Source organism: Tribolium castaneum, chromosome 7 (genome assembly GCF_031307605.1).
Source record: "Tribolium castaneum strain GA2 chromosome 7, icTriCast1.1, whole genome shotgun sequence".
NCBI lineage: Eukaryota > Metazoa > Arthropoda > Insecta > Coleoptera > Tenebrionidae > Tribolium > Tribolium castaneum.
This window is the reverse complement of record NC_087400.1, coordinates 3072173-3133120: the sequence shown is the minus strand read 5'-3', so window position 1 is coordinate 3133120 and position 60948 is coordinate 3072173. Positions and strand designations below refer to the sequence as shown.

The 60948-nt window shown below is 31.9% G+C and overlaps 1 protein-coding gene across 10 annotated transcripts; it reads right to left on the bottom strand.

The window, feature by feature from the left end:
• Positions 1 to 3557: 3557 nt before the first annotated feature.
• unc-13 lies at positions 3558 to 58474 on the bottom strand. 10 transcript variants are annotated; one of them, XM_064358140.1, is made up of 23 exons: positions 58320 to 58474; positions 54717 to 54937; positions 35084 to 39029; positions 34581 to 34624; positions 34430 to 34520; positions 30703 to 30777; positions 26170 to 26389; positions 25913 to 26096; positions 23193 to 23299; positions 19367 to 19508; positions 18874 to 19320; positions 18677 to 18827; positions 15677 to 16292; positions 13338 to 13456; positions 13055 to 13276; positions 12835 to 13001; positions 10599 to 10884; positions 10190 to 10547; positions 9986 to 10111; positions 7918 to 8016; positions 7705 to 7867; positions 7533 to 7659; positions 3558 to 7488 (listed from the first exon to the last, which is right to left on the bottom strand). In XM_064358140.1, the coding sequence occupies exons 3-23, from the start codon at positions 38891 to 38893 to the stop codon at positions 7324 to 7326; spliced, it is 7719 nt and encodes a 2572-aa protein (XP_064214210.1). In that variant the 5' UTR covers positions 38894 to 39029; positions 54717 to 54937; positions 58320 to 58474; the 3' UTR covers positions 3558 to 7323. The 10 variants fall into 10 exon arrangements, with proteins under 10 accessions (XP_064214210.1, XP_064214211.1, XP_064214212.1 ...); XM_064358141.1 differs by having other exon boundaries at positions 54717 to 54899; XM_064358142.1 differs by having other exon boundaries at positions 54717 to 54899; positions 58345 to 58472.
• Between the last annotated feature and the right edge of the window lie 2474 nt (positions 58475 to 60948).

Here is a 60948-nt window from a genome sequence, read left to right as displayed (position 1 = left end):
TCTCCCCGACCATTTGAACCCAACTGTCTTTAACGCCTTCTCGTGGTTCCCCTACCATGGTGGTAACTGTGGTACCACCAACCAAATCGAATTGATCGATTCTTGTTCTAATGGAAGTAGTACCAAAGTGGTCAACTGGTACCCACCAAAAATCCCCATCAAGTTCAACCAATGTACCATCAAAGTACGCATGATCCAGTGGCCCCCTTTCGTCATAAATATACCAAATGGTTCCTGGAGTGGTACCTACACCCATCTCCGAGGCATTGACATTAGTCTCCTAGACCTGGTTGCCGAATTCGCAAACGTGCGTATGTTCTACTACGAGGATCAAGTACCGCACAACTGGGGCGATGTTTACGACAATGGTACCATCACTGGTAATTTGAAGCACCTGTACCATGAACTCGACGATATCACTGTTGGTGCATGGGCCAAGACCATGAGACGCTCCCCTTTTTTCGACGACGTCCAGTACTACCATGAAGAGTTAGTTTTTTGTGTCCCATTTGAGACAGTTAACTCAAGTTTGGGCGAAATTATGGGTCTTGGAACGTTGGGTTTGACTCTACTTTTGTACCTTATGGTCACGACAATGTCATGGTTGGTGAGTGGTCAAGACCACGCCCATTACCAGAAGTTTGACACGTGTGCCATTGCCACGTACCAGATTTTGTTGGGTTTGTCCATCAGGCAACAACCCACAAGTACCAAGGTTAGGTTTTTTATCGCCATGTTGATTATTTGTAGTTTCTTTATGGGTTTAGCCTATCAGACGTTTCTGGTCAGTGCCTTGGCTAAAGGTAGTACCAGACAAGAGATTGGTACCACCGAGGAGTTACTAAACCGTGGTTTGGACATTTATGGGGTTAAAACTTTGATTAGGTACTTTGTTAGCGATGGTAGTGGGAGTACCACAAGTCGTACCAACGCAGCTGTGTTGAAAAAATTTAAATTTTGCTCAAACGTTGTCAAATGTCTGGATTTGGTGGCTTACAACCGTAATGTTGCAGTGATTGCTCCAAAATCTTTCACCAGTCTTATTATAAATAGTTACAAAACATCGTCAGATCCACTGATTTATTGTTTCGACGAATCGGTAGTGACATACCCTATTACTATAATGATGAAGAAAGGGTTACAGTTTTATCAAAGGATTGGTACTTTGATCGGTCGTATTTTAAGTTCGGGTTTCATCCAAAAGTGGAAGAATGATATTCGAAGAACACGTTTCGAAAAATTTACTTTTGTGGACCCAGAAGTGAAAAAATCGAGCGATGAACTTGATTTTAACAGTTTGAAATTGATTTTTTACATCTGGGGGGTTGGTTGTCTTATTTCTTTGCTTGCGTTTGTTTGTGAAGTGATTTATTGCAAGTGGTTTGAAGAAATTAACTTGGCATTAAAAAAATTTAAACCAAATAATATTTTAAATTAAGTTTTTGTTAGCTGAGGAGTTTTCTTGTAATGTTAATTTTTATGAATTTGAAGTGTGTAAGTGGTTGTAACAAATAATTGTGTATAAATCAAGCCAGATTTTATGGTTTGCTTAAACCTACCGACTGCGCCAATTAAACAAAGTTTCAAAATTTTTTGGATTTTTTTTTTGAATTTTGTAATTTCAGGTTCTGTGCTAATAAATTTTACACGCAATTTTATGATTTTAAAAGCAATTCGACTCAGAATTCTAATTTCTATTGTACGATACTTTCCCAGAGAAAAACCCCTAACTTCTAGTTATTTTTATCGTTCTAAATTTTTACACATTCTGTTTCTTTCTCTTTTGTATTAAGTTTGTTATGAAACTCTACAATTATAGAAATTTTCTTTAATGTAAAAAAATCAAGGAAAAGTAGCGATTTATTTGCGCCTACCGACTGCGCCAATTAAACAAAGTTTTAAAACTTTTTGAATTTTTTTGAATTTTGTAATTTCAGGTTCTGTGCTAACAAATTTAGACGCAATTTTATGATTTTAAAAGCAATTCGCTACAGAATTCTAAATTCTATTGTACGACACCTTACTTTTCCAAAGAAAAACCCCTAACTTTTAGTTATTTTTATCGTTTCTAAATTTTTCCACTTTCTGTTTCTTTCTCTTTTGTATTAAGTTTGTTATGAAACTCTACAATTATAAAAATTTTTTTTAAGTTGAAAAAATCAAGGAAAAGTAGCGATTTATTTGCGCCTACCGACTGCGCCAACTAAACAAAGTTTCAAAATTTTTTGGAGTTGTTTTTGAATTTTGTAATTTCAGGTTCTGTGCTAACAAATTTAGACGCAATTTTATGATTTTAAAAGCAATTCGCTACAGAATTCTAAATTCTATTGTACGACACCTTACTTTTCCAAAGAAAAACCCCTAACTTTTAGTTATTTTTATTGTTTCTAAATTTTTCCACTTTCTGTTTCTTTCTCTTTTGTATTAAGTTTGTTATGAAATTCTACAATTATAGAAATTTTCTTTAATTTGAAAAAATCAAGGAAAAGTAGCGATTTATTTGCGCCTACCGACTGCGCCAATTAAACAAAGTTTTAAAATGTTTTGAATTTTTTTGAATTTTGTAATTTCTGGTTCTGTGCTAACAAATTTTACATGCAATTTTATGATTTTAAAAGCAATTTGCTACAGAATTCTAAATTCTATTGTACGACACTTTACTTTCCCACAGAAAAACCCCAAACTTCTCGTTATTTTAATCGTTTCAAAATTTTTTTCACTTCCTGTTTCTTTCTCTTTTGTATTAAATTTGTTATGAAACTCTACAATTATAGAAATTTTCTTTAATTTAAAAACATCAAGAAAAAGTAAGGATTTATTTTTGCCTACCGACTGCGCCAATTAAACAAAGTTTAAAAATTATTTGAATTTTGTAATTTCAGGTTCTGTATTAACAAATTTACACGCAATTCTCTGATTCTAAAAACCCCTGATTTCTAGTTATTGCTATCGTTTCTAAATTTTTCCACTTTCTGTTTCTTTTTCTTTTCTATTAAGTTTGTTATGAAACTCTAGAATTTATTATGGAAATTTCTATAACTTCTAGTTTCCATATGACTCTTGATTTGAAAAACTCAAGAAAAATTAGCGATTGTTTGCACCTACCGACTGCGCCAATTAAACAAAATTTAAAAATTTTTGGATTTTTTTTAAATTTTATAATTTCAGGTCCTGAGCTAATAAATTTTAGACAGAATTCTCTGTTTCTAGGAGCAACTTGAAACTGAATTCTAAATTCTCTTGTACCATACTCTACTTTCCCACAAAAAAACCCCAACTTCTCGTTATTTTTATCGTTTCTAATTTTTTTCCACTTCTTTCTGTATTAAGTTTGTTATGAGACTCTACAATTATAAAAATTTTCTTTGATTTGAAAAAATCGCGAAAAATTGGCGATTTGTTGGCGCCTACCGACTGCGCCAATTAACCCAAATCAAATCTTTAGCTCCTTTTTTTTAAGTATATCTTAAAAGTGGGTTTAGTGGGTGTAAAAAATAATGTTTTTGCTTAATTTTTGCGACTTACCTTGTAGTGGAGGTGTTGTGAAAAAACAGTGGTGCTTGTGATGCGTATATTTGGACAAATAAAATGTCACATCGTCCAGTAACAAATCAACAGTAAAACTAGCCTAAGAAAATGTCGCTTTGAACAATGGCGTGGCATTTTGATAGGCTAACAAATTAGAATCGAATCAATGGTCCATGTTATAATGAAAAATCGAAAAATGTAAGATAATTTTTACAGCAAATATTTTATTTACAACAGAGTAACCGTCCAATCTGAAAACGAGATTGGCCGATTTAACAAGAATACAATATTTGTTTTAAGTTAGTCCTAAGTAATAAGGACTTGCATTTATTTTTTACAATTACGTATTAACATTATGCATTTACATAAATTTACGTTAATTTGTGATTACATTAGTATATAATTACATGCTTGGTCATTGTTTGTGAAAACGAAACTTTATAAAATTAAAAAAGACAAGTACGCCTATGTTACATACAAATTACAATTGATGGAATTAATCTAGAGAAGTTTTGTACGACTTTGCCAGCAAATCGTTAAAAAAATTTTTCAAAAACACTTAACCACCAACGAAAAACGTGATGAACGTGAGTCTAAATACTTGTAGCAACATCAAGAAAGTTATTGTTGAAAGTTCAGTCTAATGAGAAAAATGGACTGAGAGCACCCCGAATGGATATGATACAGATCATCTGTTTTATGTGAAATTTTTCAAGGAACTTTCGTTTACATAAAACAGATCCAATTTCTTCGAATGGAAGATCATGATTGATACAGATGAGAAATTTCTTCATTTATCTAATCAGTTCGCCCGACCGCTTAAATCTAAGATTCTTGCATTCAAAAAGAGGAAAGATATTGTCGACTTGTAGAAAATACAGCGGTTTGGTTTGTTTTTTTTTTTGGTTAGAGAAAATTGCTAGACATTGCGTTTCGGCACATGTAGACAACACAGACGACACGAATACACACTGTACTTGAATATCACAGTGAAGAATGCGATGCAGAATGTCCACATTTAGTTTTAGAAGCGAGAAGTTGAGACAGAACGCATGAAGGTCAATGTAAGGCGAGATTTCAAGGAGGGGCAAAGACACACAGCATGGACAAGATATGATGGAAACACATGTCTCAACATTTAACACTAAATTTTGACTTTTTTCAACTTTCTTAAATCATTTTAGAAGTAAGATCTACAATCTTACAAGGTTTAGAACTTTAGACTCACTTATCGCAAGTTCTACAGAATTTTATGAACCCGAAACTAAAAAATTTGGAAATCGAAAGCTACACCTAATGAGGACTACGATTTGTATCTAAAATTCTATAAAACTCAAAAATTTTTGAGTTTAGAATTTTATATATTTTCTTCGACTCCTCAAGATTTTTTCTAGATTTTTTTAGACTCATTTATCTTAAATTTTTTAGAACTTTTAGAATCTTAGAATACGAAACCAAAAAAAATTAATAGGAATGAGTGTAGTTTAAGTCTAAAATTGTATAAAACCCAAAAATTTGGTTAAGAAATCTGAATTTTTAGTTTTTTTGAACCCCTTTTTTTAAAGCAGATTTAGGAATTTAACATTAAAGATATAGAATTTTAGACTATTTTCTCGTAAATTTTCGTAGCTTCGCATTCTAGGAATTAGAGAATTTATGAAATTTACGATAAAATAAATACAGATTTAGAATTTTACATGATTTTGACATAAATTCTTTAGAATTTTTTGTTCTGTAGCTTGTGGTTCTAAGGATTAAAGAATTTTAGAAAATTTACGATAAAGTAATCTAAAATTCTAAAATTTCTTAGAATGTAAAGCTCTAGTACTGAAGTTTGAATCTTTAGATTTTATTTTCATAGACTCTAATGCATATTTAGAAATCTAAGAATGCAGATTTAGAATTTTAGATAATATTGTCGTAAATTTTATAGAATTCTTTGCTCTTTTTGTAGAATTGTATAGAATTCTAGAATTCCAAAAAATTCTAGGAAATTTACGATAAAATAGTTTAAAATTCTAGAATTTCTTAGAATTCGAAAGTTTAGAAATCTGAATCTTATGTTTCTATTTTCATGAACTCGTTTTTTTGTTGCAGATTTAGAATTTTGAATTATTTTGATATAAATTCTATAGAGTTATTTGTTGTTTTTGTAGCTTGGGATTCTAAGAATTTAAAATTTTTAGAAAATTTACGACAAAGTATTCTAAAATTCTAAAATTCCTTAGTATTAAAAGCTCTAGTATTGAACTCTGTACCCATAGTTTTTATTTTCATAGACTCTAATGCATATCTAGAAATCTAAGAATGCAGATTTACAATTTTAGATAATTTTGTCGTAAATTGTATAGAATTCTTTGTTGTTTTTGTAGAATTATATGTAATTCTAGAGAATCCTAGAAAATTTACGATAAAATAGTCTAAGATTCTAGAATTTCTTAGAATTCAAAGGTTTAGAAATATGAATCTTTAGTTTCTATTTTCATAAACTCGTTTTGTTATCTCAGATTTAGAAGTCTAAGAACACAAGATTTAGAATTTTAGATTATTTTGACATAAATTTTATAGAATTCTTTGCTGTTTTTGTAGTTTTGGATTCTAAGAACTATAGAATTCTAGAGAATTTACGATAAAATAGTCTAAAATTCTATAGAATTCTAAGGAATTGTTTCGAAAATTCAAAGCTACCAAAGTTAGAAATAGGAAACTATGTCTAATAATAACTGTAATCTGATTCTAAAACTTATCCAAAAGTTATAGAGATTAGAACTTTAAATTTCAAAAGTTTAGAACTTCAAAAGTTTGTAGATCTTCAAGTTCAAAAACACAGACTAAAATATAAAAACCAAATTTGGAATTTTTGACTCAATTGCCTTAAATTTTATAAAGTTTTATGAATCTTAGAATAAAAAACCAAAAAGAAATAACAGGATCTAGAATTTTAGATGTTTTTGTCCAAATTCAATAGAATTTCGTGAATTCAAAAAATTTAGAAATAAAAAATTTTAGAGTTTCGAATCTTATGTAACTAGATTCTATATCTAAGATTTTGTAGTTCTAGAAGTGTGAAATTTCAAATTTTAAGTTTATTTATTCTAGAGTTGCTAAGATCTTTTAGAATTTAGAATTTTAGACCTGTGAATTCTAGATCATAGAAACGAGAAATTTAGAAACTCTTTGCTAAATTTATAGAATTTACGATTTCATGTGAATTTTTTCGAAAACTCTACTTCCCGAATACGTTTTTTATATTTTTTGATAGAATATAAATCTACTTTGGCCAAAAAATTCAAAAAACCTTTTTTTTTTGGGTAAACACTGAGCCACGTGTGTTGGGATCCTTGCTGTGTATTCCGCCCCTTGTGCATAGAAAGATAGATGAAAAACGCTGTCGCACACCGCGTTCTCTCATGCATAAAAAAATATCTATGAAATATTTTATTACTTAATCTCTTATGCTACTTGAATCACATTTTAAGTACAAATACATGAGAGGAATGTAAATATGTAATGCATCATCATTGTTTTATTGCGTACTTTTTACAATATATTTGAATAAGTTTTGTGTGATTAGACATGTAGTTTGTTTGTTTTTGTTTTATTCTTTCTTGTGGCATATCATAATAATTTTATTGTTTTAATGTTCGGGTGAGGAGGCACATAAATATTATTTTAAAATGTTAATATAATGATATCAAACGACGTCAACAGTCTGTAAGGACGGTCCGACTTTTTTTTTATACACTGCTTGAAATGGATTATGAACACAGCTTTGAGAAAACACTGCCGTCTGTCTTACTGGTTCGGAAGGGGGTTTTCCTGACGTATATCCGATTTCAATTTGACAAACTCCTTCGCCACTTCATCATTTGTGCGTTGAGAGAGGATGCGCAGAATCGTCCAACCAGTCTCGTCCATTTGGATGCGTTTACCCAATGACAGCCAGCAGGCGCACGAGCCCTGGAACGCCCCCTCAGCCACAGCCAATCGCAAGCCGTACTCACCTTCTCCACGATGTCCTTGAGCTGCATCACGGCCACGCCCACAAGTCGGTCCTCGCGAGCGAAACAATAGTCCTTGACGCAAATGTGCAACTCGAAGTAGTCCAACTGCTCCTCGTTACCAATAGTACTAAAAAAAAGTCACTAAAACCCTCTCAAAAATTACCATACTTACAAATGAAACGTCTCGTTATACTTCGGCGACCAGTTATTGGCCTTGGATTTCGTCGCGTGTTTCCGCTTCTTGTCGGAGAGGTGCGGACCAATCAGATTCACTTCCACGAACGGTCGGAACATTCCCGAAACGACGTTCCATTTCAAATCATTGGCGGCAACAACTATTTTTTTTATTTTTTGCTTTTTTGTTACTAAAATTTGGGGGACTTACCTTTGACGGTAACTTTGTGCTCGCCTGTGCCTGGATGTGTGAATAGATCCACTTGAATCGACACTTCGCCAACACTGCCCTCTTGGCCATCCAAAGTGTCTGAAAATTTGATTTTTTTTTCAAAATTTTGCCCCAAACGAGCGTAATTTGTGTGTCTATGTGTAGAAAAAATTATGTACAAAACTAAAATTTGGTTACTTCATGCCTGAAATTAGGAATGGAAGAGAGGGAGACATGCACTAGGAGGAGGATTTTGGGTTACAAGTTGTTGCTTAATTGTGTAAGTGTAACAACGCTGTAAAGTTACACACAAATCAATGTGGCAAAAAAGTAAATTTTTCTTTAATTGTAACTTTACCCAATGTTATACCAATGATCCATGATTTGTTTTAATATTTTCTGTAAAAGTTACATAATGGTTACTTTACAATAATACGCGTAAGCGTTACAAAACGTTAAAGTCAATCGTGAGAGGATTGCGTAATTTATGTAAAAGTTACTGCAGCAAAACCTCTTTAAATGTTACTTTACAATGTTACCTAATGTTGAATTAATAAATTAAGAAGTCATAGATATGACAGTGTGATTTTTTAATAGCGTCACAAAACGTAACTTGTAAATGTTACTTTACAATATTTCTATAATTTATTGTAAAGTTATATAGCAAGACTTTGGAAAAGTAACAGAAATGTACTTTTTTGCTTCTTAAAACAATGTTACTACAACTTGTTACTTAATTTGTGTAAAAATGCTGTAAAAGCTACACACAAATTAAATAAGTGTCGATAAAATTAAATTATTTTTTACTTGTAACTTTACACAATGTTATGGAATGGCCTATAATTTTTTGTTTGTTATTCTGTGAATGAATGATAAATAAAGTTACCCAAAATTACTAAGCGTGTAAATGTTACAAAAATTTCTTCTTATATAATAATTTCCTTTTGCTTCATAATAATGAAAAGTTACTTTACAAAGATGTGTTACAAGTGCCACAAAAACCAAAATGTTAACGTAAATTGCAGGCCAAATTGTTAAATACTTTGTAGAATTTATGTAAAAGTTACTCCAGGAAAAGCCCGATCAAACGTTACTTTACAATGTTTTAATAATTTATTGTAAAGTTATAAGTATAACCAGCTTTGTAAAGTGTATTTATTTTGTAAATGTTATAAAAATGTACTTCTTGCTTCTTTAAACAATGTTCGTATCACTTTTTGGCATTATTTATCACAGTAACTTTACACGTGAGTGTGATATGGATGATGTAACACGTGTAATAACGCTATAAAATTTATCTCAAAGCAATTCGCAGAAAGTCTGTAGTATTTTCCGCAAATTAACAAAAAAAAATCGTGCGGTTATGTTACTTTACGAAAATAGTTACAACTAATAAGTATCAATTACGTAACCTTAACTTATCGGTAGAACTTGAAAAAACCTTTTTTTAATATAAATTTTCAATTTCAAGCGTTACTTTACAATAATTGTGTTACATTTACGTACTAAAAAACAAAGTGTCTTTCTTATTTGAAAGTGAAGTTCTCTAATTAAACTGTTACTTTACACTTACCTGCCGTAATTTCTTTATTTATATTAGAATTTTTGCAATTAATACATGTTTGGTGTTACTTTACAAGGTTGCAAATGTAACAATTACGCAACAACTTCGTGTTGTTGATTGTCCAATTCATCAAAACAAAATCTAAAGTTACGATAACTCATCGTAATGTAACTAAAGCAATCATGCATATGTAAACCCCAGTAAGTGTTACAATAACGTTGTAAACGTTACAAAAAGTAACAACTTTGGGTTGTCTACTCTTCAAAAAAAAATAGTAAGTTACTATAACTCGTAACGTAACTAAACCAGGCATGCACGTGTGTAACTGAAATAAGTCCTAATCATGCGATCGTGTAACAGTGTAACTTTGCACAAAAATGTAAACTTGTAACTCCCGCCGCTTCCTATTCTACCAGCTTATCTAAACCTTAAAAACCACTAGAAAAGTGCGCATAGCATTGCTGAATTTCGTTTTTTTTTTTAATTTTTGTCATTCCGTTCTACCTTGTCGACTTTCTCTTCGTTTTTTAGCCTTCAATGGTTCTTCTAACGCTTCAAGTCCCGTCTCGGTCTCGTCACGCTCGATCGAAATTTGTCGTTGGAGCATTGTTTCTTTATTGTTAAGCGGCACTTTGAAAGATTACACACATAAATACAAGTGTCAAGTGTGTAAAACCCGTCGCAATTAAATAAAAATCAAGCACTTACCTTCGTTAATTTGCGTCGTGACGAAAGTTTTGATAAGAGTGTCAGTCGTTTGCGTATAGAGAGATAAGGCGTAACGCAAACTTTGCAATTCTGGGCTTTTGTCCAAGAAGGCCTTCTTCAGGCCGTTCCCGCCCGCGTGGAAGTACTGCTTGATGGTGTCCAAGGCCACGTCCAGCACCGCACACTGCTTGGGGGAGAGGTTCTTCTCCACCTCCTTCGAAATGTCCATAACGCCGCTGAGGGCGTTCTTCACGTCCTGTTTGCCCGCCATGTGGTTTTTGAACAGTGTGGACATGTCCTCGATTTTGGTTTTGGCGGCGAGGTTTTTCGCATTGTCAGTCAGGCTCTTGAACATCATCTAGAAGCGAGATTTATCAAAGCAAGCGAAAAATTTGGGGGAAAAACCGACCGTTTTGTCCGTCATTGGTGGCAAGACCACCGTTTTCTCAAGGATCCTCATCACGATCTTCCACAACTCTTTGAGGAGGCGTTTGAGGACAGTCTTCTCGCACGATTGAGCATAGAGGGAGAGCGAACCGTCAAGGAGGTCCATGAGAGGTCGCAACACTTCGTCAGCTTCCGATGCTACGACGTTTCTCTGCGCTGGTTGGGTGGTTCCAGGCTGACCTCCTCCTTTAATACTCAAAAGGAGGTCGCCTAGTTCCTTCACACTGACGGTAATGCGCGGCTCAAGGCTGCAAACACGAATTTTTGGGTTTTGAGGATATCCTCAAACTCTCTTCTTAACATAAAAAATAATTTGCACAAACTTTAGTTTTTTTTGAGTAATTCTTAAAAAAAAATTGAACTGGTCGATGTTAGTTTCGTTAAATGCTGCATTTTACTCATAATGAGTTTATTTTTTTGTAAAATATCTCGATTTATATTGAGTAACCCAAAGGTGCGTGCATGCGCTATAACTTTTTTTCTATGCAAGCTATTAACTTTTTTAATACAATAAGTTACAATCTAGAAATATTTTAATTTGTAGTGTCTAACAACGCTGTAAAGCTACACACAAATCAATGTGGCAAAAAATTAATTTATCTTTAATTGTAACTTTACACAATGTTATACAATGATCTATGATTTGTTTAAATATTTTCTGTAAAAGTTACTTAATGGTTACGTTACAATAATACGTGTAAGTGTTACAAAACGTTACAGTAAATCCTGAGACCAGTAGTTAAAAGGATTGTGTAATTTATGTAAAAGTTACTGCAGAAAACCTCATTAAATGTTACTTTACAATGTTACGTAATGTTAAATTGATAAATAATAATTAAGAGGTCATAGATATGACAGTGTAATTTTTTAAAAGCGCCACTAAAAGTAACTTATAAATGTTACTTTACAATATTCCTATAATTTAATGTAAAGTTATATAGCAAGACCTTGGAAATGTAACAGAAATGTACTTTTTGCTTCTTAAAATATATTCTTTAAAATTCTTAAATTTTAAAGTGTAATAGAAATTCTAATAAAAATTGCTAGCCAATTCACCAACACTGCCCTCTTGGCCATCCAAAGTATCCAAAAATTCGATTTTTTTTCAAAATTTTGGCCCAAACGAGCGTAATTTGTGTGTCTATGTGTAGAAAAAATTATGTACAAATCTAAAATTTGGTAACTTCATGCCTGAAATTAGGAACGGAAGAAAGGGAAACATGCATTTGGAGGGGGATTTTGGGTAACGAGTTGTTACTTAATTGTGTAAGTGTAACAACGCTGTAAAGCTACTCACAAATAAATGTGGCAAAAAAGTAAATTTTTCTTTAGTTGTAACTTTACACAATATTATACAATAATTTATGATTTGTTTTAATTTTTTCTGTAAAAGTTACATAATGGTTACGTTACAATAATACGTGTAAGTGTTACAAAACGTTAAAGTAAATCCTGAGACCAGTAGTTAAAAGGATTGTGTAATCTATGTAAAAGCTACTGCAGCAAAACCTCACTAAACGTAACTTATAAATGTTACTTTACAATATTTCTATAATTTATTGTAAAGTTATATAGCAAGACTTTGGAAATGTAACAAAAATGTACTTTTTGCTTCTGTTTTTATAAAGATTACTGTAATTGTTTCCTTTTGATGTACTTCTTATTCTTCTTAATTTTTTTAAGAATGATATAGAAATGTTACCGGCCTACTCGATTCTTTATTTTCCTGAAAAAACCTTCAATGTTTTTTATATTGCAAAAATATTACACGTTTTACAAATAAGACCCCACAAACCTTATATCGACACGAAGTTCATAAAAAATGCCATTCAATAGTGCAATAAAATATAGGGTGTTGCATTTGAAAAAATCAAGTTATTGCCATTTATGGGCGATGGAATCTCGATTCCGAGATCGCTTTCATTGAGAAAAATGCGCTAAAGATTAAGAAATTTATTGTAGAAAAGTAAGTCAAGTTATCTTAAATGGTTCTGAAGTTATAAGTTTTTCACAAATAAATTGACATAAGTCAAAAACTATGACAGATAACTCTATAAAACCGAGTGCGTTATATTGACAATTTAGTTACGATTTCAAAAATGTAACAAAAATTTGGGGTTTCCATAAAAAAAACAAATTTAGTTGGGTTTTTTATTTTGGAACAGCCTGTAAATAAATTAAAATATTGTTTCCCTTACCTGGAGGCGAACTGCGTGGCCAATTCGTCCAAACACCCGTTCAGGGTTTGTTGCAAGTCCTTGAGAATGTTCGCAGCGTCTTCTTCCAACTTTTCGCCCCCCATTGACTCGAACATCTTCTCCAATTGTACCCGTAATTGTTGGATATTGTTCATAAGAATGCAAGCCTGTGAAAATAATTATTAAGTACAAATTGTTTTGTGGTACGTTTTATTCTTACAATTCGTTCCTCTTTCACGTGTTCGGGGAACTCCCCTTTGACGATGTCAGCGTACGCTATTAGCACCTTGACGATGGTTTTGGCGAAGCGTTTCATGTAGCGCTTCCAGATCTCCGGGTCTGGACATTCCAGTTTGGAGACGACGTCGAAGCATTGGGTCAGTTGGGTGAAGACGTCCACGACGGAATTGGAAAAGAGGGCGTGTTCGCTGCTTCTTTGGAACTAAACGAATGATTGAATTTTGAAGGAGATGCTCCTTATTATTTTTTTTTGGAAAACTTACGCCGTCCTTTTTGTCTCTATTGAAGGCACCGTGAAGGTATTCGAGGGAAACGTCGTCGTTCTCATTCAACCACTGCATGACGAAGGGCTCGAACCATGCAGGATATTCAGGCACTGCACCTGGGGGAGCACACAAATTTTAAAAATTTTTAAATAAAAAAATAATTTAAGCATAAACACACTGAATGGAAATACACTCACGATAAAAAAGAATGACACCCCTAAAGCCGCACTTTTGCTATCTGGCCCGGTTGGTAGTGATGTCATTCTTTTTGATCGTGACTGTACACATTTGTGTAACTATCAGGCACCTCTGCATTATTAATATTTTTTCATTTGTATTTTCATTAGGTTTTTATTTTTAAAATTTTATATATTTATAGATAGATTTATAGATAGATATATAATATATATATTATATAATATATAATATAATTAATAACTGATATCCAAGAAAGTTAAAAAAAATCAATTCTGTAGAAATAAGTGACTGAAAAAGTGATAAATTAAAAATCTATATAATTGCATAGTAAAAACATTAAGAAATTATAAAACAGAAATTATAAGACAGTAAAACAACAAAAAACTGAAACAATTAGGAAAAAAAAATTAAATAAATAAATTAATAAACTAATAAGCTGATACACTGAGAATAAATTTAATTTTGTGATTGAAACACTAAAAAACTATGAGACTGGAAGACTGGAAGCCTGAAAACGTAAAAAAAATAAAAAATTTGTTAAAAGTTGAATAACTAGAAAAAAATAAATGCTCAAAAAACATTAAATTGTCTAAATAAAAACATAACTCATAAATTTAGTACATTTTTAGGTTTCGTGAAGAAATCTTGCGAAACAATTGAGTTTTTGCTGAAAGATTTGCGAAATGTTTTTTATCAAAAACAAATCAATCCACAATTTATCCAAGTGTAATAAAAAACTTGATTATTTTTTAGAAAACAGCGAAATTCCATCGAAATTTCAATCGACTTGCGATTTTTTTGCACCAGTTAAATAAGTAGGAGATGATTTTTATTGGCAAATGACTCATTTTTGGGACAAATGAAACACCAGTGAACCGGTTTAAGGGCTGGTCTATCTCACACAACAGGATCTCGCCTTAGATAAAAATAAAATGGTCGATTCCGCTTAGCTTTTGGAATAATTTAATTTTTTATAATATATAATATATAATATATAATATGTAATATATAATATATAATATATAATATATAATATATAATATATAATATATAATATATAATATATAATATATAATATATAATATATAATATATAATATATAATATATAATATATAATAATAAATTTGGTTTGGAAAAATTAATAATTACAATTATAATAATTAAATTAACAATTAGCAAACACTGAAATTTTGCTACTTTTGTGTAATTTTTTTTTAAATCATGGCTTTATAAGATACAAGAATTGTTAAAAATTAAAAAATAATTTAATAGTATTAGAGTTTGCATATTTTCAAAAAGTAAAAGTTCATAAACTTTAACGGCAAAGGGACTTTAATGCTGAAAAAGTAAAAACACAAAAACAAAAAAAATTGAGATTGAAATTCTGAAGAAATAAGCGACGAAAACAAATTAGAAACTAAAAAAACTTTAGAACTAGAAAAGAGAAACACTAATAAATTAATACATTAGATTCTAAATAAAAAACTAAGAGACTAAAAAGCTAAAAAACTTAAAAAATGGGATACAAAAAAAACACTAAAATTCTGTAGAAGTGACTGAAAGAGTGATAATTAAAACTCTACGAAATTGCAAAGTAAGAACATTAATAAAATAAGACAACAAAACCACGAAATAATGGAAATAAATAAATGAAAAATAAAATAAATAAAATAAATAAAATAAATAAAATAAATAAAATAAATAAAATAAATAAAATAAATAAAATAAATAAAATAAATAAAATAAATAAAATAAATAAAATAAATAAAATAAATAAAATAAATAAAATAAATAAAATAAATAAAATAAATACAATAAATAAAATAAATAAAATATATAAAAAATTGAAAAACAAAAAAAAGAATAATAAAAAAATAAAAAAATAATGTAATGATTGACAACTGTAGGATAAGAATTTAAGAAAAATAAAAAGGGTGTCAAATATTTTCATTTTTAACAAAACAATTTTTATTCGGATTATAAGAAAAATTATAAGAAAGACTTATAAGAAAAAAAAAAATAAAATTGCATGTTAGGAAAATTTTCAAATCTCAGTTTTTTTCCAAAATTCTATTTGCTTTTTGATATTTTTCTTCAGATTTTTGGAAAAAAACCGCCACAAAAACCGTGTCCTTACCTTTATAAGGAGGCACATCTTTGACATAATTCGAGTACAGCCATTTCACCTTGAAATGTAAGTTCATATAAGCCGAGCTTTTGCACAGTCGATGCTGTTCATGCTCCTCCAGAGCGTACTTCATATCCACAGCAAACAAACTCCACATGGTGGCTGCCGAAAGTTGTCCGATATTCAGCTCCTGGGGGAACTGGTTCAGCACCGGCCCATAACTGTTCTTATCTTCTTCGATAACGGACACAATAAGTGCGATGAGCTTGTGCCAGAAGTCGACGCTGTCGAGGCGTGGGCCGTGGTCTTCGGGGTCGCGCTTGGGCTCATTGGGGTCGCTTTGGAACTCGCGATTGTACAACTCGTAGGTGTTTTCGAAGAGGAATTGATATGTGGAGCGGAGACAGGCTTTGACGCAGTCTTTGACGACGGTGCTGGCACGTGGTGGACATGTCAACTCCTGGACCTTCATCCGGAAGAAGGTGATGCTGGTGAGGAGGTCGACGGTGGATTTCAAGTCCATTAGTTTGTCGGGGCTCGAAGCCGGGAAGTTGTTGCGGTACATGGATAAGTCGATGCGGAGGGAGTTGTGCAGCTGGTCGAGGAGTTTTACGAATTTCTCTTTCTGGAAAAAAAATTTAAGGGGGGGGTGTTAACGTTTTTAATTTTTTTTAATTTTCTCATTCACGGCTAAACTATTCCAAAGAGTGGAACTATTTTGATCTATACCTATGCAAAATGATCCGGGGAATCGATTGGCATCGAGAAAATTGCCAAATTCACAATAGTTTTTTAGTTATGAATTTTTTAAAATTTTACCAATTTTTGCTTTCATCTGCAATTTGCTCGAAAACTATTTGTCGGAGAACAATAATCTTTTTTGAAAAAAATAGATAATTCAAAGAGCTTTCCAACGGTAATACACTTCATAAAGTTATCTTTAATAGTTCCGGAGCTATTGCTCGAGAAATGTATCGGGTACCCAAAATCGACAAAAACTGCGACGAAAATTGAAAAAATCAAACATCAAAACATTGAACATATGGATTTTTTGTGGACTTTTAACAACTTTAGTGGGTTGTTAAGACATATAGAAGTCCATAAAAATTTGCTGGAGTGAGTTTAAAAAAAATATTTTTTTTTCATCTCTTTGAAGGTAAGTAAGTATTACTCAAGAAATTTTAGCAAAAAAATTTAAAATTTTAAATCTCGTAAAAAGTTGGTATAATACAGAAAATCAGCCGCTGAATTCAATGGAACAAAACGCATTGCTCTACGACTTTTAGTTTTCGAGTTATGAATTTTTTTGTTGGATTTGAAGTCCTCTGACAATTTTACCTTAGAAAAACCAGTCCTTTGTATAGTGTCTGTCTTCGAAAATTACTAGTGCTATTGGAAAAAAGGAAGCACGTCTAATATTCTCGGATGATTTTATCTTAGAAAGTTCAGTCTTTAATACAGTTACTGTCTTTGCATTAAAAAAAAAATTGGTTAATTAGCTGGTTTGTTAACCAACTAAACTTTGACCAATATTTCGCAAATTATTAGAGCTAGAGAAAAAAAGAAAGCAGATCTAATATCCCCGCATGATTTTACCTGAGAAAGACCAGTTTTTAATACTGTTACTGTCTTTCTATTAAAAAAAAATTGGTCATTTAGTTGGTTTGTTAACCAACTAAACTTTGGCCAATATTTCGAAAATTATTAGTACTAAAAGAAAAAAAAGAACAGATCTGATATCCTCGGATGATTTTACGTTAGAAAGACCAGTCTTTAATGCAGTTACTATCTTTCTCTTTAAAAAAAATTGGTCAGTTAGTTGGTTTGTTAACCACCTAAACTTTGACCAATATTTCGAAAATTATTAGTGCTATAGGAAAATAGGAAGCAGGTCTAATATTCTCGGATGATTTTATCTTAGAAAGTTCAGTCTTTAATACAGTTCCTGTCTTTGCATTAAAAAAAAAATTGGTTAATTAGTTGGTTTGTTAACTAACCAACTAAACTTTGGCCAATATATGAAATTAACTTAGTGTTAGAAAAAAAAAAGATTTGAAGTTTTTGATAATTTAACCTTAAAAAAATTAGTCCTTGGTGTAGTGTCTGTCTTCGTATTTAAAAAAAAAAATGGTTAATTAGCTGGTTTGTTAACCAACTAAACTTTAATCTATATCTCAAAATTTTCTAGTAGTAGAAAAAAAAGAAAAAAAGATTTGAAGTCCTTTGACAATTTTATCTTAGAAAAACCAGTCCTTTGTATAGTGTCTGTCTTCGTATTAGAAAAAAAAAAAAGTTAATTAACTAGTTTATTAATCAACTATACTTGATTTTACCTTAGAAAGACGTTGATACAGTTACTGTCTTTGTAATTAAAAAAAAAAAAATGGTCAATTAGCTGGTTTGTTAATCAAATAAATTTTGACCAATATTTCGAAAATTATTAGTGCTAGAGGAAAAAAGAAAGCAGATCTAATATCCCCGGGTGATTTTACCTCAGAAAACCTGTCTTTGATACATTTACTGTCTTTGTATTAAAAAAAAAAACAAAAAAAATAGTCAATTAGCTGGTTTATTAACCAACTAAACTTTGGTCAATATCTCAAAAATTACTAGTGCTAGAGGAGAAAAAAAAAGATTTGAAGTCCTCTGACAATTTTATCTAGAAAAATCAGTTCTTGGTATAGTGTCTGTATTCGTATTAAAAAAAAAGAAAAAAAATTAGTCGATTAGTTAGCTCTCTAATCAACTAAATTTGCCAATATTTCGAAAATTACTAGTGCTAGAGAAGAAAAAAATACATATTCTGTTCATTTTAATTATCTAATTGGCCAAACACACATCGCAAATGCAAGTTAGTATTTTGACCAATATTTCAAAAACTATTAATCGTACGAAAAAAACAAAAACATATTTGAAAAACCCTCGTCCGACCGAGAAAACGTTCGTCTCCTTTTTATTACCTAAATTGTCCAAAAAAACTCAAAAAATCCATAATACCCCCCCACTCACCCCAAAATTGGAGGCAGCGAATCGATCGCTCGCCGAAACGGCCGACGAAGCCGTCGTGTGTGCGTAATAGGCATTAATATTCGCCAGCAGCATACTCATCACAGCTGGCACCCCCGGACACAGATACTTGGTCGAGAGGCAGTGAAAATGCCTAAAAACCCACCTCAAAACCCACACACCCTCAAAAACACACTCACGTCATCGCCTGATAAATCGACTCGATCCCGTACCGCATTGCAAACTCGTCCACAATCTCCTCCCCAGCCTCCTCAAAGTACACCTTCCAGGCATCGTCCCCCTTGGCCTGCGGCAGACTCACAACTCCGCTGTTCTGCTCGCACAGATAATGGAACAAGTTCTCGTGAAGGCAAGTGTACTGTACATGATATGGGGCCACTTTTTCCTCCCCCTTGATCTCCACCGATATGTGTAAGCGAATCGCGCCGGAAACGGCGGACTTGTCCGTTCGTTTCTCCAAATTGTACCAAACGTCCATCTCTCCGGACAAAGTCCGCACTTCTATAATAGTCTGTCCGAGGAAATCGTCCGATTCCCTGGTCAGCTTCTGTCTGAGTTTGCTCTTAAGGTCGTTGTCTTCGTCCCAAACGCGCACTTTGATCCGGTCGGAGGAGTTGTGGCACTCGCTGCAAGAACATAGTGAGCTGGGGAAAATGGGGGATTCCTACGCACAAATAAAACTTCTCGTCCCAGACGGGGTTCAGCTCCTGGGGCATGGTCCTTGTGCGTTTTTTGACTTTGCCGACCTGGACGGTGACGTAGGGGTCGGAGGTGCCGCTCTTGTCCTTGGCGATGAGTCCTTGTGCGGATTTGACTGCAAGGCGAGTTGGCTTGAGTCGGGGGCGAGCAAGGAAAGGGCATGCAAGCTGCAAAGCGTGTCTAGTGCGGATTGGCTAGAAATTACCCTTAACTTCGGTTCGGTCGCTTCGTGTGTCTGTGTTCAATGTATGTTAAGATCAACAAGTAAGCGGGAGAGTTAGTGCATCATTTCAAAAACTGTTAAGTCGGTCGCAGGCAGGTCTGTAGCTACATTCTATGGACAAGCGGCTGAAAGGAGCGCTTGAAGAACGGTTACACACACAAACAAGCCAAGTACACAGCCCCAGTGTGGGCGCTTGATGGCTTGAGAGTCATGCCGAGAGACATTCGATAGGTAAGACAGAAAGGAGGGAGTTTCAGACAGTTTGAAGATCACACGAGTTAAAGCACCGAAATCAGTGGTTCTTACCTTCGAAAACACTTTTTCCAAAGATTGTACAATAAAATTGGCAAAATTTGTGTTTTTTTTTTGTTTTTTTTTGGTCTAGGTGTGGTACCTTGGAAGCTACGTGCCATAAAAGGGTAAGCTAAGTCTATTGTTAAACTAGTTTTTAACTAAATTTTGGTCAATATTTCAAAAACTACTAGTCCTAGAGAAAAAGTTTTGGAAACGGTTCTGTGTTTATCTTAACCAAAAAAATATGTTGGTTAGCTCATTAACCAGCTGAACTCAGAACCTGCTAATCTAAGAACCAAAAGGGAAACCAAATGGAATTCTTAAAAAATTATAAGTTAAGTTGAAACGACTTTTTTCTGCTTTAAAATAAATTTTTTTTGCTCAAAATCTCAGAAACTATTAGTTTTAGAGAAGCAAAAAAAAACATATTTATAATTCTCGGAAAAATTCACGTAAGAAAATCTACTTTTGGACGACTTGTGTATTTCGATTAAAAAAATAGATTAGTTAGCACATTAACCAACTGAATTTTAACCAATATTCTGTAAACTAGTAGTAGTCCTAAGCCAAAAAAAGAACAAATTTTAAATTATCGTAAAGTTTTACTTTAGAAAACTTGGTTTTCAAACCGGTTTTTGTGTTCATTTAAAAAAAATTGGTCGGTTAGCTTATTAACCGACTAAAGTTTGATCCATATCTTGGAAACTAATAATCCTAGAGGAGCAAGAAGTACTTTAAAATTTTCGGAAACTTTTACGTGAAAAAATCTAGTCCTGAATTTTAAAAATAATAAAGTAATAATAATAATAATAATAATAATAATAATAATAATAATAATAATAAACTTTGGTTTATATCTCGGAAAGTCTTAGTCTTAGAAAAGCAAAAAAAACAAAAAAAAAGCAAAAAAATTTAATTTTCGTAAAATTTTGTGTTAGAAAACCTAGTTTTTTTAACCGATTTTTGTATTCACCGTTAAAAAATAATCAATTGGTTTATTAACCAACTAAACTTCGATTAATATTTCGCAAACTGTTAGTCTTAGTGAACACAAACTTGAGATCCTCAAAAAAATTCCCGCAAGAGAATCTAGTTTTTAAGTCGGTTTATGTGTTCACCTATTTAAAAAAAATTGTCGGTTAACTTCTTAACCAACTCTGATCTTTTAGCTTATTAACAAGCTAAATTTTAACTGATGTTTCATAATCTACTATTAGGAAATAAAAAGAAAAAACAGATTTGAAATTATCGTATAGTTTTAAGTTAGAAAACCTAGTTTTTAACAGATTTCTGTCTTCACCATTAAAAAATGATCAGTCAGTTTATTAACCAACTGAACTTTGGCAAATATTTTAAAACTGTTAGTCTTAGAAAAAAAGGAACACAAATTTGAAATCCTCAAAAAAATTCACGTAAGAATACCTAGTTTTTAGGTCGGTTTCTGTGTTCATTTATAAAAAAAGATAGTCGGTTAAATTCTTAACCAACATTGTTGGTTAGTTAGCTCATTAACCAGCTAAATTTTAACTGATGTTTCGTAAACTATTAGTCCTAAATAAAAAAAACAAATTTGTAAATTATAGTAAACTATTACGTTAGAGAACTTGGTTTTTAAACCAGTTTTTGTGTTCATATTTTTTAAAAAAAAGGTCGGTTAGCTTTTTAACCAACTAAGCTAATCCTAGGCAAAACGAAAAACAGATTTAGAAAAGTTAGTTCTTTAATAAGTGATTATTGTTTCAAATAAATTCATCACTTAGTTTATTAACCAACTAAACTTTAGTCAGTATCTTGAAATCTTTTAGTTTTAGAGAAAAAAGTGACACAAATTTGAAATCCTAAAAAAATTTCTCGTTAGAAAGGCTATAGTTCTTGGTCCAGTTTCAATACCTATTTTTCAAAAAAAAAATATAATAATAATAAATAAAAATAAAAAAATGGTCGGTTAGCTTCTTAACCAACTAAGCTTTGATCGATACCTCAAAAACTACTAGTCCTAGAGAAATAAAAGAATCAGATTTATAATTTTTGGAAAATTTTACGTTAGAAAACCTGATTTTCTAACCGGTTTCTGTATTCATAGTTTCAAAAAAATAAAATGATCATTTAGTTTATTAACCAACTGAACTTTGGCCAATATTATGAAAACTGTTAGTTTTAGAGAGAAAAAAGACACAAATTTGAAATTCTCAAAAAATTTCAGATTAGAAAACCTAGTTCTTAAACCGGTTCTGGTTAATATCTTGGAAAGAACTAATCCTAGGCAAAAGAAAAAAACAGATTTAGAAAAGCTAGTTCTTAAACCAGTTTATGTGAGTATCGTTTAAAAAAAATTTCAGTCAGTTTATCAACCAACTAAACTTTGGCCAATATCTTGAAATCTTTTAGTCTTTGACAAGAAAGTAACACAAATTTAAAATTCCAAAAAAATTTCACGTTAGAAAACCTGTAGTGCTTAGTACGGTTCAGTATTAGTCAGTATGTATTCATTTTTCAAAAAAAAAAAAATTGGCCAGTAGTTAAATTATTATCCAAGTAAACTTTAGCCAATATTTCGAAAACAGTTAACATTTAGTAATTTTACATTAGAAACTAGTCTTTGGAACGTTCATATAGAAAAAAAATTTGTCGAAATTTGTGTTGAAATTTTTTTTTCCTTTGCTTGTTCTCCTGGAAGTGGTACCTTGTAAGCTACGTGCCAAAAATTGAAACTAGGTGTATCGTAAGCTAAATTTGACTTTTTATAGTTTAAAAAAAGGTGCAAGAAGGTGTCTGAACCCCGTCCAAACTAGAACCGAGCCTGATAGACATTCCACAAGTGCAAAAAAAGTGAAGAACTTGATCAGTTAGTTGTAATAGAGATAGAAAGAGAGCATTGTCATTGTACTTTAGCGTGTTGTTGTATGCTCTGCGTCCCGATAGAATGCAGCTGTCAATACCTGTGATAGCAATCTTGCATGACCACTTGGACGTGCCCTCTATAGTCATTTGCTCCGCTTGCTCGATTGAATCAATGTGTGTGTCTGGATCCACTGAAAATGTTGTTCTGCCGGAACCGGAAACAAGAACACCGATACAACAAAAAATGTACACAACAACTAGACTGTCCATTGCCACCGAATTGGGGACTTTACCCAATTGGGTGCAAGGGCTACAAGCGATTGGGTGTTGGAGTCGGTTAGCGAAAGCAGACATTCAGCATTCAAGCGGCTAAGGGACAAGTGGTTGTCCCAAGGCCGGGGTTTTTGGGTTTTTTGGTAGACAACAACCGCCCCCACAAACCTGTGATGGCTATCTTTGCTGACCACTTGGAGGTACCATCTAGAACGGATTGTTTGACGGCTTTCATATGACCGGCGTGACTCTTGTCTTCTACGCCGAATACGGCCCTGTTTGTATAACAAAACATGAAAGAAAGTGGAGAAAAGGGGAAATGGGGCCCTGGACTGGAAAAAACGCGGAGGTTTGAAAAAGCGACAGTCAAAAAAAATTACCCAAATTCATTAGTTTTGGGTTTATTTTGAAAAAAATTCTCAAAATCCTCTTAAAACTTGACAATATTCAAGTTTTTTCAGTTGATTTGCTCGTTTTTGGGCAAAGTTGTCAAAAGTAGTCAAAAAATAAATCACTAAATTTCGTCGAAAATTTTATTATTTTAACATTTTTCAAGTTTTCAAAGACATTTTGTAAGTAAATTCTTAGGCTAAAATGGCCATATTAAGTTCAAATTTGTATTATTTTGCCCTTTTTAAAAGTCTAAGAAGTAAATATAATTCAGAAAAAAAATAATTTCGAAAAATATTGTTAGTCAGAATCAAAAAATAAAGCTAAAAGTGGTGTTGGAGTTGACTTTCTGAGTGTTTAAGGCCGTTTTTCATCTAAAAACATGCGTTTTTAAGCAAGTTTTGCTTAAATAACTAGCTGAAGCATTAAGAATTTTGAGCAAAATGTTGTCAAAATTAGTCGGAAAATGATAAATTTACTCGAAAATTGTGTTATTTCCACGATTTTCAAATCTTAAAGCACACTTTTTAAGTAAATTCTTGGCCTAGAATAGCCAGATTAGGTCCAAATTTGTATTATTTTGCCCTTTTTAAAGGTCTAAGTAAGAATAATTTAAAAAAAAATAATTTGAAAACTATTGTTAGTCAAAATCAAAAAATTAAACTAAAAGTTTTGTTAGAGTTGATTTTCTAAGTGTTTAAGACCGTTTTTTATCTAAAAACATGCGTTTTTGAGTAAATTTTGTCTAAATAACTGTCTGAAGAGTTAAGAATTTTGAGCAAAATGTTGTCAAAATTAGTCGGAAAATGATAAATTTGGTCAAAAATTGTGTTATTTCGACAATTTTCAAGTCTGAAAGCACACTTTTTAAGTAAAATCTTAGCCTAAAATAACCAGATTAGGTCCAAATTTGTATTATTTTGCCCTTTTTAAAAGTCTAAGTAAGTATAATTCAAAAAAAAAAAATAATAATTTTGAAAACTATTGTTAGTCAAAATCAAAAAATTAAGCTAAAAGTTGCGTTGGAGTTGACTTTGTGAGTGTTTAAGACCGTTTTTTATCTAAAAACATACGTTTTTAAGCAAATTTTGTCTAAATAACTGGCTGAAGAATTAAGAATTTTGAGCAAAATGTTGTCAAAATTAGTCGAAAAATGATAAATTTGGTCAAAAATTGTGTTATTTTGACAATTTTCAAGTCTCAAAGCACACTTTTTAAGTAAATTCTTGGCCTAGAATAACCAGATTAGGTCCAAATTTGTGTTATTTTGCCCTTTTTAAAGGTCTAAGTAAGTATAATTCAAAAAAAAATAATAATTTTGAAAACTATTGTTAGTCAAAATCAAAAAATTAAGCTAAAAGTTGTGTTGGGGTTGACTTTCTGAGTGTTTAAGACCGTTTTTTATCTAAAAACACACGTTTTTGAGCAAATTTTGTCTAAATAACTGGTTGAAGAATTAAGAATTTTGAGCAAAATGTTGTCAAAATTAGTCGAAAAATGATAAATTTGGTCAAAAATTGTGTTATTTTGACAATTTTCAAGTCTCAAAGCACACTTTTTGAGTAAATTCTTGGCCTAGAATAACCAGAGTAGGTCCAAATTTGTATTATTTTGCCCTTTTTAAAGGTCTAAGTAAGTATAATTCAAAAAAAAAATTTGAAAACTATTGTTAGTCAAAATCAAAAAATTAAGCTAAAAGTTGTGTTGGAGTAGATTTTCTGAGTGTTTAAGGCCGTTTTTCAACTAAAAACATACGTTTTTGAGCGAGTTTTGTCTAAATAACTTGCTGAAGAATTAAAAATTTTGAGCAAAATGTTGTCAAAAATTGGACCAATTCTTGTCCAAATTTGTATTATTAGACCAGAAACAAAATAATTTTGAAAAACTTTAATTCTGACCAAAAAAATAAATGTTCTAAAAAAGTTTTGTTAAAACTGACCAAAAAATGAACAATTCCCATCAAAATAGACGTTATTTTGCAAAATCGTCTTTAGAAAACACGTCCACAAATCGAAAAAGTAAATTAAAACTTACGATTTTTTGCTTTTTTGGCTTATTTCTGTCATTTTGTAGCGCTTTAAATTACGTATTTTTTCGAAAAAATTTGCTAAAATTGTATAAATAGAACATGTACGTTCCAAGGCTAGAAAGACAATTATTTTTCAAAATTTTGTTCTAAACAAGTCAAAAATTACCAAATTAGGCCAAGAAATTGTGTTTTATACTCAAAAATTACAACTCAACTCGAAAAATTATATTGCTTCTGCCTTCTTTTGGAACTTTTTATTCAAAAAAGCACAACTCTTTCAAACATCTTCGTAAAAATAAGAAGTAAAAACAAGTTTTTTCTTCATTTGAAATTTTTAAACTTAATTTTTCATATTTAACAAAAACAGTAAGATCAATAATTAAGTTGGTGTCAACTTTCTGAATAGTATTATTTCGAGCTGGAAACACTTTTGTTCGCTCCACACCGCCGATTTCGCTGGTCATTTTACCTGATAAGTTCGAAGATCTCAGGCTTCTCTCGTTCCCTTTGCTTCATTCGCTCCTTCATTGCTGTTATAATACTGTTGGCTTTATCTTCAGCTCCATGTTTGGAACTTTTCTCAGCGGCTCCTAGAAACATCCACGATTTGAACAATTTTAATCGATTCACAACCGCCCTTAGCTTTAGTAATCCTAATCGAAAGAAAAATCTCATGCAGGAGAAGAAAGAAAAAAATTATAAAGCGATCGAAAAAAAGACACTCACTTTGCAGGCAATCGGCGTTGAGGAGGTCTTTGCACTTCTCGTGGCACTTCACCGAGCACTCGGTGCAGCGCACCCCCTGCCGAGCGATGCCCCACAACAGCCCCTCGCACTCGTAGCAGTAGGTGGGGGAGGTGGCCGTCCACGGGACGAAGTTATGGGGGGTGGTGCTGCTGATGGGGTAAATCAGCGCCTGGAGGGTTTTCTTGTAAACGTGCATTTTCTGCAATGTAATTGCTTGCTGGTGATTTTGTCCAAATTACGTTGAAAACGAGGTTTTTTACAAAAAAAAAAAACTTTTATTTCATTTATTTCTTATTTCTTTTATTTTTTGTGGAAAATACAAATAACTACAAAAATGCTCAAAATTTTAAGTAAAAAATCAGTTTTTTGGAAAATCAAAAGTCAAAATTTTTGAAAAATAATGAAAAATTGTCTTGGCCAAGACTGCTAGCTCAAATAAAAAAAATTAAATACAAAATTTGTTAAAAATACAATTAAAGCTGTTTTTTTACAAAAACTGAGTCAAAATTCTTGAAAAATTATATAAAAATTTATCTTTTGATTAAAAATCTTTGATTGAACTTGTTTCTTAACTTTAGTGCAAATACGTATTTACTGCTAAATTCACAATCATTGCACAAACTTAAATAAAAAGGAGTATTTTTTGGAAAAACAAAAGTCAAAATTTAAAAAAAATACAAAAAACTGTCGTTATTTTTTCTACAATAATTTAATACAAGATTGTTTCGCAAAATTTCCAAAAAAATAATAGAAAAATGTACGAAAATTAGTTAAAACTACTTTGAAAACCAGTCGTTCTTTTTAAAAACTTAAGTCAAAATGTTTGAAAAATTACGAAAAACTGTTTGTTGATTGTAAGTTTATTTTTATTCGCTTGATTTTCACCTATTTCTCATTATTTAATACAAATATTTGTAGCAAAACCTTCAGAAATTGACTAATCTTAAATAAGAAACAATATTTTTTGGAAGAATAAAAGTCAAAATTGTAAAAAAATACAAAAAACTGTCGTTATGTTCACTACAATAACTTAATACTAGATTGTTTGGCGAAATTTCCAAAGAAATAATAAAAAATGTACGAAAATTAGTTAAAACTACTTCGAAAACCAGTCATTTTTTTCAAAAACTTAAATCAAAATGTTTGAAAAATTACGAAAAACTGACTGTTGATTGTAAGTCTATTTTTATTCGCTTGATTTTCACCTATTTCTCATTGTTTAATATAAATATTTGTAGCAAAATTTTCAAAAATTGCCCAATCTTAAATAAGAAACAATATTTTTTGGTAAAATAAAAGTCAAAATTTTTGAAAAAATACAAAAAACTGTCGTTATTTCTTCTACAGTAACTTAATACAAGATTGTTTCGCAAAATTTTCAAAGAAATAATAATAAAAATGTACGAAAATTAGTTAAAACTTCTTTGAAAACCAGTGGTTTTTTAAAAAACTTAAGTCAAAATGTTTGAAAAATTACGAAAAACTGTCTGTTAATTGTAAGTTCATTTTTATTCGCTTGATTTTCACCTATTTCTCATTATTTAATACAAATATTTGTAGCAAAACCTTCAGAATTGCGCAATCTTAAATAAGAAACAATATTTTTTGGTAAAATAAAAGTCAAAATTTTTAAAAAAATACAAAAAACTGTCGTTATTTTTTCTACAATAACTCAATACAAGCTTGTTTTGCAAAATTTCCAAAGGAATAATAAAAAAATTGTACGAAAATTAGTTAAAACTACTTTGAAAACCAGTCATTTTTTTCAAAAACTTACGTCAAAATGTTTGAAAAATTACGAAAAACTGTCTGTTAATTGTAAGTTCATTTTTATTCGCTTGATTTTCACCTATTTCTCATTGTTTAATATAAATATTTGTAGCAAAACTTTCAAAAATTGCCCAATCTTAAATAAGAAACAATATTTTTTGGTAAAATAAAAGTCAAAATTTTTGAAAAAATACAAAAAACTGTCGTTATTTCTTCTACAGTAACTTAATACAAGATTGTTTCGCAAAATTTTTAAAGAAATAATAATAAAAATGTACGAAAATTAGTTAAAACTTCTTTGAAAACCAGTGGTTTTTTAAAAAACTTAAGTCAAAATGTTTGAAAAATTACGAAAAACTGTCTGTTAATTGTAAGTTCATTTTTATTCGCTTGATTTTCACCTATTTCTCATTATTTAATACAAATATTTGTAGCAAAACCTTCAGAATTGCGCAATCTTAAATAAGAAACAATATTTTTTGGTAAAATAAAAGTCAAAATTTTTAAAAAAATACAAAAAACTGTCGTTATTTTTTCTACAATAACTCAATACAAGCTTGTTTTGCAAAATTTCCAAAGGAATAATAAAAAAATTGTACGAAAATTAGTTAAAACTACTTTGAAAACCAGTCATTTTTTTCAAAAACTTACGTCAAAATGTTTGAAAAATTACGAAAAACTGTCTGTTAATTGTAAGTTCATTTTTATTCGCTTGATTTTCACCTATTTCTCATTGTTTAATATAAATATTTGTAGCAAAACTTTCAAAAATTGCCCAATCTTAAATAAGAAACAATATTTTTTGGTAAAATAAAAGTCAAAATTTTTGAAAAAATACAAAAAACTGTCGTTATTTCTTCTACAGTAACTTAATACAAGATTGTTTCGCAAAATTTTCAAAGAAATAATAATAAAAATGTACGAAAATTAGTTAAAACTTCTTTGAAAACCAGTGGTTTTTTAAAAAACTTAAGTCAAAATGTTTGAAAAATTACGAAAAACTGTCTGTTAATTGTAAGTTCATTTTTATTCGCTTGATTTTCACCTATTTCTCATTATTTAATACAAATATTTGTAGCAAAACCTTCAGAATTGCGCAATCTTAAATAAGAAACAATATTTTTTGGTAAAATAAAAGTCAAAATTTAAAAAAAAATACAAAAAACTGTCGTTATTTTTTCTACAATAACTCAATACAAGCTTGTTTTGCAAAATTTCCAAAGGAATAATAAAAAAATTGTACGAAAATTAGTTAAAACTACTTTGAAAACCAGTCATTTTTTTCAAAAACTTACGTCAAAATGTTTGAAAAATTACGAAAAACTGTCTGTTAATTGTAAGTTCATTTTTATTCGCTTGATTTTCACCTGTTTCTCATTGTTTAATATAAATATTTGTAGCAAAACTTTCAGAAATTGCCCAATCTTAAATAAGAAACAGTATTTTTTGGTAAAATAAAAGTCAAAATTTAAAAAAAAATACAAAAAACTGTCGTTATTTTTTCTACAATAACTCAATACAAGATTGTTTTGCAAAATTTCCAAAGAAATAATAAAAAAATTGTACGAAAATTTGTTAAAACTACTTTGAAAACTAGTCATTTTTTTCAAAAACTTACGTCAAAATGTTTGAAAAATTACGAAAAACTGTCTGTTGATTGTAAGTTTATTTTTATTCGCTTGATTTTCACCTATTTCTCATTATTTAATACAAATATTTGTAGCAAAACTTTCAGAAATTGCCCAATCTTAAATAAGAAACAGTACTTCTTGGTAAAATAAAAGTCAAAATTAAAAAAAAAATACAAAAAACTGTCGTTATTTTTTCTACAATACTTCAATACAAGATTGTTTTGCAAAATTTCCAAAGAAATAATAATAAAAATGTACGAAATTTAGTTAAAACTACTTTGAAAACCAGTATTTTTTTTCAAAAACTTAAGTCAAAATGTTTAAAAAATTACGAAAAACTGACTGTTGATTGCAAGTCTATTTTTATTCGCTTGATTTTCACCTATTTCTCATTATTTAATACAAATATTTGTAGCAAAACTTTCACAAATTGCTCAATCTTAAATAAGAAACAATATTTTTGGAAAAATAAAGGCAAAATTTAAAAAAAACACGAAAAACTGCCGTTATTTTTTCTACAATGACAACATATTTTAGCAAAATTTATAAAAATATAATAAAAAAATTGTACGAAATAACAAAAAACAGTCTATTTTGGAAAAATAAATGTCAAAAATTTGAAAAAATTTCAAAAAACTGCTATTATTGTTTCTTGAATGACCAAAACCAAACAAAAAATTCTTTATTATTTTGAAAAATAAATGTCTTAGAAATCGTTTTAAAATCCAAAAATACTTAACAGCGTTGTTGTAAAAACCGTGAAAGTTATTCTAAAATGTAAATTGAAATCTCCTTTGGTTAAAAATCCAGCCAAAGCTTTCGAATTTGCCTCAGCAAACAAACGCCGCAATACAAATATTTACATTTCTCGAGCGACCTTTTCTAGACGAAATCTATACCAACAAATTAATTAAATCCAAACAAAACCACTTGAAAGCAACAATGAAGCGTTTTCGGTCAATAAAACTCCTGTCTTTTAAGGAGACATAAATTCGCTTATCCTGCGAACGCATCCGGACAATAACAAGCCCCGATATATTATATTTGGTAAAAGAAAAATTCTTAATGGCCTATATAAATGGTCGTAAATTTTCATATACCTACAACTTACCAGTTCTTCATCGTTGAGAGTTGCTCGAGGAACTGCTGACGTCAAACCAGCGTTTCGTTTCGTCGCTGCCATTGTCTACAATCAAATTTATCAGAAAAATTGACCATAATGTGGCCTGAAATGTGGCAAAACTAGAGCACTAAGGCTAAATGTGACCATACTTTTACCTGGTTTGTTGCTTGAGTGAAAAAGCGGCATGCAATCGTGCTGAGGAGAGATTCAATAAAATGTTAAGCAGACAACGAATTTTCCAATTTTTAGACTAGAGTTCCTAATCTAAAGATGCAAACTCTTCTAATTTCTAACTTAGATTCTCTATGTTACAATTTTAAAAACTTTGTAGGGGGGGGATGTTAACTTTTTTATTTTTTTTTAATTTAATCATTTGCGGCTAAACTATTTGGAACTAGTTTGATTCATACCTATGTAAAATGATTCGGGAAATCGATTGGCAACAAGAAAAGCGCCAAATTCCCAATAGTTTTTTAGTTATGAATTTTTGAGTATATGATCTAATTTTTGCTTTTATTTGCATTTTCCCGAAAACTATAAGTGGGACAACAATAATCTTTTTTGCAAATGATAGATCATTAAAAGGGCTTTCCAACGATAATACACTTCATGGGGTTATCTCTGATAGTTCCGGAGCTATTGCTCGAGAAAGTTCCGAGTACCCAAAATCGACAAAAACTGCGACGAAAATTGAAAAAATCAAACATCAAAAAATCGAACATATGAACTTTTTGTGGACTTCTAACAACTTTTGTGAGTTGCTAAGACATGTAGAAGTCCATAAAAATTTACTGGGGTGAGTTTAAAAAAAATTTTTTTTTCACCTCTCAGGAAATTTTAGCAAAAAAATTAAAAAAATTAAATCTCGTGAAAAGTTGGTATAGTACAGAAAATGAGCCGCTGAATTCAATCGAACAAACCGCATTGCTCTACGACTTTTAGTTTTCGAGTTATCAATTTTTTTAATGAATAAAATTTTTCACTATGACAAATGGCTACCCAAAATTTAGGCAAAAAATTTTAATTTTTTAATTCTTGTAAAAAATTGATATATTATGCAAAATGAGCCGTAGAATTCAATCGAATAAACCGCATTGCTCTACGACTTTTATTTTTTTTTAATGAATTTTTTTAGTGAAGAAATTTGATCGCCTCTTTAGCCGGAACCGTTGCTCGGAGCGGCTCCGGGTTTGGTAGAAAAAATAGCTAAAATTAAGCGCTATCAGATGGTTTTTTGTTCGTTGCTCTAAGTCTTACAGTTTCCGAGAAAAACGCAAAAAAATGTTTCCATTTTCACTTTTTTTCAATTTTCAATCGCCAATTACGGCGAAACTATTAGAGTTATCGATAAACGAAAAAATGGAAAATAACCGGAATAAAAAACTCTACAAAACGGCATAGGACTCAAGGCGATATCTCGCAAAAAATTTTTCAATTTTCAAACGCTGATTACGGCCAAACTAAAAAAGCTAGGAGAAAACGCTTTTTTAGATCGGAAAGAGCACATCAAAATCTATAAGATAGAAACGGTTTTATTTGATTTTGAGACACTTTAAAAATTAACCGATTTCTGAGGGGGGGGGTGTTAACTTTTTTTTAATTTTTTTTATTTTATTATTTACGGCTAAACTATTCTAAAAAGTGGAACTGTTTTGATCCATGCCTATGCAAAATGATCCGGGGAATCGATTGGCATCAAGAAAATTGCCAAATTCCCAATAGTTTTTTAGTTATGAATTTTTTAAAATTTTACCAATTTTTGCATTTAGCAGCAGTTTGCTCGAAAACTATTAGTCAGAGAACAATAATCTTTTTTGAAAACAATAGATAATTTAAAGGGCTTTCCAACGATAATACACTTCATGGGGTTATCTCTAATAGTTCCAGAGCTATTGCTCGAGAAATGTTCCGGGTACCCAAAATCGACAAAAACTGCGACGAAAATTGAAAAAATCAAACATCAAAAAATCGAACATATGAACTTTTTGTAGACTTTTAACAACTTTTGTGGGTTGTTAAAACATGTAGAAGTCCATAAAAATTTACTGGAGTGAGTTTTAAAAAAAAATTTTCTTTCACCTCTTTGAAGGTAAGTGTATTACTCAAGAAATTTTAGCAAAAAAAAATTTTTTTTAAATCTCATGAAAAGTTCGTGTAATACAGAAAATGAGCCGCTGAATTCAATGGAGCAAACGGCATTGCTCTGCGACTTTTAGTTTTTGAGTTATGAATTTTTTTGTTGGATAAAATTTTCCACCATGACAAATGGCTACCCTAAATTTAGGCAAAAAATTTTAAATTTTTTATTCTTGTGAAAAATTGATATAATATGTAAAATAAGCTGTAGAATTCAATCGAACAAACCGCAATGCTCTGCGACTTTTAGTTTTTTTTTTATGAATTTTTTTAGTGAAAAACTTTGATTGCCTCTGTAGCCGGAACCGTTGCCCGGAGCTGCTCCGGGTTTAACCGAAAACGCTTTTTTAGATCGGAAAGAGCACATCAAAATCTATAAGATAGAATCGTTTTTTTTTTATTTTGAGACACTTTAGAAATTGACCGATTTTTTAATTTAATTTTTTTTAATTTTTTTTATTTTCTCATTTACGGCTAAACTATTTTAAAAAGTGGAACTATTTTGATTCATACCGGTGCAAAATGATCCAAGAAATCGATTGGCATTAAGAAAATTGCCAAATTCCCAATAGTTTTTTAGTTATGAATTTTTTAAAATTTTACCAAATTTTGCATTTGTCTCCAATTTGCTCGAAAACTATTAGTCGGAGAACAATATTTTTTTTTTGAAAAAAATAGATAATTTAAAGAGCTTTCCAAAGATGGTACACATCATAGGGTTATCTCTAATAGTTCCGGAGCTATTGCTTGATAAATGTTCCGGGTCCCGAAAATCGGCCAAAATCGCGACAAAAATTGAAAAAAGTAAACATCAAAAAATCGAACATATGGCCTTTTTGTGGACTTTTAACAACTTTAGTGGGTTGTTAAGACATATAGAAGTCCATAAAAGTTTGCTAAAGTAAGTTTTAAAGAAAATTTTTACTTCTTTGAAGGTAAGTGTATTTATTATTCAGAGAAATTTTAAGTAAAAAAACTCAAAATTAAAAAATTGAGGATAAGTTATGGTTACTAAAAGTCTAAAAATGGTAAATTTAAAATTTTTACAAAATAACGAATCCTCGAAATAAATTTGTTTGTTAAAGTGTAGATTAAACAATTCCATAAAAACTGGCATAAATCGTTTGAAAAATTCGTTCGTCCGCTTGCTGGTAAAGCATCTACGTGCATTATTTTTAACTAAAACGGAAGGAAGAGACCAGTACCTTGAGCACCTGGAGAAGTGAAGCGGCGCAGGGCACACCATTAAACAGAGAACAAACAACACAGACACGTTAGTAATGGTTCTAGGAGAGAGTTTACACAATACACTCAACATTAATAAGAAGGGAAGGTCAGAGGAGTCCCTGGAGCCCACATATGTGTTATTTCTCGCCACAAAAACAGAGATACAAAGGGATGGAGGGAAACAATACAACATTCATTGTTGCAACAGGTATTTAGTTGAAACGACGGAAATCGGGAACATGTCGGAGGATTTTTTCTTCATCAACAAAATGCGAGAAACTAACGCCAACATTTACTTTCTCGCATTTTTCGTTTATTTTCAAGTTTTCAAGAAAATTGTTCAAGTCATTACCAAGTCGGAAACCAACGGTATGGACTTCCGTCGTGGCCGGATATCCGGCATACTGTCGATGTTACTGTAGAATGGATTATCTCCTGGATGGCTGTTAATAGAAACGATTCAATTAAACGGCTTCGAAGCCGCACAACTGTGTCACACTCACCCATTTGTCCGTCCGCCGGAATCGCCTCCAAGTCCAGACCCGTTCTAAAAAAAACAAAAAGTAACATAAATAGTGAATCAACACAGTCCCCGAAAGGGGTAACAGATTTTATTCAAATCAACAAATCTTAGCACAATGTCCCTAAGTCAAGCATAATACTGCTAACACCGATCTAGTCGAGATTGTCATTATGGCCAGTCTAGAGGTGCTAAAGTAGGAAAATCAGCGCGTTATACTATCACGTCTTGGTCGTTATGTACAGTAGAGTGGTTTAGAATCGTACGCTCGCGTTATTGTCAACGATAGTATAAACACTGCATAATGTCAATCTCCGTGATGATAATTACATTGATATGAGTGCGATATGACTAAACACAAACTCCTGGATTCGAATTGACTCGTGGTGACCTCTAAAAGCCGGTTACAATAAGGCGAAGCGCTTGACTAAGCTAGGTTTTGACGTGGATTTCGTAGAACTTTTGCACCATCCCCAGCATACTCACTTTGTCCTTCTCACTAGCTGGCTCAACCTTGTCCTGGTTGCTCTTCTCCTCCGCCTTCCGCTCCTTCAAAGCCTTCAAGAGCTTCCACTTACTCCCGGCGGTTTCCTTGGTCTCGGGCTTCGCCACTTCCGGTTCGACCTGGATTTCGGGGACGGCGGAAGCCTCCTCAGCTTGCTCCTCCTCACGGGGGGTGACGTGACACCTGGCAAACTCCTCCGTGTTCTCCTCCTCGTTCTCGCTCTGCTGGGGGGAGTCCGGCCCGGAGGTCTCCCCCGAGGAGTGTTCCTCGTCCTTGGCTTGCTCCTCCTCCTCCTCCTTGATGTTTTGGGCGATTTTGTCGAACAACATGTGCGCCTCCTCCAAATGGATGGATTTGCGTTCGCGGTTCTTCGCCTCTTGGAGGGTGTGGAGGTTGTTGTCGCCCTCCTCCAGAACCCCCTCCACGACCTTGGCCTTCATGCGTAGCTCTCGCAACACGAAGGACATCCGCTCCTTGACCTCCTCGAACGGTTCGTACTCCTCCTCCAACTCGGGCTCCTCCCGGAGGGTTTCACCCATCTCGGCTTCAAGCTGCGACTGACGTTCCATCTCCTCCAGCTTCCGCAACTCGTAGCAATACCACTCGTCCTCACTGTCGATGCTGTCTTCGGTGCTTTGGCGGCGCGAGGACACTCGGGAGGTGCTCCGCCAGGAGTGCGTGCTCCGACTGTCATCGTCCTCCTTATGTCCTGGTATTTCCAAACTTTGTTGGTGTTTGGGCAAGTAGCGATTTTGGGCCCTTAGGACCGGTTCCGTGTGACTGACTTCGCTTTCAGTACTGATTTGTTCGACCAACTTGTCCACTTTTGGTTCCTCTTCGACGATTTCCTCGATCACGACCCCTTGGGGTTCCTCCAAGGAGAGATCGTCGGGGAGAGAGGTTTGCTTCTGTTGGCGGTATTTGCCCAAGGCTCGGGACACGGCGAACTCCATGGAGGCGCCTCCAACCACCACGACCATCTTGCTTTCGGTGATGACCGTTTCGTCACTTTTCTCCGACTCGGAACTCTTCTTCGACGGTTCGCCGACCGTGGGGAAAATGCTACTGGAGGCGCTCCCGCCGGAGACTTCCTCCTCCACGTGGTCGTTGAGTGGTGGTGGAGACACTTTAACCACTTGGAGGTCCTCGGGTTTGGGTTTCGCCACTTTGGCGAAGAGGTCTCGCTCAGCTTGTCCTTCAAACATACTGTAACTATCCTCACTTCTATCATCTTCAGAGACCACAGAACTGGCCCGTTGTAACACCCACTCGTTCTCGGACTGTTCGGGGTCAGAGAGTGACTGGGTGTGGTGGTGGAAGTAGCTTTTCCGCTTGGCTTTTTGCAAAATCCCCGAAACCGTGGACACAATCGCGTTTTTCTTCTTCTTGCGACCGCCGACGTTACTTTTAGGTTTGGACAAATCCTCCCGCCTGACCCCCGACGGTAAGGAATACGAGCGGTGTCGCTTGGTGAGGTGCAGGTCTGGTAACCAATGACTTACCGAACTCATGGCCGATTTTAACGTATTACCCCGCTTGAATTTCTTTTTTTCCTCCCGGGATGAGTCGATTGTGTCCGAATTGATGGTAATATAGCCCGACTGAGTGATTATGACCGAGCTGGGGTCAAAGAACTTGTTCTCGTTTTGTTGGACCACATATTCAGGGACGTTCCGGTTCCGGAGGTCGAGCTCCAAGTAAGGGATCTCCTGCCGTTGGTTCCACCTGTCCTGGTTCTCGTAGATTCTCCTCTGGTCCAGGTAGGGGCTTTGGTTGTACTCCGAGGGTTCCGTGGAACGCATGGAACTGCTCGGACTTTCTTGTTGTTCTTGGGGGTTAAGCCAGGCCTCGTTGTACTCGTCGTATCTGGTGGAGGTCGGGTAGTACGACAAGGCGTCGGTGATGTTACCGGTGGGGAACATCGTGCGTTGCATTGCCGTCTTGTAACCTTCATGGTTAGCGACCCCGTCGCCGTTACTCGTGGAGAACATCCTCGAGAGTGACCTCCTCCTCTCGGTGGTACCTGAAGTAGTTCGTTGCAATTCGTTGTTTTCGTAAGGCTCGACCAAATCCGGGTAATTGATAGTCTGGGTGATATAATCGGCACTGTTACTAGTATAGACAGAAGTGTAAGTCTCGCGGTTGCTCCCCGCCACGGAGTAAATCGCTGGTTGGTCGTTCCAAGTGAAAGAATTCGCCTTGGTGTGTTTTTTCCTCCTTGGACTCACATTAATATCGGAGGCTGGGGCCGGTGCTGGGACAAAAGTACCGTACCCTTCGCTCGTCTCCAAACTACACGGTGACTTCACCGTCGTGAACGCCGAAAGGTGGTGGCCACCAGGTAGGATGGTGTTGTCATGGTGGTGCCCTTTGTTGATTTTCGGACTTCCTGGTGATTTCTCGAGACTTGACCACCCACTCATTGACGACAGCCCTGAGTCGGATTTGACGACGTTTTTGCGCTTGGGGGAGCTTTTGGGCGACTTAATTGACTGCTGTGGCGCCGGCTCAGTGGCTAGGAAGACTGGGTTGGGCTCGGGGGCCGGTGGGGGCGGACTCGGTGAACCTTTCTGGTCGTTCGTTGCAATGTAGCCGTCTTGGCGCGTGCGGATGGAGAGGGAGGGCGAGGGGGCGGTTTCGGCGCGCGCGTTGAAGATCGAAGGGGTGGAGCAGGGGATGGTCTCGTAGGAGGCGGCCACTAGACTACTGTAAAACGGGTTTTTGGAGTCGATGTTTTGGACAGCGGCGCTGTAGGCGAGGCGGCCGGTGACGGTGGTGAAGGGGGCGGTGCAGGAGGCGACGCGCCGGGGGGACGTGGGGGTGCTCCCGCGTAAACCACCGGCGAGCACTTCGGCGACTTCGTTATCAGTGGCAATGACACTATCAGTGACGGAGAGGCGGGAACTAGGACGTGGGGCGAAGTTTGGAAGTTCGGTTTTGAGGATGAGGAGGTCGGTTTGGTTGGAATTGGAGAAACTCCAGTTAGGATCGTCTTTTGGTTCGTCGTCTTGCGACATGGAAAGAGGAGATTCGAGGAGTTTACGTTGAAGTTGTTTAATATTATCTGAGTCTTGTTGCAATTTACTGCTCAAACGGTCCAGTTCGTTTAATTTTTCAATGGCGACGTGATCTATGGAGTCAATGCGTGACAATTGAGCTATATCCTGTTCACTAACACACGGGGAATTCCCCCGATAGTCCTTGTAGTCCAAAGCACTAAAAACCTCCTCGCCTTCAACCAAACAACAATCATTTTTCTTCTCATTGTTGTCGTCAGTTTCCTCCTTCTCCTCCCAAATCATCCCCAACTGTGACCCTTGCCCCCCCAAGTCCTCCCGATACGCCTGGTTCAAGCTGCGATAGAACGCCTCATCCGGCACATGCAACTCCTCCAACTCCAACTCTTGTGTCCTTGACACGTCTTGCCCCTCCTCCAGCCCGTCCTCCACAGTCCCATTGCCCAGAATCTCACGAATCACTTCCAGTTCCCCAGCTGTTGCTCCCGCCCCCATGTTGCGACAGCCCCCCGTGGTGTAAAAATCCAACAATTGGGAAATGACACTCTGTTGCTCGTACAACAACCCCTCCAACTTCTCCAACCTCTCCCACATTTTGATATACTCCTGTGAGAGTAAATCAAGGGCACGCCAGGCGTATTTCAGCTCCGTTTCAAGGATGTTGAGTCTGGTTCCGAGCCGTTCCATGTATTCGGTGATGACATAGTCAACGTTGGCGTCGTAGTTGACGGGTGCCATGGTACCGTCGGCCATCCGGTGCACGTTTTCGCTCATTTTTCACCAGAATTTACACTACATTTTAGTCTTTTTTCGCGGCATGGTGCGGATTGGCGTGCTCGCGAACATCACGAGACACTGGCAACACTAAAGTCATTGTTTCGTCCGTGTGGAAGAAGGCATGCTTCAACATCTGGAAAATTATTCAATTGTGGTGGTTTTTTGGCGATTTTAGTTGTCTTGGGGGAAGTTTAGTTGAATAATAAAAAGGGCTTTTTCAAGCACCGGATGTCTGAATATGATAACTTGTCGTTCGAAATGGAATATTAAAAATTCACTTAGACTTGACGCCAACTGTCGATTTCCGGAACCGTTGGCGTTTTGATGGCACCACGTGTGCCGATCGATAACTTTCTTATTAGGTTGATAAATCTTGGTCAAGACCGGCCGGAAAGGACGACTTGGTCACCGGGAATATGATTGAATATTTATGAGATGTGGCAAAGGTGGATAACTATCGACCGTTAAGCTAAAAGCCTCTAAAAATGCACTTGTTGGTAATCAGCCATACCTTCTTTTCGGGCAGTAAGGAATACTTTAATAAATTACAAGTTATTAACTTGTTCAAGACTAAACTATTTAATAGTTAGTTATAACTTAACTACTTTAATTTTCGAGTTACCAATTTTAAATAACTATTAACAGTACCTAACTCTTTACAATCAGTAATTAAGACGATAGTTAAATTACTAGTTAAGCAAGAAATTAGACTATAAAATTGTTTATCGTCAAAGTTTTTATTATTGTCATTTTAAACAATAACTGTCCGTAAGTTATGACAATATCGAATATCTAACTAACTATTGAGTGTTAGAGACTGTAACTACTGTTTGCTTTATCAAAAATAGTGATTTTAACTATTGACAATCAATCAGAAATATTAAAATTAATAATTTATTTAAAAAAATCAACTTTAACTTACAAATTATTTTTGAGTATTAATTTTAAAGTAAATGACAAACAAAATTATTTTTTTTTACGAGTATATTATTGATATTGTTATTATAAATAATAAGTTACTGTTCGTAAGTGGTAACAGTCTCGAATATCTATCTAGTTATTGAGTTTTAGCGACCTTAACTACCCTTAACTTTTAATTTAATGTCAGGACTGTCAAAAATAGTGATTCTAACTATTGACCATAACTTAGATTAGCGTGTTTATACAAAATAGCTTTTGACTATTGATTATTTGAATAGAGATATAACAGTTGTTACTTTAGAAATATGAAATAACTCATAACTATTGACATTCTGTAGTCTTGACAATAGTTAAATTACTAGTGAAGGAAGAAATTAGACTATAAAATTGTTTATCGTCAAAGTTTTTATTGTCATTTTAAACAATAGCTGTCCGTTAGTTATGACAATATCGAATATCTAACTAACTATTGAGTGTTAGAGACTTTAACTAGTGTTTGCTTTATCAAAAATAGTGATTTTAACTATTGGCAATCAGTAATCAGAAAAATAGTTAAAATTTTAGTTAAAAAAATTCAACTTTAACTTACAAATTCTTTTTAACAATTAATGTTAAAGTGAATGACAAACACAATTATTTTCTGTTTATGTGTATATTGTCATTATTGTCATTTTAAATAATAAGTTAACTGTTCGTAAGTTGTAACAGTATCGAATATCTATCTAGCTATTAAGTTTTAATGATCTTAACTAGTCTCAACTTTGAATTTGATGTTAAAACTATCAAAAATAGTGACTCTAACTATTGACAATAACTTAGATTAGCGTGTTTATACAAAATAACTTTTGTCAAATAATTATTTGTAGAGAGATATAACAGTTATTACTTTAAAAATATGAAATAACTCATAACTATTGACATTCTGGTAGTCTTGACAATAGTTAAATTATTAGTTAAGCAAGAAATTAGACTATAAAGTTGTTTATCGTCAAAGTTTTTATTGTCATTTTAAACAATAACTGTCCGTTAGTTATGACAATATCGAATATCTAACTAACTATTGAGTGTTAGAGATTTTAACTAATGTTTGCTTGGTAATGTTATGTCAGAACTGTCAAAAATAGTAATATTAACTATTGATATTCAGTAATCAGAAAGCTAGTTAATTTAATTTTATAATTTTATTAAAAACAATTCAACTTTAACTTACAAATTATTTTAACTATTTATATTAAAGTGAATGACAAACACAATTATTTTCTTCTTACAAGTATATCGTTATTATTATCATTTTAAATAATAAATTAATTGTTCATAAGTTGTAACAGTATCGAATGTCTATCAAGCTATTGAGTTTTAGTGACTCTAACTACTCTTAACTTTTAATTTGATGTCAAAACTATCAAAAATAGTGATTCTAACTATTGACAATAACTTAGATTAGCGTGTTTATACAAAATTGCTCTTGACAATTGATTATTTAAAGATAGATATAACAGTTGTTGTCGTTTTAGAAATATAAAATAACTCATAACTATTGACATTCTGTAGTCTTGACAATAGTTAAATTACTAGCAAAAAATTAGACTATAAAGTTGTTTATCGTCAAAGTTTTTATTGTCTTTTTAAATAATAACTGTCCGTTAGTTATGACAATAGCGAATATCTAACTAACTATTGAGTGTTAGAGACTTTAACTAGTGTTTGCTTCGTAATGTTATGTCAGAACATTCAAAAATAGTAATATTAACTATTGACAATAACTTAGATTAGGGTGTTTATACAAAATAGCTTCAGACTATTGATTATTTAAATAGAAATATAATAGTAGTTATTTTAGAAATATGAAATAACTCATAACTATTGACATTTTGTAGTCTAGACGATAGTTAAACTTTTGGTTTAGTAAGAAGTTAAATATTAACTTCTAAAATTTTTAAATTATAACTAACAATGATTAATATTTAAGTATCGTTTGTTAGAGTCAACTTATCGAAATTAATGATTTTTAACTATTGACAATTGACTATTGACTAATTGCCTATTGACAAACTACGAAATTTTATTGCTACAATTATTAAAGTTGCAGCTTAAAATAACGTGTCATGTTTTGACAAAATAGCTGTTTAGCTATTGACTATTTACCTATTGACAATTAACTATTGACGATCAGTAACAAAAACAATAGTTAAATTAAAGATTAACATTAACTTTTGCTTTTTTAAGGTATAATCTTCAAGAATAATAGTTTCCTGTTAATTTTTTTGTAATTTTGAACAATAACTATAAGAAATTTTGACAAATCTATGTAGTTATGAAGAGTATGTCATAAACAGTAGTAATTTAGTAACTATTTTGCAAATTATTTTTAAGTATAAAATATTGAAGAGTTTAGTTACTTTATTATATACAATTAGTAAAATATATAAAAAAATATCTTATTAACTATTTCTTTACGATATAGCTGTCATTTCCTATCAACTTACTATAGTCTTAAGTTATCACACGACCGAAAATTTCAACTCTTAACTGAAAACATATTTATTTGTTTATATTGGTAATCAAGATAGTTAAATTTTGATTTTCTTATTAGCTGCATAAATCCCAGCGTTTAAAAGTCAGCTTGATCTCGAGCAAAAATAAACTCGACAAGCCGATTAAATATTCATAATGTAACAAGCGCTAGCAAATTGCGCCGCATTCATGCAAACTTGCACTAAATGAAATTAATTTTGCTGCATATACGATCGATTTTCCAATAGAAAAGTGTTGAATTTTTTGTGTATGGTTGAAAATCGTGGTATTTCTCTTGAGAGTTGAACGTATTGTGAGCGTCACTAAGGGCACGTTTCGAAATCGAAAGTATGATTAATTCACCTGTTGATTAAAATCGATTTGAGGAATCGATCAATTATGGAAAACGCAGCTACGATATTATTGATTGTGAGCGGTCAATGTGACCCTTGCAGGTGTGATCCTAGCTAAAAACTCCAAACTTTGAAAATTTTCTGCTGAGTGATTGATGAAATACGTGTCACGTTGGCGTTTTATCAGTGGTTAGACAATTCCGGATGATAAATAAAGCCTAGTTAGGGTAATTAGGGTGCACGTCCGGTATCGATTTTATTTAAATACAACAACAATCGATTATCAAGGACTGAGTTTCCTTAAAACACGAGGAATCAATTAATTTTTCGCCTAAATAAGTGTGAAAAGCAAGTAACAAGCTGTCGCTAGTCAAATTCAGTTTGTGTAAGCACATTTGCTCATATTTAATTCATAATGTCGTTATCGACCGAAGCAAGGCGGCAATTCCGGCACAAAAATCACCAAAACCCACCTATTACGCTCCTAAACGCCCCCCAAGTCCTATAAAATCAGCAATTAGTGGCCAAAATTTACAAAATAAAAAAAGTAAAAGGTCCACCGTGTTAAGACGCTTCTTAACAGGGGAGACCGGTCAGCTTTACGGTTCGTTTCGATCTCACATGGACGTCCAAAGCGAGCTTTGGCCAGAGGTGAGAGGATGTGGAGAATCCACCGTTACGCTGAAGGAAGAAAATTATTGAAAAGCAAATGCCAAAACGTGTTACAGGCCGGCTGATTTGGGTATTGTGAACGTTTCATAATGGTCGGATCAATGTGCATTGGAGTGGAAGCACGATTGATTAATTTGAACATCGAATCTGAGCTGAAGTTTGGCCTCGGAATGGGATTTCAATGTGCTACTAACGCGCTGCTACAAGCTTGCAAAAGCCACAGATTTCAGTGTCTATAGAAAAGTAATACTAAATCTGTCACCTTTTTACCTATTAACTATTGACTATTAGAGCTCAGTTATGGGAAATAACTATTAACAAACAGTTAAACTTCTAGTTAGCGAGTTAAGAAAATTTAATTTTCAAAATTTTTCCTATAACTATTGACAGTGTTGTTAACTATTCCATTTATAATAACATAGCTACATCAGTTAAGACAATATTTGGCTTGTTAGCTACTTCTTTCAATAAGAAAAATCTGTAGGAAATGATGATTTTTCATCATAATTATAACTATTGACAGTAACTTTTGACAGCAAGTAGTTATAGATTTATTAAGAGTTAGGTTTTGAAAAATAGCAACAATAACTATTAACTTTCCATAGACAAGACGATAGTTACAAAATTTTAAATTTCGAAATTGCTAGCTATAACTACTGACAGTAGATATTGTTAACTATTTTGCCATAATAGTTGTATTTAGTTAACACAACATTTTAGGTCTTAAGGTAAAGTTACCTGTAACTAAAAGCAACACGATAAAAAATTTCCGTCGCTGTCGTGTGACATTAACTATTGACAGTAACTACTGACAAATATAATAACTAAGTATAAAAAAATTGAGCAATAATATATATTAACATTCAAAAACCTAGTCAATAGTTAACTTTTTCTTTAAATTTTGACAAAATCAGACCATTTAGTTATTGACTATTAGAGCACAGTGGTTATAAATAACTATTGACAATCTATAATCAAGACAAATGTTAACTTTTTATTAAGCAAAATTAACTATAACTACCGACAATTTCGTTAACTAATTTATAAATGTGGTTATTAATAACTATTGACAATCTAGATCCAAAACAGATGTTTAGTTTTTGTTAGGCGAAATAAGTAAAGTAGTTATAACTACCGACAATATATTATCGAATAGCTGTTTTAGTTAAGACAGTATTTTGCCATTTGATTTAACACGAAAAAAATGCAGTCGTTAGTAATGCATTAGCTATTGACAGTAGGGGTAATGAACTAATTAAAAACTAAGTATTGAAAAAATTATTGACTATTAACACTCAATAGTTAAGACGATAGTCAAACTTCTAGTGTCAAATTCTAGCTATTGACACTAATGTCATTGCCGTTAATTATATATTTTGTATTTAATACACAAATTTTTAGTTAGGTTTAAGTATTTGGCGAGTTATTAATTTTATCTTTTATGATATTTTATAGTTAAGACAATATTATGGCGAAGCTGTAGACAATTGTGACTTATGTGTTGACAATTTTTAAACTTATTACGCGTTAAGTGCCGAGAAAAAATAAATGAAATAAGTGAGTTTTAAGTCCCTAGATTATTGTCTATAACTATGGTCAATACTAACTATTTCATTAATAATACAGCTGCGTTAGTTATGACGTTATGACAGTATTTTGGTTGTTGGCTTCTAAGCTATACGTAATTTTAGTTTAACACCATAAAAATGCAGTCTATCGCAATACTAACTATTGACAGTAACTATTGACAGCAAGAAGTGATCGTAAAAAATGCATAAAAAATGTAAAAGCTAAGAATTAATTTTTTTGTAGAAATAATTACTGACAGTGTTGACTGTTAGTTAAACTTTAAACTTAACTATTGTCTTGACTATCAAAACAAGGCAATAGTTAAGCTTCTAGTATTAAAACTATTAATTATTTTTGCTTTTAGTTGCTGTAACTATTGGTATTATTTTTCTAAAAATGACGATAAATCTAGACAAATCATCTAGCTATTGACAATTATAGCTCATTCGTCATAAACATACTTAACTATTGACAATCAAAAATCAAGTTAAAAATTAGTTAATTTCCGTCAATTTTAGCTACAATTATTATTAACAATGTCGTTAAAAAAATTTCCAAGACTTAAAATCCGAATTTAAAAGACAATAAAGCGCCAATTATGCTGTAGTTATGGCAAAAGTCATTCACAATTGATGAAATTTACGTCACTTATGTATTTTAGTCCGCTCTATTGAAATATAAAGCTTAAAATAACGTTTAAGTTTGCCTTTTGGCTCCAAAGCCAAAAATTCGAATTTTTGGAAACATTTTATCACCAAAGTGGCAATTGTCTTGTAATTCTGTTAAAAATCTCTTGATTTTGATCAAATTAACTAGACTTGTGTATTTTTGTCCGCTCTTTCGAAATATAAAACTTAATTTTTTTTACAAATGTGTGTTTTGGAGTAATGCCCAAAAAATCAAAATCTGAGACCATGCACGATTTTGAGCACTTGTTTTGAAAAAAGTTCCTTTGCAAGCTTCCGTGTTGTTCAAGTGTGCGTGTTTGCCCTTATCGTACATGTTTCAACTTCACCCTTCCCGGATGTAATTATTCTCCGATCGTTAGTATTTTCGTAAACTCTTCGAAAGATGTTCGTTTCGCTGTCCGGCTTATAAATAATCGTGTTTTCTGTTAAGTGAACACGAATTACTCGTCTCTCGGGAGACGAGAAATATCATTCCGATGTTTTGGATGTGTGGAAAAAGTTCAGGTGGTATTAGCAAACTTTTGCATTGCCAGAGCTGAACAAAGTTAAATGAAGTGCGTCGGTATTAGGCCATGTCATAATGAAAGTTTTAATTGAAATAGGCTTTTTATGCCCGATTAATTTATTTATGAAGAAGCTTAAGCCCATTTAGGTCATTGTGTCTCGTCTAATAACAGGGCAATGAAAATTTTAAGACTCATAAAGTGCGAATCAATGCAACGTCAACACTTGGTCTTTTTTTTTTTACGTTCAGAGTTTAATAAAACCAGCCAACGTGTCCCGTACGCTCTATTTTTATTCAAATGCTCGCTTCCGGTCGCAATTTACATAAAATTCCGGCGAGAACCGAGCAAATGACTTGCTCTTAATGTGTCAATAGCTTTTTCGAATTTTTGGCGTGTGTTGTTTGTAATCTTTGCTGGGAATCTATCACGCACCAGGCGACAATTTCAAATTATAATATTTTGTTGGTGTGTTCGAGCATTTCAGCTCGAGAATTAAATTTTGATGGCAGTTTGGACGAGTCGTGCTTGCTGGAGCGAATTTGACCGTCATTAAAACGTAATTTGAATTGAAGATGCGAGAGATGCATGAAATGACAGCCGGTTATGGAATCTTTTATTCCAAGAGGAAATTTCTCAAGTTAAAGTTGACGCCATCTGTGCCATTTAATTTCTCTGGGTCTTGGCCAAAACTTGTTGCAAAATTTACACACAATTGAAACAATCCCAGTGGAATTTTTTTCAATTTTGACGCCCGGAATTGAGTTTTTCGGCTGGAAATTGTTGAAAAATGTTGTTGCTCCGGCAAGCTCCGGAATATCGACCCGGAGTCGACAACCCCCTCTACTGACACAGACACGTCTCGTCAAGTGCGCCAGAAGGCCGCTTTTCGATTAATAAAAGCCTGGAATTAGTTTATTATGCGAAAAAGCGGCGCTTTTTTCTACGTAATGGAGTGGTGTGGAGGCGATGTCGGAAAGACATATCGACACGATTAATTGGAGAGATTGGGTGTGTTAACATTTACAAAGTTCAATTACAATCGATTGGGAACTGGAGGATTAACCGGTTTTTAAGCGTTCCCAAACGAAACGAAGGACATTTCACTTGCTGTTAGGATGTTTTGAGACCTCCTAACTTCTAATTACACAAATTAATAACTATTAACTTAAAACACAATATAAAATAAAAGTATTTGTTCAAATTGCGGAGGAAATTCTAAAAAAAATATGGTTTTTATCCCCGCGCCTCCACCATTTTTTCAAAATTTTTAAAAATTATTTATAGTCTGAAAATTACAGTTCTGATATAAAACTCAACTTGTAAATAATTTAAAAAACAATTAAAAAATTAAAATAATTCTTTCAAATCGCTTAAATTATTTCGAAATGCGTCTATGTAGAAATATATGTCTGATACTGGACACAACTAGAAAATGGTTCAGAAAAACAATACAAAATTAAAATATTTTATTTAAATTGCATAAAATATTTCAAAAAATATAAATAATTCTTATCCCGGCGCATCCACCATTTCCCATAATGTTTTTAATGTTTTTCTTCAGAAATTTACAATTAGAAAATAATTCAAGAAACAATGAAAATTAAAATATTTTATTCAAATTGCCCAAAATATTCCGAAAAATAGGAAAAAATATCCTGGCGCATCCACCATTTTTTGATATTTTTTTAAATAATCTTTATAGTCACGAAATTACATTTCTGATACAAAACGCAACAAAAAAACAATTTAAGAAACAATAAAAAAAAACTTTCAAATTGCTTAAAATATCCCGAAATGTTCCTATTTAGAAATTTACATGCCTGATACTAGGCACAACTAAAAAATAGGTTAAAAAACTATAAAAAAATTTACATATTTTATTTAAATTGCCAAAAATATTCTGAAAAATATAAATAAATTTTATCCCGGCGCATCCACCATTTTCCATATTTATTGTAAAGTATGTTTTTTTCAGAAATTTACAAGTCTAATACTTGGCACCACTAGAAAATAGTTTCAGAAACCATACATATTTCATTCAAATTGCCAAAAGTATTCTAAAACATATAAATAATTTTATCCCGGCACATCCACCATTTTCCATAATTTTTTTAAGTATGTTACTTTTCAGAAATTTACATGTCTAATAGTTGGCACAACTAGAAAATAGTTTAAGAAACAACAAAAAATTAAAATATTTTATTCAAATTGTTTAAAATATTCCGAAAATAAGTTTTTATCCCAGCGCATCAACCATTTTTTATATTTTTAAAAATTATTTATATTATATTCCGAAATGTTCCTATTCAGAAATTTACAGGTCTGATACTGGCCACAACTAGAAAATAGTTTAAAAATCAATAAAAAAATTAACATATTTTATTAAAATTGTTTAAAATATTCTGAAAAATATAAATATAAATATCCCGGCGCATCCACCATTTTCTATTTTTTTTTAAGCATGTTTCTTTTCAGAAATTCACGTGTCTAATACGTGGCACAACTAGAAAATTGTTTAAGAAACAATAAAAAATTAAAATATTTCATTCAAATAGTTTAAAATATTCCGAAAATAAGTTTTTATCCCAGCGCATCCACCATTTTTTATATTTTTAAACATTATTCATATTCAAAAAATTACATTTCTAATATAAAACGCATAAAGAAATAGTTTAAGAAACAACAAAAAAAAATCTTTCAAATTGATTAAAATATTCCGAAATGTTCCTATTCAGAAATTTACATGTCTGATACTAGCCACAACCAGAAAATAGTTTAGAAAACAATAAAAAATTAACATATTTTATTCAAATTGCCAAAAATATTCTAAAAAATATAAATAAATTTTATCCCGGCGAATCCACCATTTTTCATAAGCTTTCTAAGTAGGTTACTTTTCAGAAATTTACATGTCTATAATTGGCACAACTAGAAAATAATTTAGAAAGCAATAAAAAAATTAACATATTTTATTCAAATTGCCAAAAACATTTTGAAAAATATAAATATATTTTATCCCGGCGCATCCACCATTTTCCATATTTTTTTTCAAGTATAATTCTTTTCAGAAATTTAAATGTCTAATACTTGGCACAACTACAAAATAGTTTAAGAAACAATAAAAAATTAAAATATTTTATTCAAATTGTTTAAAATATTACGAAAATAAGTTTTAATCCCAGCGCATCCACCAATTTTCATAGTTTTAAAAATTATTTATATCTAGAAAATTACATTTCTGATATAGAACGCAACAAGGAAATAGTTTAAGATACAATAAAAATAAAAAAAAAATTTTCAAACTGATTAAAATATTCCGAAATGTTTCTATTCAGAAATTTACATGTCTGATACTGTACACAACTAAAAAATAGCTTAGAAAACAATAAAAAATTAACACATTTTATTCAAATTGCCAAAAATATTTTGAAAAATATAAATAAATTGTATCCCGGCGCATCCACCATTTTCCATATTTTTTTAAAGTATGTTTCTTTTCAAAAATTTACATGTCTAATACTTAGCACAACTAGAAAATAGCTTAAGGAACAATAAAAAATTTAAATATTTCATTCAAATTGTTTAAAATATTCCGAAAATAAGTTTTAATCCCGGCGCATCCACCATTTTTCATATTTTTTTTAAAGTATATTCTGATTAAAGATAACTAAATTTTTCGCTATGTTTTGTCATATAAAATAATTTCTGCAGTTTCTGAAATTGCAATCAATTAAATCAGTAAAACCCCGACTCGCTTGCTGTCCAAATATTGAATGAAACTTTTTGCAATGCGCAAAATTCAAGGCAAATAGTGATTAGTATTCATAATTTCGCCTCCGTTGCTCGATTATTTTCAGGCATTCGTGTCGTAAATATATTTTTATCGCCGTAAAATATAGACCTAATTAATTCGAGGCGAGTTTTTCCAAACCATCTGAGCCACGTTTGCTAATTGCAAGACTGGATTGAACGAAATATTTCGCGCGCAACGAAACAATGAGGCCAAAAGTTTTCGATAAAACTTTCCGACAGCTTTGGATGTGAAAAATGGTGGCGTTTATGGTAAACGGCAGATTACACTAGGGACAAGTCTTCAAAATCGAAAAATAAACGGCTAAAACTTGCCCCAAATCGATCGCTTTGGCCGTCTGACAGGTGGTTATTAAACATAAAAAAAATAATCAAGTAAATAGCATCTCGATCGCTAATTCCTGACAAGCGGACATATCTGGGTTAAGTAATACAGGAGAGTAATGTCGGGTTCGATAACTAGGGCGTGTCGTAAATAAAGCCACAATTTAAACGAGTTTTATCTTAATTCAAGTCATTTTTGAGCTCCATTTTCCGCGCAATTTATTAATGGTTTGGGATGATTGTGCAACAAAACAATGCAATTATACATTCGCGTCATGTGCAGATGTAATCTCGACAATATCGTAATTAATGATAAGTTATTTACGTCTCCGAAATGGAATCTTGCGCTTTAACACGCTGCGAATTGTGGAGTTTTTGAAACGTTTGATTTTATTATTTTATGGATGGTGCAACGTTTTTTCCATTTTCAGCCGTCTCATAACGGAATATCTGGTTTTTACGACCTGTGCACGCTTGACGCGAATTATTAAAACGGTTTGTCGAGTTACAAGCAAAATGTTTTGCTCTTGGAAAAAAAAATCATCGAAAATTCCAGATTTGAATTTGGCCACAGTTAGAGGAATTTAGTTATTGCTTCGTTTAAAAAACACCAATTGTCCATAAACATTAAAAAGTATACACTAACAAAAAATAATAATGTTTGTTGCAAATTGCTCTAATTTATCCGAAAATAAAATCAAATTATCCCGGCGCATCCACCAAATTTCATTACAAAATATTTCTTAATTTTTAGTTTAAAAGTACACTATCAAAAACTTACAATAATTGCATTAAAATGCTCAAAAATGTTCCAAAAATGTAGGAAGTTTTATTTCCGGCGCATCCACCAATTTTCAAATTTTCAAATTTATGTCCAATTCATAAGTTTATATATCTGAAAAAATACTCTACCACAAACTAGTTTGGAATGCAACAAAAAATAATAATGTTTGCTTCAAAATGCTCTAATTTATCCGACAATAAAAACTAATCACCCCGGCGCATCCACCAAATTTCAGTTTCAAAAACATTTCTTAATTTCTAATTTAAAACTACACTATCAAAAACAATATTTGCCTTGAAATGCTCAAACATGTTCCAAAAATGTATTTCCGGCGCATCCACCAATTTTAAAATTTTTAAATTTATGTCCAATTTATAAGTTTATATTTCTAAAACAATACTCTACCACAAATTAGTTTAAAATGCAACAAAAATAATAATGTTTGCTTCAAATTGCTCTAATTTATTCGAAAATAAAAAGAAATTATCCCGGCGCATCCACCAAATTTGGTTACAAAATATTTCTTAATTTTTAGTTTAAAAGTATACTATCAAAAACTTACAATAATTGTCTTGCAATGCTCAAAAATGTTTCAAAAATGTAGGAAGTTTTATTTCCGGCGCATCCACCAATTTTCAAATTTATGTCCAATTCATAAGTTTATATATCTGAAAGAATACTCTAACACAAACTAGTTTGGAATGCAACAAAAAATAATAATGTTTGCTTCAAAATGCTCTAATTTATCCGACAATAAAAACTAATTACCCCGGCGCATCCACCAAATTTTAGTTTCAAAAATATTTCTTAATTTTTAATTTAAAACTACACTATCAAAAACAATATTTGCCTTGAAATGCTTAAAAATGTTCCAAAAATGTAGAAAGTTTTATTTCCGGCGCATCCAGCAATTTTAAAATTTTTAAATTTATGTCCAATTTATAAGTTTACATTTCTAAAACAATACTCTACCACAAACTAGTTTAAAATGCAACACAAACAATAATGTTTGCTTCAAATTGCTCTAATTTATTCGAAAATAAAAAGAAATTACCCCGGCGCATCCACCAAATTTAGTTACAAAATATTTCTTAATTTTTAGTTTAAAAGTACACTATCAAAAACTTACAATAATTGTCTTGCAATGCTCAAAAATGTTCCAAAAATGTAGGAAGTTTTATTTCCGGTGCATCCACCAATTTTCAAATTTTCAAATTTATGTCCAATTCATAAGTTTATATATCTGAAAAAATACTCTACCACAAACTAGTTTGGAATGCAACAAAAAATAATAATGTTTGCTTCAAAATGCTCTAATTTATCCGACAATAAAAACTAATTACCCCGGCGCATCCACCAAATTTCAGTTTCAAAAATATTTCTTAATTTCTAATTTAAAACTACACTATCAAAAACAATATTTGCCTTGAAATGCTCAAAAATGTTCCAAAAATGTAGAAAGTTTTATTTCCGGCGCATCCACCAATTTTAAAATTTTTAATTTATAAGTATATATTTCTAAAACAATACTCTACCACAAACTAGTTTAAAATGCAACAAAAATAATAATGTTTCAAATTGCTTTAATTTATTCGAAAATAAAAAAAAATTATCCCGGCGCATCCACCAAATTTGGTTACAAAATATTTCCTAATTTTTAGTTTAGAAGTACACTATTAAAAACTTACAATAATTGTCTTTAAACGCTCAAAGGTGTTCTAGAAATGTAGAAAGTTTTAGTCCGGCGCATCCACCAATTTTAAAATTTTTATATTTATGTCCAATTCACAAGTTTATATTTTTAAAAAAAAGTATTCTACCACAAACTAGTTTGAAATGCAACAAAAAATAATAATGTGTGCTTTAAATTGATCTAATTTACCCAAAAATAAAAACACATTATCCCGGCGCATCCACCAAATTAAAAAAATGTTTCCTAATTTCCAGTTTAAAAGTACACTATCAAAATCTTACAATAATTGCATTCAAATGTTCACAAATGTTCCAGAACTGTGGAAAGTTTTAATTCCGGCGCATCCACCAATTTTTAAATTCTTAAATTTATTTCCAATTCAAAAGTTTATATTTTTTAAAAAGTACTCTACTACAAATTCGTTTAAAATGCAACAAAAAATAATGTTTATTTCTAGACACTGTCAAAATTTTCGTTTTTTCTCTTGTGTAAAGCAGTTTTGACAACCGTTTGGCATTTCTTAATGCGAAACGTCAGGTTATTTGAACAAATTTAATGCAATTTTAAGCCTTGTTAAATCTAATTCGACGAATAAAATGTTGTATTCAACTCTTTTTTGTGTAAATTGGTTCACTTATTTTACTCGTTTTCACTCGAGAATTGATTATTCACTCGTCAAACAAAACGTCCGATTTACACTCAAACTCGTTAAATAAATAACTGTTATTTCAAACTGATTCAAGTTTACCGAAAATAAAAACAAATTATCCCGGCGCATCCACCAAATCTCAAATATATCAAAATTTATTTCTTAATTTCAAATACAGAAATTTATATTTTTAAAACACTAAACTACCAAAAAGTAATTTCAATGACAATAAAAATTACATTATTTGTTTTAAAGTTCTCTAGATATTTCAAAAATGGTAGGTTTTTATTCCGGCGCATCCACCAATTTTTATATATTTTATAAATTTATGCTCAATTCAAAAGTACATATTTCTATAACAGTACACTAACGAAAATAATTTAAAAAATACTTCAAAAATGTAGAAAGTTATAATTCCAGCGCATCCACCAATTTTCAATTTTAAAAAAATTAAATTCTATTTAAAAGTTTATCTTTTTTAAACGGTACACTACTAGAAAATTATTTAAAAAGCAATAAAAATTAAAAAAAATTGTTAAAATTGCTGAAAATATTTCAAAAATGTAATTTTTTTAATTATTTGTATTCTAAAGTTTATATTTTTCAAAAAATACACAACCAGAAAATGATTTAGAAAGCAATAAAACATTTAAAATACTTGTTTCAAATTGTTCAAATTATTTTCCTGGCGCCTCCATCAAATTTAAATTAAAAAAATTATTTCCAGTTTAAAAGTTTGCGTTTTAAAAACATTACACTACTAAGAATATTTAAACAAACAACAAAAAGTTACAAAAATACTATCAAATTGTTCAAAATACCACCAAAATGCAAAAAAAATTTAGCCCGGCGCCTCCACCAATTTTCAATATTTCAATTATTAAAGAAGTTTATACTAGAAAAAGTTTTACATAAAACTATTGGTTTTAAATTGCTTAAAATACTTCGAAATGCGAAAACTTTTACATGGCGCATCCACCATTTTTCTCACAACATCTAGAACAAATTGCCTTGTGTTCAGTGATTTCAAATCCAATTTATTCGTTACTTTTTACCACATCTTGTCCTTTGAAAACTTGGAATAATCGCACGATTTTAAATGAATAACAATTTAAAGTAAGTCATAAACCACTATTGATTGAGTGCTTGTCATTTCGGCCAGTGACCCCGTTACCAACCTCTCCGCCCAAGTAACCCCAGTTGTGTTTTTCTCCAGACGTCCGAAATGATTGCCCCAAGCAATCCAAACTTTACGACACAAATGCAAAATAACTAAAATCTTTATTACCAACTTTGCGCCACTAAACTTCCCCAAACTTGATTTGCTCGCACCGACCTGTTTGAATTTTTCCGTTATTCCGCACACATTTCGCTGCTGTTTCGTTGCACTAATCCACCACAAGACACCATTTTCTAGCACAGCACGGGTCGATTAAACCAATCATGGTATTGCCGTCTTGACAATGCCATTGTTGGTGGAGTGATTAATTTATTTAAAAAGGTTTGTTACGCACACTGCCTATGAACCAACCACGCAATATTTATTAGTTTTCGACGCTAGTTGGGGAAGGAACAAGATGAAAAGTGTCACTCTCGGGAGTTGGCAAGTGAGCAGTGTCACGTATTCAGGTTCGGAACTAGTTTTTCTAAACTCGGAGAAGTGGCTTTGAATGTTCAAAGGGGAGCCAATTTTGTTAGACGGGAATTTTCTTTTATTGAGCTAAATCTTGAGAGCGATAGCAAAGATCAGCGGAAAAATTAAAGAACAGATGAAACTATATTTCCACTTTTAGACGATGGATTCGACTGGTTTTGAGGTCCTGAAATCGAATTTTTTGTTTCAATCCTGTTTCCATATTTCACAAACTTTTGCTACAAACTTTTAAATCAGTTTTTTGTCTTAGCAATGTTTTTAACAAACTATTTCAACCTTTTATCGTTAATGAGTTAATAAATAATTTTTATTTTGCCTTTAAGGACAAAAATATTCCACAAAAAGAAACTAGGTGGTGTACACAATTTTTTTTATTTACTAATTACAGCAAATTTATTCGAAAAAGTAGAATTATTTTAGTCTACGTTTATGTAAAATGATCTGGGGAAGCGACTGGTGTCAAGAAAATTGCCAGATTCCCAATAGTTTTTTAGTTATGATTTTCCAAAATTTGATAAATTTGATTTTTTGAAAATATGCCAGTAAAATTTTAAGAAAAATGTTCAAAATTTTAAATTTCGTAATGACACACAATAAACCATAAAATTTGTTAAAATAAACCGTATTGCTGTACGACTTTAATTTTCGAGTTGTAACGTTTTTTTTTGTGAAAAAAAAATAAAAATGCCAATGTTGCTGAAATCATTGCTTGGAGCGGATCCGGGTTTTTACGAGAAGATAGATAATTTCAAGATGTTTTTTTTTATTTTTAATTAAAGTCACATGGTTTCAAAGAAAAATGCAAAAAGTGCAAAAAATTGAAAAATTATATTTTTTTTTATATAAGCCGATTACGACGAAACTTTTAGATCTAGGCCAAGATCTTATAAGCGCACATAAAAATCTATAAAATAAGCTGAGTACAAGTTACTTTGAGACAATGTTAAAATCACCCGTTTTTAAGAAGTTTTCGAAAATTTCCCATTTTTTTATTTCGTCATTTACGACAAAACTATTCAAAAAATTAAACAATTTTGACTCAAACCCACGAAAATTATCACGATTTTTACGAAATGACAGATAATGTTAAACGCATTTCGAAACTTTTATTTAATTTTACTCAAGGTCTCACAGTTTTCGAAAGAAAAAGCAAAAATTATGTTAAAATTTTCACTATTTTTCACTTTTTGGAAGCCGATTACGACGAAACTGTTAGATCTAAGCCAAAATATTATATCCCAACGTCAAGCGCATATAAAATTCTATAAGATAAGCTGAGTTCAAGCTACTTTGAGATATTTTTAAAATCCACCGTTTTTAAGACGTTTTCGAAAAATTTTCCATTTATTTATTTTGTCAAGTACGACAAAATTGTTCAAAAAATCAAACACTTTTGACTCAAACCCACGTAAAATTATCCGGATTTTCACGAAAAGATGGATAATTTTAAACACATTTTGACATTTTTTTGAATTTTACTCAAGGTCACACAGTTTTCGAAAAAAATGCAAAAATTATGTTAAAATTATCACTTTTTTTCATTTTTTGAAAGCCAATTACGACGAAATTATTAGATCTAAGCCACAATGTTTTATTTTATCGTAAAGAACTCATAAAAATCTATAAGATAAGCTGAGTTCAAGCTACTTTGAGATATTTTTAAAATCCACCGTTTTTAAGACGTTTTCGAAAAATTTTCCATTTATTTATTTTGTCAAGTACGACAAAATTGTTCAAAAAATCAAGCACTTTTGACTCAAACCCACGTAAAATTATTCGGATTTTCATGAAAAGATGGATAATTTTAAACACATTTTGACATTTTTTTTAATTTTACTGAAGGTCTCACAGTTTTCGAAAAAAATGCAAAAATTATGTTAAAATTATCACTTTTTTTCATTTTTTGAAAGCCAATTACGACGAAATTATTAGATCTAAGCCACAATGTTTTATTTTATCGTAAAGAACTCATAAAAATCTATAAGATAAGCTGAGTTCAAGCTACTTTGAGATATTTTTAAAATCGACCGTTTTTAAGACGTTTTCGAAAAATTTTCCATTTTTTTATTTTGTCAATTACGACAAAACTGTCTAAAAAATCAAACACTTTTGACTCAAACCCGCGAAAAATTGTCCGGATTTTCACGAAAAGATAGATAATTTTAAACGCATTTTGATATTTTTTTTATCTTTACTCAAGGTCTCACAGTTTTCGAAAAAAATGCAAAAATTATGTAAAAATTATCACTTTTTTCACTTTTTGAAAGCCGATTATAACGAAACTATTAGATCTAGGGCACAATGCTTTATTTTATCATAAAGAACTCATAAAAATCTATAAAAAAATTAAAAATAAGATTTTCGAAAATTTCCAATTTTTTTATTTTGTCATTTATGGGAAAACTAATCAAAAAAATAAAATAATTTTGACTCAAACCTACGTAAAATGATCCGGGGAATCGACTGACGTTCACCAAACCGCAAAATTCGTAAAACTTTCCAAGTTACCAACATATATAAATTTGACCTATTACTAAATTTTTGTCGGAAAGTATTAATTTTAAGGCAATGGTTTTTCAACTAAACTAAACTAGATCCGGTTACGGTAAACAATCCGAAGTTATGAACAAATAACCACTTCAAAGACAAAAATTTATAAAAACCTCAAAAAAAAAATCGAAAACTTTGTAATTAGGCAAATTGACATTTTTGCAATTCTGAGAGCTCTAAAAATCGGAAAAAAAACGGAATTATTGGGTTTTCAAATTCATAAAAAAAATTGAAAAAATTACAAACATTTGTCTAGTTTATTTTAATATGTGGTAAAAATGACTCGCAATAATCATAATTGTAAAAATCTCCAGTCGTACTACAACCACAGCAACTTGATGCAAATTTGACTTTGTGTGTTTAACAACTTTCGTGTTTGTTTTATCAGTTCTTGTGTTCGTTTGTAAAAGACATGCTCAGAATAGTCCAAAAATGTCGAAATCTAAAGCACCAACTTTAGTTACAAATTTTCCAATCCAATCCAAACTAAGCCACTCAATTAAAAATTAATCAAATCTCCCTTGACGGAAACTGTTCGCATCCACCATTTTTTAACCGGAAATTAATTTCAAAAAAACATTATCCAATCAGCCAACTAGACAAAAAATGAAATTTTCGAGTTTAATGGTGACCTGTTAATTTTTGCAAACTGTTTTCCTAACCCTTTGGACCTGTTGAACAAAATTCAGTCCCTTTGAAAATTTTTGGAAAATTGCCAAACTCCCCAGACACAACATTTAAAGGGCACGTGATCCATTACAGCCGGCGCACTTGCTGGTCACTTGATTTAGGGCACTTGTCAGCAAAGAAGAAATCCGTCGGTGTGACTGTGCCACACGGGCCATATGCACAGATGCAATAACCGAGTGTTCCGAAGACATACTGGCGTTCCACGGCCAGGCCGTGTAGGGCTCAAGCCTGCGCCCCTTACCTACCCCTCATATTGATTTCGCGCGGCCCCGCGCGCGCTACACCGACGAGGAGATGCCTCTTCGTTTGTTGCTGCTTGATGCTAATGCACACATTCCTATCACTGTACTTATTTACAAATTATAACCAATTCGGGATTTTTAGTTAAGTGGGGCGACAGCAGTATACGGCGCTTGTTGGCACCTAGTTTGCCATAAATCCCCGGTTTACTGCACGCTGCTGTTAGTTATTGTTATTGGAGTGTAGGAACGACCGGATTATTTCCTTCGAACTTAACTAAGAGTCGATAGTTTCCGATGCTAATTCCAATTACATTAATTACAATTGGAGACAATATCTACAGAGTTAATTAACTTGTGTGATGGCTGGCAGTTATAAATAGCTACGCATTTGATTGACTCATATTTAACCCAGATTTTTTCCAGTTTAGCTATTTTCAAACCCATTATTACAAAAATTATCAACGATTAACTGGCAAAACTAGCAGTTCTAAAGTTAGTTAACAGCTGCTTAACTAACGACATTATTTTAACTATTTTCGAAACAATGTCAAAATGATTTAATCAATATTTTTCCTAGTTTAAAGACCGGTTTATAAAAGCATCATTAGTTTAATCTACAATTAAATGCGTAATATACTGATCACGTGACCAAATTGAAGCAACTTGATTAGTCCATTTGCGTTGTTCACTTTTAACAACGAATTAAATTTTAACAGAGCTATCAATAAGAATTTTAAAGACAACATTCAATTAAATTATAATTAGCTACTCAGTTAATCAGTTAAACTGATGACCTGATGATAAACTTAACAAAAGTTTAATTATTGACTGTTAAAACTATGCTTCCCAGTGCCCTTAACTATTTTTTGCTTAAAAATTTAAAAATAATGTTTTTTAATTTAGTAAAACGTATAACAATTTGGCAGATGTGGTTACGAATTGGTAATAACTGTTTAACTGAACGACATAATTTTAACTATTTTCGGAACAATGTCAAAATGATTTAATCAATATTTTTCCTAGTTTAAAGAACGGTTTATAGAAGCATCATTAGTTTAATCTACAATTAAATGCGTAATTAACTGGTCACGTGACCAAATTGAAGCAATCTGATTAGTCCAATTGCGTTGTTAACTTTTAACAACGAACTAAATTTTAACAGAGCAACACACAATAAAATTATAATTAGTTAATCAGTTAAACTGATAACCTGATGATAAATTTAACAAAAGTTTTAGTTATTAACTGTCAAAACTATGCTTTTCAGTGCCTTTAACTATTTTTTGGTTTTAACAGCGAATTAAATTTTAACAGAGCTTTCAATATAAATTTTAAAGACAACATACAATTAAATTATAATTAGCAAATCAGTTAATTAGTTAAACTGATGACCTGATGATAAACTTAACAAAAGTTTTAATTATTGACTGTTAAAACTATGCTTCTCACTGCCTTTAACTATTTTTTGCTTAAAAATTTAAAAATAACGTTTTTTAATTTAATAAAACGTAAAACAATTTGGCAGATTGTGGTTACGAATTGGTAATAACTGCTTAAATAAACGACATAATTTTAACTATTTTCGGAACAATGTCAAAAAGATTTAAACAATATTTTTCATAGTTTAAGGACCGGTTTATAAAAGCATCATTAGTTTAATCTACAATTAAATGCGTAATTAACTGGTCACGTGACTAAATTGAAGCAATCTGATTAGTCCATTTGCGTTATTAACTTTTAACATCGAATTAAATTTTAACAGAGCTTTCTATAAAATTTTTTAAAGACAACACACAATGAAATTATAATTAGTTAATCAGTTAAACTCATGACCTGATGATAAACTTAACAAAAGGATTAGTTATTAACTGTCAAAACTATGCTTTTCAGTGCCTTTACCTATTTTTTGGTTTTAACAACGAATTAAATTTTAACAGAGCTTTCAATATAAATTTTAAGGACAACATACAATTAAATTATAACTAGCTACTCAGTTAATCAGTTAAACTGATAACCTGATGATAAACTTAACAAAAGTTTTAATTATTGACTGTTAAAACTATGCTTCTCACTGCCTTTAACTATTTTTTGCTTAAAACTTTAAAAATAACGTTTTTTAATTTAATAAAACGTAAAACAATTTGGCAGATTGTGGTTACGAATTGGTAATAACTGCTTAAATAAACGACATAATTTTAACTATTTTCGGAACAATGTCAAAAAGATTTAAGCAATATTATTCATAGTTTAAGGACCGGTTTATAAAAGCATCATTAGTTTAATCTACAATTAAATGCGTAATTAACTGGCCACGTGACTAAATTGAAGCAATTTGATAAGTCCATTCGCGTTGTTAACTTTTAACAACGAATTAAATTTTAACAGAGCTTTCAATAAGAATTTTTAAAAACAACACACAATGAAATTATAAT

Bases quoted from the DNA above. Each gene is read 5' to 3' on its own strand.
- unc-13 (XM_064358140.1), bottom strand. From the start codon at position 38,893: ATGAGCGAAAACGTGCACCGGATGGCCGACGGTACCATGGCACCCGTC. The intron at 13,002-13,054 runs GTAAGAATAAAA...TTATTTTCACAG, and splicing joins ACGTGAAAGAGGAACGAATT to GCTTGCATTCTTATGAACAA. The intron at 10,885-12,834 runs GTAAGGGAAACA...TCGTGTTTGCAG, and splicing joins GCCACGCAGTTCGCCTCCAG to CCTTGAGCCGCGCATTACCG.